The sequence below is a fragment of the Salvelinus namaycush genome, chromosome 8, assembly GCF_016432855.1.
Source record: "Salvelinus namaycush isolate Seneca chromosome 8, SaNama_1.0, whole genome shotgun sequence".
NCBI lineage: Eukaryota > Metazoa > Chordata > Actinopteri > Salmoniformes > Salmonidae > Salvelinus > Salvelinus namaycush.
The window spans coordinates 65,862,315-65,934,403 of NC_052314.1; the positions used below are offsets into that span (position 1 = coordinate 65,862,315).

General features: G+C 42.1%; 1 protein-coding gene across 2 annotated transcripts; it reads left to right on the forward strand.

The window, feature by feature from the left end:
• The first annotated feature begins 7,526 nt into the window (after positions 1-7,526).
• LOC120053073 (fibronectin-like) lies at positions 7,527-52,203 on the forward strand. 2 transcript variants are annotated; one of them, XM_039000324.1, is made up of 7 exons: positions 7,527-7,576; positions 19,186-19,228; positions 19,419-19,685; positions 19,789-20,055; positions 28,049-28,318; positions 39,219-39,488; positions 40,922-41,078. In XM_039000324.1, exons 1-7 carry the CDS (start codon positions 7,574-7,576, stop codon positions 41,062-41,064), a joined length of 1,263 nt encoding a protein of 420 aa, XP_038856252.1. In that variant the 5' UTR covers positions 7,527-7,573; the 3' UTR covers positions 41,065-41,078. The 2 variants fall into 2 exon arrangements, with proteins under 2 accessions (XP_038856252.1, XP_038856253.1); XM_039000325.1 differs by lacking the exons at positions 28,049-28,318; positions 39,219-39,488; positions 40,922-41,078 and adding an exon at positions 51,197-52,203.
• The last annotated feature ends 19,886 nt before the right edge of the window (positions 52,204-72,089 follow it).

A 72,089-nucleotide genomic window follows, 5' to 3' on the forward strand; every position in this document is an offset into this window, starting at 1 on the left:
ATGAACACGTTCCACATTCATACCCTCTGCACTCCTCCACTGGAAGATAATACAGATTATTGCAAATCCTCTGTTGATGACTGGGTTCTTTCTGGTATGAAGTTGCTGTTAAATTGCTCTGCTATTATTATTATTATTATTATTATTATTATTGTATGAGGCATGCTTGGTGGGGTTACCAAGAATTGTGGAAGGACTGTGATGTGGGTTTTATAGGGTGTGTATTCTCGTTTCTCTCCACTGGCTATCTGGTAAACAGGCTACACTCTAGGCAGTCTCTTCTGCTGATGTGTGTGGGTCTGGTAGTGGTACTCTCTCTGTTCTACTCTTTTCCTTTCGGCATGGTTAATACCTGCCTGGTGCCCGAACAAAATCTTTCTTTACCCCTCTCTAATAAATACCGCTACACACTTTACTCCAATATTACACCCAGTGTAGGCTACTGGTCCACAAGGACACTTTACTCCAATATTACACCCAGTGTAGGCTACTGGTCCACAAGGACACTTTACTCCAATATTACACCCAGTGTAGGCTACTGGTCCACAAGGACACTTTACTCCAATATTACACCCAGTGTAGGCTACTGGTCCACAAGGACACTTTACTCTAATATTACACCCAGTGTAGGCTACTGGTCCACAAGGACACTTTACTCCAATATTACACCCAGTGTAGGCTACTGGTCCACAAGGACACTTTACTCCAATATTACACCCAGTGTAGGCTACTGGTCCACAAGGACACTTTACTCCAATATTACACCCAGTGTAGGCTACTGGTCCACAAGGACACTTTACTCCAATATTACACCCAGTGTAGGCTACTGGTCCACAAGGACACTTTACTCTAATATTACACCCAGTGTAGGCTACTGGTCCACAAGGACACTTTACTCCAATATTACACCCAGTGTAGGCTACTGACCCACAAGGACACTTTACTCCAATATTACACCCAGTGTAGGCTACTGGTCCACAAGGACACTTTACTCCAGTATTACACCCAGTGTAGGCTACTGGTCCACAAGGACACTTTACTCCAATATTACACCCAGTGTAGGCTACTGGTCCACAAGGACACTTTACTCCAATATTACACCCAGTGTAGGCTACTGGTCCACAAGGACACTTTACTATAATATTACATTTTGTTACGTTCCTTTTGAAAACACACCAATATAAAATGTTTTATGCTTTTTTTTTCAACTCTAACAGACTGGTAAGATTTATTTTCTCCATTTCACCAGATATGATCATTTTGTGCATTGTTGACTATGTTATAATGTGTTAGTGGTTCTGGGGGACTGAGCAGGTGGAACCACAACTGGGCCAAAGTTCAGTACATAGCTATGTCAAATACTGAGTGTGCTTTATTGGGGGGGGATACGTACAGGACAATCGGTTTTAGAGATATTGAAGTGTTTTAAATATATTTTACTCAATAAGAGTATTGTGTTTCTAGTTGTGCAGAGTTTGCACTTTTGGGACTATCCCATTGGTTTCTTACTACCGGTCAAGCTCAATTATAAGCTCAATTTACATAAGAAATAAATATTAAAGTAAGAGATGATCTATGCAAATGCAGGTGGAGAGGAAGTGGAGAATCCAACAATGTAGACCGGGTATTGACGATGACACATACATGTATGCCAACAAACCCAGGAAAAGGAAGATGGAGTTCGTGTTAAATATTAAAGTATCAATCAATGCACACAGATAGAAACACACACACACTTTAACAGGTGAGAGTACTGCAGTAAATATATGTTTCTTAATGATCAATAGAGCAACTAAACCCTTACAACCAGAGAAAAGCCACAAATATCTGACATTATAATACTCTGTGATTCAGGACATTTTCTGTGGTGGAAGATGGTGTTAGCAATTTATGTTATTGTTCAATAACACAAACTCCAAAGCAACTCAGGGGGAGAAAAATAGGTTTATTCAGAGAGGACAAATCAAGATGTTATGCTGGGAGGTAGATGTTCAGAGGTTCAGTCTCCCCTGTCCTCAGCTTTTCTCCACCGAACAAAGGAACAGGATGCCATTTATAACCCCCCACCCTAGCCTGGGGTTGGCCAATCAGAAGTCCTTGCAGTACAACTTGGCCAATGGCCAAATAACCAGTATCCTGCTCCCGACTCAATGTACAGACCAATGAAAACGTGGCTCTGAATTCAGGAATGACATTCCACAGATTCTAAACAGATGTTGAACTGAAACCCAACTCCTATTTACAATTCGCTATTGACCTTTAGTCCTCTCATCCTCTCAAACTCTCAAACTCTGCATTGTGTATTTATCTTCAACATATTCTTATAATACCCTCTAGAGTTTCTACACTGGGATCATAGGCATGTTTGTCTACTGTAAGTTTACTATACATTAATAGTGAGTTACTGTTTGTTTTGACTGAAATATTTATCAGATTCAATGGAGTGACAGTTAGTGTTTGATGAACTTTTCCCTTTTACAGAATGTTGGGTTAAAAGATTATTAAGGTTAGGGTTTGCTAAAAGGGTTAAGGTTAGGGTCAGGGGAAGGGTTAGCTAAAAGGGTTAAGTTAAGGTCAGGTTAGGGTTAGCTAAAATGGTTAAGGTTAGGGTCAGGGTTAGCTAACAGGGTTAAGGTTAGGGTCAGGGTTAGCTAACAGGGTTAAGGCTAGGGTAAGGTGAAGGGTTAGCTAAAAGGGTTGTGTTCCAATAGATGTTGGATCATTGCTGCAGGGACTTGCTTCCATTCAGCCACAGGAGCATTTGTGAGGTCGGGCACTGATGTTGGGCGATTAGGCCTGGCTCGCAGTTGGCATTCCAATTGATCCCTAAGGTGTTCGATGAGGTTGAAGTCAGGGCTCTGTGCAGGACAGTCAATTTCTTCCACACCAATCTCGACAAAACATTTCTGAATGGACCTCACTTTGTGCACGGGGGCATTGTCATGCTCAAACAGCAAAGAAAATTGTTCCTCCTCCACCAAACTTTACAGTTGGCACTATGCATTGAGGCAGGTAGCGTTCTCCTGTTATCCCCCAAACCCAGATTTGTCCGTCAGACTGCCAGATGGTGAAGCGTGATTCATCACTACAGAGAACGCATTTCCACTGCTCCAGAGTCAAATGGCAACAAGCTTTACACCACTTCAGCCGATGCTTGGCATTGCGCATGGTGATCACATTCTTGTGTGCGGCGACTCTGCCATGGAAACCTATTTCATGAAGCTCCAAACGAACAGTTATTGCACTGTAATTGCTTCCAATTAAAGGTGACAGTCTGCACTTTAACCTTATAGTCATTGTTTGATTTCAAATACAACATTTTGGAGTATAGAGCCAAAATAATATAAAATGCTTCCCTGTCCCAATAATTACAGAGGACACTGTATCTCAAACCGTTTTCAAACACTTTGAGCTGACCTGGTTACTCATTTACATAATTGCTAGAACCGCGTGCTATAAAGGACTGTAATGTTCTGTATACATTCCTACAGTGATCATAGGACCACTCATTATATGCAGGAAGTATGAGCTGTAATTATTGCCTTAATTAAAAATGATTCTAATTTGAGAATTCATGATGGTGACTTCCCTAGTGAATATTATAAGGACAGTTTGTACATAGTATGGTTGGAGTCTGAGTAAGTCAGCATGATAGTGTGAAAAGGGTCAACTCTGTTTAATTTGGATAATGTCAACATGAATACATTGTCAACATGTGTTTAAATGTCCTTTGTGCCATTGGCGCCATTTTCTCTTTGTTACAAAGAGTAGAAAGAAAAAAAGTTCCTGAATTCTCTCCTCTTTGGATACTCAAAAGCCTGGCTGGTCGTTTACCCAGTAACACACTAGGGATGACAGCTAGTCTAGCGGTTAGGAACGTTGGGCCAGTAACACACTAGGGACGACAGCTAGTCTAGCGGTTAGGAACGTTGGGCCAGTAACACACTAGAGATGACAGCTAGTCTAGCGGTTAGGAACGTTGGGCCAGTAACACACTAGAGACGACAGCTAGTCTAGCGGTTAGAGCATTGGGCCAGTAACACACTAGGGACGACAGCTAGTCTAGTGGTTAGGAACGTTGGGCCAGTAACACACTAGGGACGACAGCTAGTCTAGCGGTTAAGAGCATTGGGCCAGTAACACACTAGGGACGACAGCTAGTCTAGCGGTTAGGAACGTTGGGCCAGTAACACACTAGGGACGACAGCTAGTCTAGCGGTTAGGAACGTTGGGCCAGTAACACACTAGAGATGACAGCTAGTCTAGCGGTTAGGAACGTTGGGCCAGTAACACACTAGAGATGACAGCTAGTCTAGCGGTTAGAGCATTGGGCCAGTAACACACTAGGGACGACAGCTAGTCTAGCGGTTAGGAACGTTGGGCCAGTAACACACTAGGGACGACAGCTAGTCTAGCGGTTAAGAGCATTGGGCCAGTAACACACTAGGGACGACAGCTAGTCTAGCGGTTAGGAACGTTGGGCCAGTAACACACTAGGGACGACAGCTAGTCTAGCGGTTAGGAACGTTGGGCCAGTAACACACTAGGGACGACAGCTAGTCTAGCGGTTAGGAACGTTGGGCCAGTAACACACTAGGGACGACAGCTAGTCTAGCGGTTAAGAGCATTGGGCCAGTAACACACTAGGGACGACAGCTAGTCTAGCGGTTAGGAACGTTGGGCCAGTAACACACTAGGGACGACAGCTAGTCTAGCGGTTAGGAACGTTGGGCCAGTAACACACTAGGGACGACAGCTAGTCTAGCGGTTAAGAGCATTGGGCCAGTAACCGAAAGGCAGTTAACCCCCCAACAACATCTGCTCCCCGGGTGCCGATGACATGGACGTTGATTAAGGCAGCCCCCCGCACCTCTCTGATTCAGAGGGGTTGGGTTAAAAGCGGAAGAATGCATTCAGTTGTTTACCTTAGTAGCTATCCCCTTTCCCCACATGCAGATCAGAAGACGGTCTGCTGATTTCTGTAGCGCCTAGAGGTCAGATGCCAAGCAGTTGCCATAACAAGCGGTGATGCAGCCAGTCAAGATGCTCTCAATGGTACATCTGCAGAAATTGTTGAGAATCTGAAGGCCAATGCCAAATATTTTCATCCTCCTCAGCAGGAAGAGGCATTGTCGTGCCCTCTTCGCGACTGTTGGTGTGTGTGGACCACGATAATCCCTTAGTGATGTGGACACCGAGGAACTTGAAGCTCTCAGCCTGTTCCCCTACAGCCCTGTTGATGTGGATGGGGGCGTGCTCTGCCCTCCGTTTCCTGTAGTCCAAGATCAGCTCCTTTGTCTTGCTGACGTTGAGGGAGAAGTTGTTGAATATTCCTTAATTCCATTATTTTACTTTTAGATTTGTATGTATTGTGTGTATTGTTGTGAATTGTTAGATATTACTGCACTGTTGGAGCTAGAAACACAAGCATTTCGCTACACCCGCAATAACATCTGCTAAATATGTGTACGTCACCACTAAATTTGATTTGATTTGGATTTGTTGTCCCAGCACCACACAGCCAGGTCTCTGACCTCCTCCCTGTTTCATCGTCTTCTGTGATCAGGCCCTACCACCATCATGTCGTCTGCAAACTGCAAATTTAATGATAGTGTTGGAGTCATGCACAGCCACACGGTCGTGGGTGAACAGGGAGTACAGGATGGGACTAAGCAAGCACCCCTGAGGGGCCCCCGTGTTGAGGGTCAGTGTGACGGATGTGCTGTTGCCTACCCTCACCACCCGTCAGGAAGTCCAGGATCCAGTTACAGAGGGAGGTGTTTAATCCCAGGGTCCTTAGTTTAGTGATGACCTTGGAGGACACTACGATGTTGAATGATGAGCTGTAGTCGATGAACAGCATTCTCATTTAGGTTTTCTTTTAGTTCATGTGGGAAAGAGCAGTGTTGAGTACAATGCAGATTGCAGATCTGTTGGGGCGGTATGCAAACTGGAGTGGATCCAGGGTTTCTGGGATGATGGTGTTAATGTGAGCCATGACTAGCCTTTCAAAGCATTTCATGCCTACAGGTGTGAGTGGTATGGGGCAATAGTACTTTAGACAGGTTAAATCAAATCAAATGTTATTTGTCACATGCGTCGAATACAACAGGTGTAGAACTTATTTACAAGCCCTTGACCAACAATGCAGTTTTAACAAAAACAAATGTTAAGAAAGTATTTACTAAAACAAACTGAAGTAAAAAATAAGAAAAATATTTAAAAAAAAAAAATTAAGGAGCAACAATAAAATAACAGTAGAGAGGCTATATACTGGGAGTTTTTTTTACAGATTCAATGTGTGGGGGCACCGGTTAGTCGAGGTAATTGAGGTAATATGTACATGTAGGTAGAGGTAAAGGGACTATGCATGGATAATAAACAGAGAGTAGCAGCAGTGTAAAAATGGGGGTGGGGGGAGGGGACAATGCAAATAGTCCAGGTAGCCATTTGATTAGATGTTCAGGAGTATTATGGCTTGAGGGTAGAAGCTGTTAAGAATGCTTTTGGACCTAGACTTGGTGCTCCAGTACCTCTTGCAGTGTGGTAGCAGAGAGAACAGTCTATGACTAGGGTGGCTGGAGTCTTCTGCAATTTTTGGGGCCTTTTTAATTTACCTTTATTTAACTAGGCAAGTCAGTTAAAAACACATTTTTATTTTCAATGACAGCCTAGGAACAGTGGATTAACTGCCTCGTTCAGGGGCATAACAACAGATTTTTACCTTGTCAGCTCAGGGATTCAATCTTGCAACCTTCTGGTTACTAATCCAACACTCTAACCACTAGGCTACCTGCCACCTTCCTCTGACACTGCCTTGTATAGAGGTCCTGGATGTCAGGAAGCTTGGCCCCAGTGATGTACTGGGCCATACGCACTACCCTCTGTAAAAATGCATGAAACATTCATCTGCTAAACATTCAACGAAGAAAGATGTACACAAGTTATCATTAAATAACAATTGTTTATAGGAAAATAAATGAACACATAAAAAATAAATACAACTCTTTGAATGAACATTATTTTTAATTGTGGTGATTGTTTCCAAATAAACTACAATAAGTATGAACAAATAGAGAGGGAATAGAAACTAGGATGAGGGAGAGAGAGATGAAAGAGAGAAGGAGAAAGGTGTAGAAAGAGCAGTTTGAGAGAAAATACATTCAGTAATTTAATCTCTGTGACCAATCTCTTTTTTATCATAAATGCAATGAACATAATGAATTGTGGGTCTCTGTACCTTCTGAAATTTTTTTAGGACCATCAGCTCCACGAAGTCCTCTGCCTCCACCTAGAGGAAAAAGGGGGGATTACAACTGTCACGGGGATGACAAAAAACTCATAAGAATGTTGTTTTCTGGTCTCTGTTTTTTTTTGTGTTAACAGCATTTAACCACGAGTTGAATACATTTCAACTTGATCAAATATTTTAATGGAGAATAAATATTTAAATACAGTTTGCGGCATATGCCAAAAGGGGGGGCGGGTCGAAGTTCTTTCCGGAAAGAAACTGAAAGTAAATTCGACAACTCTTTAATGTGGCTTCAGGTGAGTCTGCTCGACAGCAAGAGAAATGGTAGGTTCATATTTTCATTATTTAAGTCAGGTGTAAGATCATTTAGGAGTCAATTCTTATTTATCCCAACGAAACGTGAAGATAATAAGCCCGATTTTTAACTTCTTTCTAATAGACGGCAGGTAAAAACAAATACCCAGCTAGGCCGGCCCACTATGGCGAAGGGCGCACAAAGTCTACAAAAGGTGTTCTCTTTTACAAAGCGATCTGACGCTGAGATGTAATCTATTAAGCCGATATATTAATATATTTATCCTAAAATAATACATTCTTATGTTGAAAGAAACAATAGGCACTCGTGTGTATACAGTTGATGTCTTCCCAACTTTGATAGGCGGTAATGTCGTTGAGTGCGCTTTAGGCCTAATTGAGTTTCATGACATTTGTAAAGAGTGCTGTCCGTATACCCATACTTACCTAATATGCCTGCTAATTAAACGCATGTGAAATTAGGGAGTTGTGAAATTTGGAAAAGAATGTAACATTTCAAAAATAGAGTGCTTTAAATGCCATGATTTTATACTAATTTAGGCTTTGGTAGATTAAGCTCCACACTTGAGGAAGTGTACCCAAATGAACGGTGAGCCTGGTAGTAATAATGCTACTTACTGCATTCATTTTTACTAAACAGTACGTTCTAAATAGAATGTAGTACGATTAGTACACTGCGTAGTTTTAGTAATTAGTTGACAATACAGATTTCAGACATGGCCTATGACTTCCCGTAGCAGGTGCTCCCAGTCAACCCGGACAAAATGGATGTGAAAAATGGTAAACACTGCCATCTATATTTAAGTTGGGACCGTCGAGATAGATATGAAGATGAGTCCTCTATGCCATTTATCATCTCTGATATCATGGGCAGCGCCGATAAGGCCATCTCCATTTTTTAAAGAAGTACATTTTCTTCTTCAGCCAGTGAAGTTGGAAGTCCCACCCAGTTGACTACATTAATATGATGGCATCCCTCAATGGGATGGCAGGTAGCCTCGTGGTTAGAGTGTTGGGCCAGTAACTGAGAGGTTGGTGGATCAAACCCCCAAGCTGACAAGGTAAACATCTGTCTTTCTGCCCCAGAACAAGGCAGTTAACCCACTATTCTTAGGCTGTCATTGTAAATAAATTGTTCTTAACTGACTTTCCTTGTTAAATAAAGGTAAATGGCACTGCCATTCTAACAGATTTTTGGCCACTAGAGGCCTCTATCATGCTCTATGGTTGGGAAGTTTGGGCTAGAAGGAATACATCTTTGATGTCAATTATACATCAACTGTATCCCATCTAGCCATGACGGGCGGATTGGTGTCCAGCCTAGGCCTGGGTCATTTCTACAATGCGTTGCGTTTTCTGTCTCCAGGAAATATCACTTATTTTAGTTTAAAATGTGGATTCCAAAAGGCTTTAAATATATGGTCCGATGTTCTTAAAAACACAAATATGGATCTTGAAAGGGAATCGTAATTATTATGAACACCTTTCTTCAGTGGATGTAGTTGTTTTTGCCATATCCCGGGGTGATAGTCATCAACTTCCACAAGAAGTTACTTCATTATTTTATAGTCCTAGTTAATTTATTTGTATTATTGTATTAATTATTATTGTGTTTAAGATGTTCGCTGTGTCCCTGATATCACTTTCCACCCTGTTAGTTTGTTGTAAATCTCCATTTAAGAAAACAACCATTTCCTAAAATGACACCACATTCAGGAAGTGTCATCATTTCTTTGGTGTGAAAACAATGGTCTAAATCTACATAAATATTAACACTCAGTTTGATCTATTTGTCCATGTTTCATGTTGTTAGTCTGTACACTATGTCCCACTGTATGTCCCACTCATATCTCATATCTGCATGTCCCACTCATATCTGTATGTCCCACTGCATGTCCCACTCATATCTGTATGTCCCACTCATATCTGTATGTCATATCTGTATGTCCCACTGTATGTCCCACTCGTATCTGCATGTCCCACTCGTATCTGCATGTCCCACTCATATCTGCATGTCCCACTCATATCTGTATGTCTTATCTGTATGTCCCTCTGTATGTCCCACTGTATGACCCACTCATATCTGTATGTCCCACTCATATCTGTATGTCCCACTCATATCTGTATGTCATATCTGTATGTCCCTCTGTATGTCCCACTGTATGTCCCACTCATATCTGTATGTCCCACTCATATATGTATGTCCCACTGTATGTCCCACTCATATCTGCATGTCCCACTCATATCTGTATGTCATATCTGTATGTCCCACTGTATGTCCCACTCATATCTGTATGTCCCACTCATATATGTATGTCATATCTGTATGTCCCTCTGTATGTCCCACTGTATGACCCACTCATATCTGTATGTCCCACTGTATGTCCCGCTCATATCTGTATGTCCCACTCATATATGTATGTCCCACTCATATCTGTATGTCCCACTGTATGTCCCACTCATATCTGTATGTCATATCTGTATGTCCCACTCATATCTGCATGTCCCACTCATATCTGCATGTCCCACTCATATCTGTATGTCCCACTCATATCTGTATGTCCCACTCATATCTGTATGTCATATCTGTATGTCCCGCTCATATCTGCATGTCCCGCTCATATCTGTATGTCCCACTCATATCTGTATGTCCCACTCATATCTGCATGTCCCACTCATATCTGTATGTCATATCTGTATGTCCCACTGCATGTCCCACTCATATCTGTATGTCCCACTCATATCTGCATGTCCCACTCATATCTGTATGTCATATCTGTATGTCCCACTGTATGTCCCGCTCATATCTGTATGTCCCACTCATATCTGCATGTCCCACTCATATCTGCATGTCCCACTCATATCTGTATGTCATATCTGTATGTCCCACTCATATCTGTATGTCCCACTCATATCTGTATGTCATATCTGTATGTCCCTCTGTATGACCCACTCATATCTGTATGTCCCATTAATATCTGTATGTCCCACTGTATGACCCACTCATATATGTATGTCCCACTCATAACTGTATGTCCATCTGTATGTCCCGCTCATATCTGTATGTCATGTCTGTATGTCATATCTGTATGTCCCACTCATATCTGTATGTCCCGCTCATATCTGTATGTCCCACTCATATATGTATGTCATATCTGTATGTCCCACTCAAATCTGCATGTCCCGCTCATATCTGTATGTCATATCTGTATGTCATATCTGTATGTCCCACTCATATCTGTATGTCCCACTCATATCTGTATGTCATATCTGTATGTCATATCTGTATGTCCCACTCATATCTGTATGTCCCACTCATATCTGTATGTCCTGCTCATATCTGTATGTCCCACTCATATATGTATGTCATATCTGTATGTCCCACTCATATCTGCATGTCCCGCTCATATCTGTATGTCATATCTGTATGTCCCACTCATATCTGTATGTCCCACTCATATCTGTATGTCATATCTGTATGTCCCACTCATATCTGTATGTCCCACTCATATCTGTATGTCATATCTGTATGTCCCACTCATATCTGTATGTCCCACTCATATCTGCATGTCCCACTCATATCTGCATATCCCGCTCATATCTGTATGTCCCACTCATATCTGTATGTCCCACTCATATCTGTATGTCATATCTGTATGTCATATCTGTATGTCCCACTCATATCTGCATGTCCCACTCATATCTGCATGTCCCACTCATATCTGCATGTCCCGCTCATATCTGCATGTCCCGCTCATATCTGCATGTCCCACTCATATCTGCATGTCCCACTCATATCTGCATGTCCCACTCATATCTGCATGTCCCACTCATATCTGTATGTCATATCTGTATGTCCCACTCATATCTGCATGTCCCGCTCATATCTATGTCCCACTCATATCTGTATTTCCCACTCATATCTGTATGTCCCACTGTATGTCATATCTGTATGTCCCACTGTATGTCATATCTGTATGTCCCACTCTATGCTAAATTATAGAGAAAATGTAGCAAATTTCAATATGTTAAAATATGTTTGATAGAGAAGATAGCCTAGGCTACCCTTACAAGACAGGTAGCTACTGTTTTATCTAGTTTCATTACTCAGGGTTGTATAATAAAGTTCTGAGGACGATGAAAAGTTAGGTCAGGTACATTATCAACAGAACAATTGTTGCAATGTGTGACGGCACCGTCAATGTTATATTCGAACGTGTGTTTTTTTTTTTTTTGTATGCAATGAAAGGTGCAATTGTGCTTGTTTCCTGGCACACTGCATGTCTCCTTCACCGTGGCAAAACATTCAGGAGAACTTCAGTGCCCGTATAAGTGGGAACTCTGTGAAGGAATATACAGGTATCTGCCAACATAAAGTATCTTAACAAGGAGCCACCATGAGCCAGAACAGCTTCAATACACCTTGGCATACATTCTAGAATAGTCTGGAACTCTATCAGAGGGATACGACACCTTTCTTTCATGAGAAATTCCATCATTTGGTGTTTTGTTGATTGTGGTGTAAAACGCTGCCTCAGGCGCGGCTCCAGAGTCTCCTATAAGTGTTCAGTTGGTTTGAGATCTGGCGACAGACACATACCCTTTAATGCCTTCCAGAGAGACATAAGAGACTGTAACGTTCTTTGTTTCACGGAAACATGGCTCACTCGAGAGACGCTATCGGACCTGGTTTCTTCACGCATCGCACCGACAGAAACAAGCATCTCTCTGGTAAGAAGAAGGGCGGGGTGTATGCTTTATGATTAACGAGACGTGGTGTGATCATAACAACATACAGGAACTCAAGTCCTTTTGTTCACCTGACCTAGAATTCCTCACAGTCGTGTATATTCCCCCCCAAGCAGACACATTGACGGCCCTGAAAGAACTTCATTCGACTCTATGTAAACTGGAAACCACATATCCCGAGGCTGCATTTATTGTAGCTGGGGATTTTAACAAGGCTAATCTGAAAACAAGGCTCCCTAAATTCTATCAGCATATCGGTTGTGCGACCCGGGCTGGCAAAACCCTAGATCATTGTTATTCTAACTTCCACGACGCATATAAGTCCCTCCCCCGCCCTCCTTTCGGAAAAGCTGACCACGACTCCATTTTGTTGCTCCTTTGTCTCTATACTGACGCTTAGCTTGTTTGATTGCCTTGTGGAGGGAATAGCTACACTCTTTGTATTCGGTCATGTTTCCGGTCACCTTGCCATGATTAAAAGCAGTGGTTCGCGCTTTCAGTTTTGCGCGAATGCTGCCATCAATCCACGGTTTCTGGTTGGGTAATGTTTTAATAGACGCTGTGGGTACAACATCACCGATGCACTTGCTAATAAACTCACTCACCTAATCAGCGTATACATCAATGTTGTTATCCGACGCTATGCGGAACATATTCCAGTCCACGTGATCGAAGCAATCTTGAAGCGTGGAATCCGATTGGTCTGACCAGCGTTGAACAGACCTGAACGTGGGTGCGTCCTGTTTCAGTTTCTGTCTATAGGCTGGGAGCAACAATCCCATGGCTCAGACACGAGAGGTATGTGGCAGGGTCTACAGTCAATCACGGACTACAAAAGAAAAACCAGCCCCGTCGCGGACCATGATGTCTTGCTCCCAGACAGACTGAACAACTTCTTTGCTTGCTTTGAGGACAATACAGTGCCATTGACACAGCCCGCTACCAAAACCTGCGGGCTCTCCAGAGGGTAGTGAGGTCTGCACAATGCATCACCGGGGGCAAACTACATGCCCTCCAGGACACCTACACCACCCGATGTCACAGGATGGCCAAAAAGATCATCAAGGACAACAACCACCCGAGCCACTGCCTGTTCACCCCGCTATCATCCAGAAGGCGAGGTCAGTACAGGTGCATCAAAGCGGGGACCGAGAGACTGAAAAATAGCTTCTATCTCAAGGCCATCAGACTGTTAAACAGCCATCACTAACATTGAGTGGCTGCTGCCAACATACTGACCCAACTCCAGCCACTTTAATAATGGAAAAATTGATGTAATAAATGTATCGCTAGCCACTTTAAACAATGCCACTTTATATAATGTTTACATACCCTACATTACTCATCTCATATGTATATACTGTACTCTATACCATCTACTGCATCTTGCCTATGCCGTTCGACCATCACTCATTCATATATTTTTATGTATATATTCTTATTCATTCCTTTACACTTGTGTGTATAAGGTAGTTGTTGTGAAATTGTTAGGTTAGATTACTTGTTAGATATTTCTGCACGGTCGGAACTAGAAGCACAAGCATTTTGCTACACTCGAATTAACATCTGCTAACCATGTATATGTGACAAATTTGATTTGATTTGATGCTCCTTTGAGACTCATCTTTCAGAGTCACTGAGCTCTCTTCTAGCCATGGTGGCCAAAATAATGGGCAACTGGACATTTTTATACATGACTCTAAGCATGATTTGATGTTTTAGTGGCTTAATTAACTCAGGAACCACACTTGTGTGGAAGCACCTGCTTTCAATATACTTTGTATCCCTCATTTACTCCAGTGTTTCCTTTATTTTGGCAGTTACATCAACTGCTTTTGACAAACAGGTCAGTTAAAATATCTGTTCAAATCAAATTTTATTTGTCACATGTGCCAGATACAACTGGTGTAGACCTTAGAGTAAAATGCTTACGTACAAGCCCTTAACCAACAATGCAGTTTAAAAAGTATGAATAAGAATAAGAGATTAAAGTAACAAGTAATTAAAGAGCAGCAGTAAAATAACAATAGCGAGGCTATACACATGGGGTACCGGTGCGGGGGCACCGGTTAGTTGAAGTAATTGAGGTACATGTAGGTAGAGTTATTCATGTGACTATGCATTAGAGGTCGACCGATACCGATTTATTGGAGGACCAAAAAAAAGCCGATACCGATTAATCGGACGATTTTTATATATATTTGTGATAATGACAATTACAACAATATTGAATGAACAATGAACCCTTTTATTTTAACTTAATATAATACATAAATAAAATCTATTTAGTCTCAAATAAATAATGAAATGTTCAATTTGGTTTAAATAATGCAAAAACACAGTGTTGGAGAAGAAAGTAAAAGTGCAATATGTGCCATGTCAAAAAGCTAACGTTTAAGTTCTTTGCCCAGAACATGAGAACATATGAAAGCTGGTGGTTCAATATTCCCAGGTCTTCAATATTCCCAGCTAAGACGTTTTAGGTTATAGTTATTATGGGACTATTTCTTTCTATACCATTTGTATTTCATATACCTTTGACTATTGGATGTTCTTATAGGCACTTTAGTATTGCCAGCCTAATCTCGGGAGTTGATAGGCTTGAAGTCATAAACAGCGCTGTGCTTCAAGCATTGCTAAGAGCTGCTCACAAACGCAGTAAAGTGCTGTTTGAATGAATTCTTACGAGCCTGCTGCTGCCTACCACCACTCAGTCAGACTGCTCTATCAAATATCAAATCATAGACTTAATTATAACATAATAACACACAGAAATACGAGCCTTTGGTTATTAATATGGTCAAATCCGGAAACTATAATTTGGAAACTAAACGTTTCTTTAAGTGAAATACGGAATCATTCCGTATTTTGTGAAACGGGTGTCAACCCTAAGTCTAAATATTGCTGTTACATTGCACAACCTTCAATGTTATGTCATAATTATGTAAAATTCTGGCAAATTAATTACGGTCTTTGTTAGGAAGAAACACAGTTAGCAACGAGCCAGCCGGCCCAAAATGTTGCATATACCCTGACTCTGCTTGCACTGAACGCAAGAGAAAGTGACTCAATTTCTCTAGTTAATATTGCCTGTTAAAATGCATTTGTTTGAACTAAATATGCAGGTTTAAAAATATATACTTCTGTGTATTGATTTAAAGGCACTGATGTTTATGGTTAGGCAAATTTGTGCAACGAATGTGCTTTTTTCATCACCCGTTTGGGGAAGTTGAATTAAGCTGTGATTCGATGATAAATTAACAGGCACCGCATTGATTAAATGCAACGCAGGACAAGCTAGTTAACTATACATGGTTGATGATATTACTAGGTTAACTAGTGATTATGTGAACTAGTGTTTTTTTTAATATAAGATAAGCTTAATGCTAGCTTGCAACTTACCTTGGCTCATTGCAGCCACAAGGACCTTTTGACGCTGGCCTCGCGTAACAGGTGGTCAGCCTGACACGCAGTTTCCTCATGGATTGCAATGTAATCAGCCATGATCGGCGTCCAAACAGGCCGATTACCGATTGTTATGAAAACTTGAAATTGGCCCAAATTAAATCGGCCATGATTAATCGGTTGACCTCTACTATGCATAGATAATAACAGAGTAGCAGCAGCGGGGGGCAATGCAAATAGTCTGGGTAGCCAATTGATTAGATGTTCAGGAGTCTTATGGCTTGGGGGTAGAAGCTGTTTAGAAGCCTCTTGGACCTAGACTTGGCGCTCCGGTACCGCTTACCGTGTGGTAGCAGAGAGACCAGTCTAGGACTAGGATGGCTGGAGTCTTTGACCATTTTTGACACCGCCTGGTATAGAGGTCCTGGATGGCAGGAAGCTTGGCCCCAGTGATGTACTGGGCTGTACGCACTTCCCTCAGTAGTGCCTTGCGGTTGGAGGCCGAGCAGATGCCATACCAGGCGGTGATGCAACCAGTCAGGATGCTCTCGATGGTGCAGCTGTAGAACCTTTGCCAAATCGTTTCAGTCTTCTGAGGGGGAGTAGGTTTTGTTGTGCCCTCTTCACGACTGTCTTGGTGTGCTTGGACCATGTTAGTTTGTTGGTGATGTGGACACCAAGGAACTTGAAGCTTTCAACATGCTCCACTACAGCCCCGTTGATGAGAATGGGGGCGTGCTCGGTCCTCCTTTTTCTGTAGTCCACAATCGTCTCTTTGGCCTTGATCACGTTGAGGGATAGGTTGTTGTCCTGGCACCACACGGCCAGGTCTCTGACCTCCTCCCTATAGGCTGTCTTGTCGGTGATCAAGCCTACCACTGTTGTGTCATCGGCAAACGTAATGATGGTGTTGGAGTCTTGCCTGGCCGTACAGTCATGAGTGAACAGGGAGTACAGGAGGGGACTGAGCACGCACCCCTGAGGGGCTCCAGTGTTGAGGAGCAGCTTGGCGGATGTGTTGTTACCTACCCTTACCACCCGGGGGCGGCCCGTCAGGAAGTCAAGGATCCAGTTGCAAAGGAGGTGTCCCAGGGTCCTTAGCTTAGTGATAAGCTTTGATGGGACTATGGTGTTGAACGCTGAGCTGTAGTCAATGAATAGCATTCTCACATAGTTGTTCCTTTTTTCCAAGTGGGAAAGGGCAGTGTGGAGTGCAATAAAGATTGCATCATCTGTGTATATGTTAGGGCGGTATGCAAATTGGAGTGGGTGTATGGTTTCTGGGATAATGGTGTTGATGTGAGCCATGACCAGCCTTTCAAAGCATTTCATGGCTACAGACGTCAGTGCTACGGGTCGGTAGTCATTTAGGCAGGTTACATTAGTGTTCTTGGGCACAGGGACTATGGTGGTCTGCTTGAAACATGTTGGTATTACAGACTCGGACAGGGAGAGGTTGAAAATGTCAGTGAAGACACTTGCCAGTTGGTCAGCGCATGCTCGCAGTACACGTCCTGGTAATCCATCTGGCCCTGCGGCCTTGTGAATGTTGACCTGTTTAAAGGTCTTACTCACATCGGCTGCGGATAGCGTGATCACACAGTCGTCCTGAACAGCTGATGCTCTCATGCATGTTTCAGTGTTACTTGCCTCGAAACGAGCATAGAAGTAATTGTTACGGGATTTTTGTGTTTAATGACTAAAATATGTATACATTTGACTTAGATGTTACTGTATGAATGAAACTTATTATAATCATAATGCTGAGTGTAATATGTTCCTTATTAGAAAGAATGGAGTTATCTTCAGACAGGCTGGAATGCTGTGTTCCTTACAGGACATTCTGTCTCTACCCAGGGAGGGGAAAGACCTTGAGTTGGTTGTAGATAGTTGAACAGGTGGCAGACAGTAATGAGAACTCAAACTGTATTGCCATTGTATTCGAGAGGAGGTTGGACATTAAAACCTATGACATCATCTTTGTTATATAACCTGATGTAAAATGTATTATGATCAGTACTCTCGAGAATAAAAGCTATTGATTGATTGATTTTAAGACTGGTATCTGTCCATTTTATGCAAATAATTATCTTACAAATTCTTATTTATGGGCAGAGTGTTTTAATTGAATTGGTTAATAAACAGGAATCAAAATTCCTTTAACAGTAATTTAGTTCGTCTGGTAGGCTCGTGTCACTGGGCAGCTCTCGGCAGTGCTTCCCTTTGTAGTCTGTAATGGTTTGCAAGCCCTGCCACATCCGACGAGTGTCGGAGCCGGTGTGGTACGATTCGATCTTAGCCCTGTTTTGACCCGTTGCATGTTTGATGGTTCGTCGGAGGGCATAGCGGGATTTCTTATAAGCTTCTGGGTTAGAGTCCCGCTCCTTGTAAGCGGAAGCTCTACCCTTTAGCTCAGTGCGGATGTTGCCTGTAATCCATGGCTTCTGGTTGGGGTATGTACAAACAGTCACTGTGGGGGCGACGTCATCGATGCACTTATTGATTAAGTCAATGTGGTGTACTCCTCAATGCCATCGGAAGAATCCTGGAACATATTCCAGTCTGTGCTAGCAAAACAGTCCTGTGGCTTAGCATCTGCATCATCTGACCACTTTTTTTATTGACTGAGTCACTGGTTCTTCCTGCTTTAATTTTTGCTTGTAAGCAGGAATCAAGAGGATAGAATTATGGTCAGATTTGCCAAATGGTGGGCGAGGGAGAACTTTGTACGCATCTCTGTGTGTGGAGTAAAGGTGGTCTATAGTTTTGTCTCTCTCTGGTTGCACATTTAACATGCTGATATAAATTCAGTAAAACAGATTTAAGTCTCCCTGCATTAAAGTCCCCGGCCACTAGGTGCGCTGCCTCTGGATGAGCATGTTCCTGTTTGCTTGTCGCGGTATACAGCTCATTGAGTGCGGTCTTAGTGCCAGCATCAGTCTGTGGTGGTATGTAGAGATACTCTACCTCAGGCGAGCAAAACCTTGAGACTTCCTTCGATATCGTGCACCCACTTTTGTTTACAAATATACATAGACCGCCACCCCTTGTCTTACCAACACGCCGCTGTTCTATCCTGCTGATACAGTGTATAACCCACCAGCTGTATGTTAATTATGTCGTCATTCAGCCACGACTCGGTGAAGTATAAGATATTACAGTTTTTAATGTCCCGTTGGTAGTTTAATCTTGCTCGTAAGTCATTGATTTTATTTTCCAATGATTTCACGTTAGCCAATAGAACGGATGGCAGATCGCCTACGAATTCTTAGAAGGCAGCCTGACCTCCACCCCCTTTTTCTCTGTCTTCTCTTCACGCAAATGACAGGGATTTCCCGGGAAAGCAGTATGTCCTTCTCGTCGGACTGTTGAAATGTTTAAATATCTGTTTTACATTTTTCAACGTAACAATTTCTATCTTTTTAAAGAAATGACTGATTCTTATTTTGTTCCCACACTTTAAGAGTTGTTACGGCGACCAGCACACAATGCTGTCCTCAGATGATGGTAGGTATGGAAACACAGAATAAACTGACACAAACTAAAGTATTTAATTTAAATCTACATTTAAGAGGATACATTTGCTAAGATATCAAGTATTGTCCCTAAACTGCTGGGATGAATAATACACATTTGTTTATGTAATTTTATTTTCAATAAAGTCTGGTTTCACTCTCTCTCATTATTCCTTCACCAGTGCTGCCCCCTCCTGGTGACTTCCAGGTCCTGTTGCTGACATTAGATTCTGTATCTCTGAGCTGGAGTTCTCCTCAGGGGCTGACAGGACCACAGACATTCAGAGTGACCTGGGGGTGTGACGGTGAAACAAGCTCAACAAGAGTGAAAGGTGGGCTTTATCTTGAAATAAGCAGTCTCAAACCTGGTGAAAAGTACCAGTTCAACATGGCTACAGAGGGAGAAGATGGAAGACAAAGCAGATGGGTCTCAGCATCCCTATCCACAGGTACAGTAGGCTAACTTGTGTTTTTATTCAGACTACATATTTAATTCATTCCATGAGACATTTTTGGACTCTCTGTCTAAACAATTATTGGTTTTTGTTCCAGTGGTCCCACCCAGAGATTTAAAGATAGACCATTTGGAAGAGACGTCCTTCACTCTCCACTGGTCCAAGGCTGAAGGGATGGAGAAAGTCCCACAGCGCTTCCTCATATCACACTGCATCCTAGGAACAGACCCCCGTGCAGCCAATACTGACCACTGCAACAAGACTTTCTCAAACCTGCAACCTGGCACAGAGTACACTGTTAGTGTTGCAACTGTGCTGAGCAATGGGGAACAGAGTGAACCTGTCTCTACAACAGTCTGCACTAGTAAGAGATCTTCCCCCAATTACAGCTCATTGTCTCTTTACCAGTAACTACAACGATTGTGTTACATTACAAATACAAGTTTTGTTCCTTTTGTTCTGTTTCTAGCTTATTTCTTCCCACATCAAAAGCCCTATCTTTAATCTACTTTTCCACCCGTAAGGCTATAAACATTTGATTAAATGTTTAACTTCTCTGCGCTACGGATCCCTTTTACGGGATCACTTTCCTAAACAACCGCCAGATTTGCAGGGCGCCAAATGCAAAAATATTACTAAAAATATTTATAATCATGCAATCACAAGTGAAATATACCAAAACACAGCTTAGCTTGTTGTTAATCCACCTATCGTGTCAGATTTTGAAAATATATTTTACAGCGAAAGAAATCCAAGCGTTTTCAATGCTACAACAGCTAGCCCCAAATTAGCATGGTTATGAAAGTCAGAAAAGCAATAAATGAATCGCTTACCTTAGATAATCTTCGGATGTTTGCACTCACGAGACTCCCAGTTACACAATAAATGTTCTTTTTGTTCGATAAATATTACTTTTATAACAAAAAAAACGCCATTTGGGTTGCGCGTTATGTTGAGAAAACTACAGCCTCGTTCCGGTCCTGAAAGGAAGATGAAAATTTCCAAACGTATCAGATTAAAAAATATTACAAAAAATATTTATATTCATGCAATCACAAGTGAAATATACCAAAACACAGTTTAGCTTGTTGTTAATCCACCTATCGTGTCAGATTTTGAAAATATACTTTACAGCGAAAGAAATCCAAGCTTTTGTGAGTGTAGCTTTCAATGCTACAACAGCTAGCCTTATATTAGCCTGGTTAGCTTGGTCACAAGTCAGAAAAGCAATAAAATTAATCGCTTACCTTTGATAATCTTCGGATGTTTCCACTCACAAGACTCCCAGTTACACAACAAATGTTATTTTTGTTCGATAAATATTACTTTTATCACAAAAAAACTCCATTTGGGTTGAGCATTATGTTGAGAAAACCAAAAGCCGTGTTCCGTTAGACAAATTCCAAAAAGTATCCGTAATGGTCGTAGAAACATGTCAAATGTTTTTTTATAATCAATCCTCAGGTTGTTTTTAACAAACATAATCGATAATTTTTCAACCGGACCATAACCTATTCTTTAAGAGCGAAAAGGAAAATGGGGAGCCCCTCTCTCGCGCGCAGGAAACATTCAGAAGACACCTGACTACTTATGAAACATCTCGCTACTTTTTCAAAATAAAAGCCAGAAATTATGTCTAAAGCCTGTTCACAGCCTGAGGAAGCCATTGGAAAAGGAATCTGGTTGATACTTCTTTAAATGGAGGAAAGACGGGCCAGGAAACACAGATTTAAAAAAATAAAAAATAAATATCACTTCCGGGTTACATTTTCTCAGGTTTTCGCCAGCAGAATAAGTATTGTTATACTCACAGACAATATTTTGACAGTTTTGGAAACTTTGGAGTGTTTTCTATCCTAATCTGTAAATTATATGCATATTCTACTATCTGGGCAAGAGAAAATGTCAGTTTACGTTGGGCACGTTATTTAAAATAAAAAAAAACCTAGCGTTAAGGGAATCCATTTTCTTTAAAAAAAGAGATGGGATCAAATTTAAGGTAGAACTATGGCTGTTGATGTGACCGTATTACCGCCACACCGGCTGTCATAGGTCATGACCTCAGTAAAATTCCACATGACTACTGAGTTAAGGTAATCTCCTTTTATTCACTCTGGACATGCTATGGTAGTACCCAACTTGCAAACTACCTTCAGGTCCTAATGGCTTGGTACTCAGGGCTCTATTGTCCCTGTAACCTCTCTGACGTCAATGCAACTGAAAATCACATCAAACACTTAAACAGTATCGTGGTTTTAAAACTCACCTCACTGTGATGATCAAGTTGAAGAAAGAAGTTCAATAACAGGTTGAAACTGAGTGGAAAACATAGTAGTTGTGGATGTTGTTTCAAAGCCAAACACAACGAAATGAACAGCCCTTTCTAAGGTGGTGATGAATTCAAAACACCCATGAGCATAAGAGCTTATGTATAGGCCTATATGAGCCCAAGCCCCCCAAAATAAAACTGAATTAAAATAATGATTGTGCCGCCATACAATACATAGCCTGCACGGCAGAAAAACGTTTAAAAAAAGATCTAGATGTCTAGATCCCTTTTCACGCTCGACTCTTGGCGGCAGTAAGAAACCATCTCCATCTGCACCCATTCAGCATAGCCTAGATTTACGTTTTTATTACTTCTAAACAAAATAACTTTTTGGGGTTCTCATACACTCACGATTATGATTACAAAGACTGCGTCGTCATCGTCGTCCCCCTCTCCTCCTCAGTGGCTGACGTGAGTAAGACATTTAAACGTGTTAACCCTCGCAAGGCTGCCGGCCCAGACGGCATCCCTAGCCGCGTCCTCAGAGCATGCGCAGACCAGCTGGCTGGGGTGTTTACAGACATATTCAATCGCTCCCTATCCCAGTCTGCTGTCCCCACATGCTTCATTGTTCCTGTACCCAAGAAGGCAAAGATAACTGAACTAAATGACTATAGCCCCGTAGCACTCACTTCTGTCATCATGAAGTGATTTGAGAGGCTAGTCAAGAATCATATCACCGCCACCCTAGACCCACTTCAGTTTGCATACCGCCCACAGATGACGCAATCGCCATCACGCTGCACACTGCCCTATCCCATCTGGACAAAAATAATACCTATGTAAGAATGCTGTTCATTGACTATAGCTCAGTCTTCAACACCATAGTACCCTTCAAACTCATCATTAAGCTTGAGACCCTGGGTCTCGACCCCGCCCTGTGCAACTGGGTCCTGGACTTCCTGATGGGCCGCCCCCAGGTGGTAAAGGTAGGAAACATCTCCACTTCGCTGACCCTCAACACTGGGGCCCCACAAGTGTGCGTGCTCAGCCCTCTCCTGTACTCCCAGTTCACCCACGACTGAGTGGCCATGCACGCCTCCAACTCAATCATCAAGTTTGCAGACGACACATCAGTAGTGTGCTTGATCACCAACAATGACGAGACAGCCTACAGGGAGGAGGCGAGGGCCCTCAGAGTGTGGTGTCAGGAAAATAACCTCTCACTCAAGGAAAACAGGAAAACAAAGGAGATGATCTTGGACTTCAAGAAACAACAGAGGGAGCACCCCCCTATCTACATCGTAGGGACAGTAGTGGAGAAGGTGGAAAGTTTTAAGTTCCAGGGCGTACACATCATAGACAAACTAAAATGGTCCACCCACACAGACAGTGTGGTGAAGAAGGCGCAACAGCTGAAGTTCTTGAAATTCAGGAGGCTGAAGAATTTCATTCAAAACCCTGACAAACTTTTACAGGTACACAATTGAGAGCATCCTGTCAGGCTGTATCACAGCCTGGTACAGCAACCGCACCACCCTCAACCGCAGGGCTCTCTAGAGGGTAGCGAGGTTTGCACAACGCATCATTGGGGGCAAACTACCTGCCCTCCATGACACCTACAGCACCCGATGTCACAGGAAGGCCAAAAAGATCATCAAGGACAACAACCACCCGAGCCACTGTCTCTTCACCCCGTTATCATACAGAAGGCGAGGTCCGTACAGGTGCATCAAAGCTGGGACCGAGAGGTTGAGAATCAGCTTTTATCTCAAGGCCATCAGACTGTTAAATAGTCATCACTAACTCAGAGAGGCTGCTGCCTACATTGAGACCCAATCACTGGACACTTTTATAAATGGATCACGAGTCACTTTAAACAATGCCACTTTAAACAATGCCACTTTAAATAATGCCACTTTAATAATGTTTACATATCTTACATTACTCATCTCACATGTAAATACTGTATTTTATACCATCTACTGCACCTTGCATATGCCACTCAGCCATCGCACATTCATATACTTGTATGTAAATATTCTCATTCATCCCTTTAGATTTGTGTATATTAGGTAGTTGTTGGGGCCCTCCAGTCATGAGCTGCCCTCCAGTCATGAGCTGCCACTCAGTCCGGAGCTGCCTGTTTACACGCTGCTTGGTCCGAGTTTGGTGGGTGATTCTGTCACGGTTTTCTTCCTGGGATGAAGGAGAGGACCAAAATGCAGCGCGGCTAGTGTTCAACATTTTTAATCAGACGAATAAACGGTAACACTAATACAAATAACAAAATAACAAATGTGAAAACCGAGACAGCCCTATCTGGTGCAGACAAAACACAGAGACAGGAAACAATCACCCACAAAATCCCAACACAAAACAAGCCTCCTATATATGATTCTCAATCAGGGACAACGATTGACAGCTGCCTCTGATTGAGAACCATATTAGGCTGGACACAGAAACAGACAAACTAGACACACAACATAGAATTCCCACCCAGCTCACGTCCTGACCAACACTAAACAAGCAAAACACATAAGAACTCTGGTCAGGACGTTACAACATTGAGTCCACCATTCAGCAATGCTGCATTCAACCACACCGGTGATCCTTGCAGTGCAAAAAAAATGAAAAACATGTTTTAAGTATACAATTTTTACAATATCCTACAGCTACGTTGTTGTTATTTGGAGTTATTAAATACATTTTGATTCGGGTCGCAGCATTATGCACATCTGCAAGCATAGCAGCAAAGGCTGGACAAATATTATTCATCTCTGTTGTTGTAATATGCTAAAATGCTACATACAGCATCCTATGTACATAAGTGGACAATATAAAGGAACTGGTATTTTGTCCTAATAAAACAATGGACAGGTTGTGTTTGCATAGGCCTATAACTGCTACCCAAACATAATAGGTTATGTCTGGCCAGCAACTTCGTTGTGCAATATGGCCCGTGCGCTGATTGACTTTGACACCCATGGCCTATGTCAACGAGCGTTAGCATTCTAACTAACTGCTGCAGCATACAAAATAGTTGTTTTAGTCACAACCAAAGATAATCTTAGCAGCTGATGAATTGTTAGATTACTAATAATCTAGAAGCACAAGCATTTCGCTACACTCGCATTAACATCTGCTAACCATGTGTACCAATAAAATTTTGCTTGAACAGTCGCTAATCACACTGCATGTATTTATTCCTCTGTTCCCCCTCATGTCTTTGTGTGATATTGTTTGTGTTACGTGTCATTTGTGACGCGCCAGACTCATGTTTGTATTATTCCGTGTTGTTTCACGAGGTATGTTTATTTGTTTGAACATACTTATTGTGACTGTTTGCGCGTTTTGCACTTTTGCCAATTGGCTGGAGGTTTTGACGCAGTTGCGTCCATCTGTTGGTTTCTCCCGCCTCAAAGTGTGCGCCTGTTCACAACCCTCTGCTCTCCTGCACCTGACTTCGCTACCAGTACGCACACCCTTGACACTAGGACTTTGGCATGCGTCTGTACACTTTCCCTCCGCTCCACGCTGTAAATGGGACACTCGAAAGCAGCACAATCGAAGTTGAATTCACAGATGGGAGCGCATCAGGCTGTAATTTCATGAAGTAGATGACTCAACTGTTGACTCATTTATTCTCGCTTGTGTGACTTATTGACCTTTAGTCATAGTTTATACCCACGTGTGAATCCTTTGTCTTCTGACAACCAAGATGACATTTTCTGTAGGCTACAGCAATGACCCCTTGGAACCAGTAGCGGTGCGTGGGTAAAATCACTGGGGAAGCCAGAAAAAAAAAAGATAAAATAATTGTAATGGCTGTGTTGTGATAATTGCATTGTTTGCTCTATAACCTGTTAGTTCATATGCCTTGACACCGTGATCTAAAGGCCGAGACAATAAGAAGACACAGTGGCAGAATAAATTCAACCACACCTTTGTTTCATCACAAAACCGGACAGCAACCTATGTCTGGTGAAGTCCACAAAGCACATTGCATGTATCAAACAGTTACATGACCTACAGCATCAAGCCAGTAATGTTTCCGACATTTTCGGACTACTAAACAACTATTGATTTATAACCACAAGTTAACACAAGTCAAAAATAAAATGGGAGTGGCCTCCAATATTCCAGCACCATTTCAACATCATCTAATCACCTCTGTTTAGTCTAATACAGTCACACAAAAAAAGTACCAAAAAACAATTTAGTCCAATCAACATAAGCTGAATATGATGTGGCTGTCCATGGTTCTGATTTCTGTGCGCGTTCGTGCAAGTAGAAAAACATGTTGACTCACCTTACCTGTAGAGAAACACCAAGGCCATCCTCCTCTCTTTCATGTTGACGAAATGGTCACTCTGTCATACAGGAGAGGATTTGTAATTACAACTGTCGTGTCTTTGCTATCATTAAATTGAAGACTTAGTTTTTATCAAAGATTCTCTGTAATTAGTTATTACGCGATCAACTAAATAATAACGTAACTAATTAACTAGGAAGTTGGGGCACCAGGGAAAGTGTTCAGATTACAAAGTTATAATTTCCCAATAAAACCTTTCAGATATTTTCATATCTGATCAATAGTCTTCTGATTTAATGATTTATTTATTTTACCTCATGTTAGTCTCATTCCAAACGTCGTAAATTGTTGGTTATCTGCACGAACCCAGTCTTCACTATGAGTCATCCATACATCAATTGTCTTAAATCATTTATTTATTACTAACTAAGTAATTCACAGAAATGCATAAACAAAAAAACAAACTTAAAATGGTTACATGAAATGATAGGAGAAATATTCCCTAGTGGGCTGAACCGGCATGGCGGCTTGTTAGACAAAGGGAAAATTGGGGTTCGACTAAGAAGTCACTACAGAGTTCATAATTATAACATTGACATGCTAATCCTTTACACATGAACGCTCACTCATTCGGGAACAATTGCAATCAATATATATATATTTACGCTCAGTGTGTCGTCTTGATCGCTGGAGAAAAGTTAGTTTCTGTTGGAGAGTTTCGTCCGTCTCTGTCTTGGTTATTGTGGATAGTTCAGAGTGACATTCGTTATAGAATGGATGTTTCGGCGGTTGTCGTACTTCGCGTTCAATGATACCGAATTCCTAGCTGCAGACTAGTAGTCAATATCAAAGACTTGTTCTTATTCGTCTAAGAGTTTAACCACGTGGTATGGTTAACAGATTCAGCAATGGTACTCAACCTTCGTTCTCCTCCTAATGGAGAAAAAACATGGTCTGGTGATAATTTCTCAAGTTGGGTTTTTATTAAGAATTGCAGAAAGGGGCTGTCCCAGGATGTCTGGCCCTAACTGGGCTCAGGGGCAGTCCTTTGATTTAGTTCAAATCAAAAGGGAATTGTATTTTTCTTCATTAAACAGTCCGAAATCATATTACACAATTATACGAACAGTATCATACTCACTCATTCATCTTATACAACAATTAGATGTAAACCTCATATCTGAGGCTATTATATAAACAGCGGTATGGTAATGTAGCCACACAGTCTCCCATGAGTTTCCCAAGTTGTGACAAACGGACCAGTTAATAGCTGGAATCTTCACCAATCTTTTATACTTTTTCCGGAACAAGAAATCTGTTCATACCTCAAGTTCTGTGAGGTGGAAGAAATCCCTTTGTCCTGAAAGTTTACCCTCTCTCTAATACTGTGAATTTACGACGCCTCTCTGTGACCACAGCAGCCTAGTTGTAGGGGGCAGGGAGAGGCAGGGAGAGGGGGATGGGGCTTGCTATACCCAAGCAGGCAACGTCATGACACAACATTCTTTTCATTTATATTTATTTATCTTTGGTGTGGCGGCAACAATCTGGCAGCAGGACAACACCGTTACTAAATGAATATAGCAGAAACCCTTCATTTGTGTTACTTTACAAATCCAACTTCTGTTGTGACTTCTGTTTTTAGCTTATTTCTTCCCAGATCTAAAGGAATTGCAGGCAGCTTTTTCTACTTTGTCTACTATTCTACTTTTCTTCCTGCAGTTTATTTCTAGAGTTAAACTGTAGCCCTGGCAATAATGTATTTTCCCCTAGTACTTCCTGCTCCAGACCAGCTGACTGTTGACTCAGTGGACACCACATCAGCTGCTGTTAGCTGGAGCCAGCCACCAGGATTGGACCAAACCCAACATCATTACCAGATCTCCTACCACTGTCCAGGGACAGAACCACACATCACCTCCACATCTTCACCCAGCATCACTCTCTCTGACCTGCAAGGTGGTACTAAGTACTCTGTCACTGTCTGCACTGTGCTGGAAAATGGAAAGCAAAGTCAACTGGTGTCAACAAACCTCACCACAAGTAAGGAATTCCCCTAAAGTATTATGTTTGGTGTCAGTTTATTACATTTGAACTAGTTATCAAATGACTGAAGTAATCATTATGGATGTGTCAGCATGGGATGTAAATGTACATTATCTTTGACTAATATTCTACTTTTCCTCCTTTTAGAGGATAGAAATCCTCATCATTTCATGATTTAATTATTTCTATATAGTCTAAACTTTCTCACTCTGAACTTCTAACGCCAGTGGGATGGGTGTGACTTATTGACAATGATCACAATGTCTCCCAAAGTACAGCGCTTCTGGAGCAATTAGGATGAAGTGCCTTGTTCAAGGGCAAAGCTAAATATTTTTCACCTTGTCCGCTCCGGTGTTCAAACCTGCAACCTTTCGGTTTCTGGCCCAAATACTGTAACCTCGAGGCTGCCTATCTCTATATTGAGACTACCTGCCTCTACCTTACCCCTACCTACAGTGTCCTCTGTTAATATTGAGGCTACCTGCCTCTACCTTACCCCTAACTACAGTACCCTCTGTTAATATTGAGACTACCTGCCTCTACCTTACCCCTCCCTACAGTGTCCTCTGTTAATATTGAGACTACCTGTCGCAACCTTACCCCTACCTACAGTACCCTCTGTTAATATTGAGGCTACCTGTCTCTACCTTACCCCTCCCTACGGTGTCCTCTGTTAATATTGAGACTACCTGCCTCTACCTTACCCCTCCCTACGGTGTCCTCTGTTAATATTGAGACTACCTGCCTCTACCTTACCCCTACCTACAGTGTCCTCTGTTAATATTGAGGCTACCTGCCTCTACCTTACCCCTAACTACAGTACCCTCTGTTAATATTGAGACTACCTGCCTCTACCTTACCCCTCCCTACAGTGTCCTCTGTTAATATTGAGACTACCTGTCGCAACCTTACCCCTACCTACAGTACCCTCTGTTAATATTGAGGCTACCTGTCTCTACCTTACCCCTCCCTACGGTGTCCTCTGTTAATATTGAGACTACCTGCCTCTACCTTACCCCTCCCTACGGTGTCCTCTGTTAATATTGAGACTACCTGCCTCTACCTTACCCCTACCTACAGTGTCCTCTGTTAATATTGAGGCTACCTGCCTCTACCTTACCCCTAACTACAGTACCCTCTGTTAATATTGAGGCTACCTGTCTCTACCTTACCCCTCCCTACGGTGTCCTCTGTTAATATTGAGACTACCTGCCTCTACCTTACCCCTCCCTACGGTGTCCTCTGTTAATATTGAGACTACCTGCCTCTACCTTACCCCTACCTACAGTGTCCTCTGTTAATATTGAGGCTACCTGCCTCTACCTTACCCCTAACTACAGTACCCTCTGTTAATATTGAGACTACCTGCCTCTACCTTACCCCTCCCTACAGTGTCCTCTGTTAATATTTAGACTACCTGTCGCAACCTTACCCCTACCTACAGTACCCTCTGTTAATATTGAGGCTACCTGTCTCTACCTTACCCCTCCCTACGGTGTCCTCTGTTAATATTGAGACTACCTGCCTCTACCTTACCCCTCCCTACGGTGTCCTCTGTTAATATTGAGACTACCTGCCTCTACCTTACCCCTACCTACAGTGTCCTCTGTTAATATTCTATCAGTCTGACCCCATTCCTCACTATTATCTGATACTAGCTGTGTGCTTCTCTATCTGTTCTCTTCATCCCCTCGTGGCCTATTGATGAATACTGGATAAGAATCCTCATCTGAGCTCTCAGACTCAACGTTCTCCCCATTTTGCTGTTTTTGCTGGGGTGGTTCCATTCTCCACAGACCTGTACTGGGTGTTTCAACTAGAGGTTGACCGATTAATCGGAATGGCCGATTTAATTAGGGCCGATTTCAAGTTTTCATAACAATCGGAAATCGGTATTTTTGGACACCGATTTGACTTATTATAATATTTTTTTTTAAATTTACACCTTTATTTAACTACGCAAGTCAGTTAAGAATACATTCTTATTTTCAATGACGGCCTAGGAACGGTGGGTTAACTGCCTTGTTCAGGTGCAGAACGACAGATTTTTACCTTGTCAGCTCGGGGATTCAATCTTGCAACCTTACAGTTAACTAGTCCAACGCTCTAACCACCTGCCTCTCATTGCACTCCACGAGGAGCCTGCCTGTTACGCGAATGCAGTAAGAAGCGAAGGTAAGTTGCGAGCTAGCATTAAACTTATCTTATAAAAAACAATCAATCAATCAATCAATCACTAGTTAAACTAGTAATGTCATCAACCATGTGTAGTTATCTAGTGTGTCTTGCGTTGCATATAATTGATGCGGTGCGGAAAAAGGACTGTCGTTGCTCCAACGTGTACCTAACCATAAACATCAATGCCTTTCTTAAAATCAATACACAGAAGTATATACACTGCTCAAAAAAATAAAGGGAACACTTAAACAACACAATGTAACTCCAAGTCAATCACACTTCTGTGAAATCAAACTGTCCACTTAGGAAGCAACACTGATTGACAATAAATTTCACATGCTGTTGTGCAAATGGAATAGACAAAAGGTGGAAATTATAGGCAATTAGCAAGACACCCCCAATAAAGGAGTGGTTCTGCAGGTGGTGACCACAGACCAATTCTCAGTTCCTATGCTTCCTGGCTGATGTTTTGGTCACTTTTGAATGCTGGCGGTGCTTTCACTCTAGTGGTAGCATGAGACGGAGTCTACAACCCACACAAGTGGCTCAGGTAGTGCAGCTCATCCAGGATGGCACATCAATGCGAGCTGTGGCAAGAAGGTTTGCTGTGTCTGTCAGCGTAGTGTCCAGAGCATGGAGGCGCTACCAGGAGACAGGCCAGTACATCAGGAGACGTGGAGGAGGCCGTAGGAGGGCAACAACCCAGCAGCAGGACCGCTACCTCCGCCTTTGTGCAAGGAAGAGCACTGCCAGAGCCCTGCAAAATGACCTCCAGCAGGCCACAAATGTGCATGTGTCTGCTCAAACGGTCAGAAACAGACTCCATGAGGGTGGTATGAGGGCCCAACGTCCACAGGTGGGGGTTGTGCTTACAGCCCAACACCGTGCAGGACGTTTGGCAATTGCCAGAGAACACCAAGGTTGGCAAATTCGCCACTGGCGCCCTGTGCTCTTCACAGATGAAAGCAGGTTCACACGCTCATGTGACAGACGTGACAGAGTCTGGAGATGCCGTGGAGAACGAACAGAGGTAGCCTGACTGCCATTAGGTACCGAGATGAGATCCTCAGACCCCTTGTGAGACCATATGCTGGTGCGGTTGGCCCTGGGTTCCTCCTAATGCAAGACAATGCTAGACCTCATGTGGCTGGAGTGTGTCAGCAGTTCCTGCAAGAGGAAGGCATTGATGCTATGGACTGGCCCGCCCGTTCCCCAGACCGGAATCCAATTGAGCACATCTGGGACATCATGTCGCGCTCCATCCACCAACACCACGTTGCACCACAGACTGTCCAGGAGTTGGCGGATGCTTTAGTCCAGGTCTGGGAGGAGATCCCTCAGGAGACCATCTGCCACCTCATCAGGAGCATGCCCAGGCGTTGTAGGGAGGTCATACAGGCACGTGGAGGCCACACACACTACTGCGCCTCATTTTGACTTGTTCTAAGGACATTACATCAAAGTTGGATCAGCCTGTAGTGTGGTTTTCCACTTTAATTTTGAGTGTGACTCCAAATCCAGACCTCCATGGGTTGATAAATTTGATTTCCATTGATAATTTTTGTATGATTTTGTTGTCAGCACATTCAACTATGTAAAGAAAAAAGTATTTAATAAGAATATTTCATTCATTCAGATCTAGGATGTGTTATTTTAGTGTTCCCTTTATTTGTTTGAGCAGTGTATTTTTAACTTCTACTTCATCACCATCCCGGATCCGGGAGCACCCTCATCAGTAAAAAAGCTGACTAGCATAGCCTAGCATAGCGCCACAAGTAAATACTAGCATCTAAATATCATGAAATCACAAGTCCAAGACACCAGATGAAAGATACACATCTTGTGAATCCAGCCATCATTTCTGATTTTTAAAATGTTTTACAGGGAAGACACAATATGTATTTCTATTAGCTAACCACGATAGCAAAAGACCCAACCGCATATTTCCACCATCTTTTTTACTGCATAGGTAGCTATCACAAATTAGACCAAATAAAGATATAAATAGTCACTAACCAAGAAACAACTTCATCAGATGACAGTCTGATAACATATTTATTGTATAGCATATGTTTTGTTCGAAAAATGTGCATATTTCAGGTATAAATCATAGTTTTACATTGCAGCCACCATCACAAAATCTCACCAAAGCAGCTAGAATAACTACAGAGACCAACGTAAATTACCTAAATACTCATCATAAAACATTTTTGAAAAATACACAGTGTACAGCAAATGAAAGACAAACATCTTGTGAATCCAGCCAATATTTCAGATTTTTTAAGTGTTTTACAGCGAAAACACAATATAGCATTATATTAGCTTACCACAATAGCCAAACACACAACCCATTTATCAGCAGCAAAAGTTAGCGATCACAGAAAACCAGCAAAAGATATATAATTTTTCACTAACCTGGACAAACTTCATCAGATGACAGTCCTATAACATCATATTACACAATACATATATGGTTTGTTCGAAAATGTGCATATTTAGCGGCACAAATCGTGGTTATACAATGTGAATAGTAGCCAAACTGCAAACAAAATGTCGGGAGAAATCTTGGAGAGAGGCACCTAATCTAATTAATAACTAATCATAAACTTGACAAAAAAATACAGGTTGGACAGCAAATTAAAGATACACTATTTCTTAATGCAACCGTTAGATTTTTAAAATTAACGTTACTACGACATACAGCTTACGTTATAGCGACACCGCGCCGAAATTAATGGCGGAATATTAGTCCACACATTTTCGACAGATATACGAATTAACATCATAAATTGTTCCTACTATTTGATGAGCTTCCATCAGATTCTTGTACAAGTTGTCCTTTGTCCAGAATAAACGTTGTTCGGTTGTAGAATGCCGTCTTCATCTGTGCAATTCGCTAACGAAGTTAGCCACGAGGAACATAGGTGGCCAACCCTCCATAACGCCGAACAAAGAAAATACCGAAAATCGCATTAAACTGATATAACTTGGTTTAAAATAACTACATTATGATGTTTTTAACACATATATCAAATTAAATCAGAGCCGGAGATATCTAACTTATAAAACGAAAGCTTTTCAGTGCGCGATGCGCAAGGTCCTTCCTGCGTCAGGTCAAACCATGAAAAGACCGGTCCTTCCGTTCCAACATTTATTGTTCCGCCTCAGATTTAGCTAGACACCACATTCCAATTCTCAACGCCTACTGACATCTAGGGGAAGGCGTATGCAGTGCATGTCGACCCATAGAATACATGCAGATTAATAAACTGATCCTGGAACAGACTCTCCGATTTCAGATTTTTCAGTTCCTGACAGGAAGTTTGCTGCAAAATGAGTTCTGTTTTACTCACAGATATAATTCAAACGGTTTTAGAAACTAGAGAGTGTTTTCTATCCAATAGTAATAATAATATGCATATTGTACGAGCAAGAATTGAGTACGAGGCAGTTTAATTTGGGAACAAATTTTTACAAAGTGGAAATGGCGCCCCCCTATTGAGAAAAGGTTTTAAACCTGCATATTTAGCTAAAAGAAATCCAGGTCACTTCTCTTGCGTTCATTGCACGCAGAGTCAGGGTATATGCAACAGTTTGGGTAGCCTGGCTCGTTGCGAACTAATTTGCCAGAATTAGAATTATGACATAACATTGAAGGTTGTACAATGTAACAGCAATATTTAGACTTAGGGATGCCACCCGTTAGATAAAATACGGAACGGTTCCGTATTTCACTGAAATAAACGTTTTCTTTTCGAAATGATAGTTTCCGGATTCGACCATATTAATGACCAAAGGCTCGTATTTCTGTGTGTTATTATGTTATAATTAAGTCTATGATTTGATAGAGCAGTCTGACTGAGCGATGGTAGGCAGCAGCAGGCTCGTAAGCATTCATTCAAACATCACTTTACTGCGTTTTGCCAGCAGCTCTTCACTGCTCTGTTTATGTCTTCAAGCCATCAACTCCCGAGATTAGGCTGGTGTAACCGATGTAAAATGGCTAGCTAGTTAGCGGGGTGCGCGCTAATAGCGTTTCAAACGTCACTTGCTCTGAGACTTGGAGTAGTTGTTCCCCTTGCTCTGCATGGGCCGCAGCTTTTGTGGAGCGATGGGTAACGCTGCTTCGAGGGTGGCTGTTGTCGATGTGTTCCTGGTTCGAGCCCAGGTAGGGGCGAGGAGAGGGACGGAAGCTATACTGTTACACTGGCAATACTAAAGTGCCTGTAAGAACATCCAATAGTCAAAGGTATATGAAATACAAATGGTATAGAGAGAAATAGTCCTATAATTCCTATACTAACTACAACCTAAAACTTCTTACCTGGGAATGTTGAAGACTCATGTTAAAAGGAACCACCAGCTTTCATATGTTCTCATGTTCTGAGCAAGGAACTTAAACGTTAGCTTTTTTATATGGCACATATTGCACTTTTACTTTCTTCTCCAACACTTTGTTGTTGCATTATTTAAACCAAATTGAACATGTTTCATTATTTATTTGAGGCTAAATTGATTTTTATTGATGTATTATATTAAGTTAAAATAAGCATTGTTGTAATTGTCATTATTACAAATAAAAATAAAAAACGGCCGATTAATCGGTATCGGCTTTTTTGGTCCTCCAATAATCGGTATCGGTGTCGGCGCTGAAAAATCATAATCGGTCGACCTCTAGTTTCAACAGGTTCCTCAAATGGTAGGGAATTACATGACATGAGCATATTGCGATGCAGAACCCAGGCCCTGCCTGTACCCCTCTTGGGTTTGACCTCATAGACAGGGCTGTCATCACCTTTCCTGGTCACCACCACATGTATTTGGTCCTTCCAGTGTGATCTTAGCTTTCCCGGCGCCCCACGTTCTGACATGTTCCTCACCAGTACACGATCCCCTGAGACCAGAACTGAACTCATTTTCCTACAATCACAGTGGGCTTTTCCCTTTGCTGTTGATTTCTCCATGTTTCTAATGGCGATGTTATAGACTTCCGCCATCTGTTGCTGCCACTTCTTAGCATAATCCTGGTATGATTTCTCCTGTTCCTTTATCTGTAACCCAAAGACAAGGTCAACAGGTAGCAGTGGAGACCTTACAAATAGCAGGAAATACGGTGAGATCCAGTAGCATCACTGGTGGTACAATTATATGCATGAATGACCTTGTTCAGATAATCACCTCAGTTGGCCTTTTTCTCTTCATCTAGTGTGCGCATCATTGACTACAGTGAGCGGTTAAATCTCTCCACCGGAATCCCCTGTGGATGATATGGAGAGGTTCTGGAATTGGCTATTCCCGTACAGTTCTGCAAGGCTCTGAATAACTGCTTTTCAAACTCTCTTCCCTGATCATGATGGATTTTTGACACAAAGCCAAACTTTGGGAAATAATAATCAAAAGCTTTATTGCTGCAGTTTTCCCTGACTCATTTCTGGTGCGGTAGGCTTGTGCACATTTTGTAAAGTTATCTAAAATAACTCAAATGTACTCGTAGCCCCCTCTGCCTTTCTACAAATGCACATAGTCAATTGAAATCATCTGGAAAGGAGCTGTAGCTCGTACATGTTGCATTGGGGCCCTAGTTATTACACTGGGTTTCTTTTGTTTGATACACTTACACACTTTAGTGATAAAGTGTTCAATGTCATGTTGCATACGCGGCCAATAAAAGCGTTCTCGTGCTAAGTTCAACACTCTTTCTGTTCCGAGATGGGCCATTTCAGTGTGGAAGTACTTGTAAATCAGTGTTCTATACTGACTTGGTACCACAACTTGTCCTTTTTGCTGTTTTCCTTTGTAATAATCCATCTGGTGAGACATGGAGCCTGTTCCACTCTTGCAGTAACTGTTTGACTTTGTATGACTCTTGTTGACATTCTGTTGGTTTAGGCTTAGTCCTTTGACTTTTCAGTTCCAAGATTCTCCATACAGCTGCATCCTTTAACTGAGCCTTCATGATATCGTGTGGATCACTGTTCAGTAACTGTTCCCCCCCACCATGACAGCTCATCTTGCACTGATGGCCTTAGTGTGACCGTGGATATCCACGTTACACAGTCATTCTGTTGTGTCTGAACATTATTGAGTGTTGCTTTTACCATCTCAAGTGAGTGTTTCTCTGTGCATTCTTCCATGTAATGTTCAGCATGCAAAGGAGAGCGTAACAGAAAGTCTGCGTCAGTGTTTACCTTTCCAGGACGATACTTCAGTGTGAGATTAAAGTCAGACAGCTCTGCCACCCAGCGATGACTGGTGGCATTCAGTCTTGCTGTAGTTAGTACATATGTCAAGGGGTTATTATCACTGTACACTGTCACAGAGGGAGCAAACAATAGGTCATCTCGGAACCGCTCAGTCACTGCCCATTTGAGGGGCAAGAATTCCAGTTTCCCTGAGTGAAGGTGATAGTTTCTCTGCTTGAGTCAGGGTGCGGGAGCCATATCCAATGACTCTCAATTTGCCACTTTGTCGTTGGTATAACACACCTCCCAATCCCTCTTCGGAGGCATCAACATGCAGGATAAAAGGCTCCTTGAAATCTGGGTCAGCAAGGACAGGTGGATTAGTCAACACACTCACCAAGTGTTCTAATGCTCTCTAATGAGCATCCTCCCATAGAACTGTCTGGTGGGGCAGAGCCTGTCCCGACTGCATAGATACCTTGGTCCTTCGCTTCCCGGATGCTGGGGTCTCCGACTTATCTGCTAGTAAGTCATAGACATTTAGCATGTTGTGAACAGTTCTGTACATAACCCCTATAATACCCTAGAAACCCCAGTAGTTTCCTCAGCTCTCTCACGTTTGTTGGTGGCCTGTTTACCAGTTCTTGCACTGCTACAATTTCTTTAACATCCATTCTGTAACCCTCAGCAGAAATAATTGTTCCTAAATAACAGACCTCATTCTTGAATAGGTCACACTTATCAGCCCTGAGTTTAATACCCCATTTATTTTGCTGTTAAATGACTGACTAAAAATAAGAACATCATCCAAATATGGTACACAGATTCTCTCTCTTAAACCCTCTAAACTTTCCTCAATGCTTCGTTGGAAGGCAGAAAGCCAAAGGGAATTCTATTCCATTCATATAAGGCCCAAGGGGTGCTGAAGGCAGTGTATTTTATGGACTCTTCTCCCACAAAGCCTTGGTGGTATGCCTTTCCTTGATCTAAAACTGTAAACCATGAGTTTCCTTCCAAACCATCAAGTATTTCCTGTATACGGGGTATGGGATGCCTGTCCAGAACAGTCTTCTTGTTCAATCCCCTGTAATCAACACAGTCTTAAACTCCCATCCCTTTTCCATACACAGACCAGAGGTGATGCGTATGATGAATTTTTTGCTCAGGTGCCCCTGAAGGTGGCGCTTCACCTCAGCATACAAGGGGCGTCGCACACCGTTGTATCTCTTTGCTACTGGTATGTTTTCAGTCAATGTTATCTCCACCATGGATGCCCACTAAGATTTACCTCTGAAAAGAAAAACCTACATCAACTCAGGATCTGGAGTAAAAAGGATATGTAGTTAAATAAACAGGAGTTTCTGGCTAAATGCTGTGGCCACCCTAACATGCGGTTTAGGTCTCCATACATCTCCATCTGATTCACTGAACCAGCAGCTCTAAAATACCATCAGGGCCAGCGGCTCTTAAATACCAGCAGGGCCAGCGGCTCTTAAATACCAGCAGGGCCAGCAGCCCTTAAATACCAGCAGGGCCAGCAGCTCTTAAATACCAGCAGGGCCAGCAGCTCTTAAATACCAGCAGGGCCAGCAGCTCTTAAATACCAGCAGGGCCAGCAGCTCTTAAATACCAGCAGGGCCAGCAGCTCTTAAATACCAGCAGGGCCAGCAGCTCTTAAATACAAACAGGGCCAGCAGCTCTTAAATACCAGCAGGGCCAGCAGCTCTTAAATACCAACAGGGCCAGCAGCTCTTAAATACCAGCAGGGCCAGCAGCTCTTAAATACCAACAGGGCCAGCAGCTCTTAAATACCAGCAGGGCCAGCAGCTCTTAAATACCAACAGGGCCAGCAGCTCTTAAATACCAGCAGGACCAGCAGCTCTTAAATACCAGCTGGACCATCACAGCTGTAACAAAAACTGACTAACAAGGTGACTCCAGTCAGAGCGCCCAACCTAGTCAACCTCTAAATGGATAGAGAAACTGAAACTCGTAACAGAACCGAAACCCGTAACAGTCAGCATGGGATGTAAAGGTCCAGTATCTTCCCTGATGAGAAATATATGATGGTGAATTCCCCAGATCTCATCATGTAGGTTGGTGCTGAAATAATTAAACGTTGTTTATAATACAGTGTCTGAATTCAGGCTTTCTTCCATTCCTGTGAGTCATTATGTCAAGGAGTTGATCTGCCTCTGATTGCTTTAACTTTATCAGTTGTACAGTGTTAAACACTTTATTGTGGAGGGATCTAGAATTACAACATTCTTTTCATTTATAAAAAAAAATGTTGGTGTGGCGGCAACAATCTGGCAGCAGGACAACACCGTTACTAAATGAATATAGCAGAAACCCTTCATTTGTGTTACTTTACAAATCCAACTTCTGTTGTGTGACTTCTGTTTTTAGCTTATTTCTTCCCAGATCTAAAGGAATTGCAGGCAGCCATTTCTACTTTGTCTACTATTCTACTTTTCTTCCTGCAGTTTATTTCTAGAGTTAAACTGTAACACTGACAATAATGTATTTTCCCTTAGTACTTCCTGCTCCAGACCAGCTGACTGTTGACTCAGTGGACACCACATCAGCTGCTGTTAGCTGGAACCAGCCACCAGGATTGGACCAAACCCAACATCATTACCAGATCTCCTACCACTGTCCAGGGACAGAACCACATATCACTACCACATCTTCACACAGCATCACTCTCTCTGACCTGAAACCTGCTACTCAGTACTCTGTCACTGTCTGCACTGTGCTGGAAAATGGAAAGCAAAGTCAACTGGTGTCAACAAACCTCACCACAAGTAAGGATGACTGAAGTAATCATAATGGATGTGTCAGCATGGGATGTAAATGTACATTATCTTTGACTAATATTCTACTTTTCCTCCTGTTAGAGGATAGAAATCCTCGTCATTTCATGATTTAATTATTTCTATATAGTCTAAACTTTCTCACTCTGAACTTCTAACGCCAGTGGGATGGGTGTGACTTCTTGACAATGATCACAATGTCTCCAAACCTGCCTCTACCTTACCCCTACCTATAGTGTCCTCTGTTAATATTGAGACTACCTGCCTCTACCTTACCCCTACCTACAGTACCCTCTGTTAATATTGAGTCTACCTGCCTCTACCTTACCCCTACCTACAGTACCCTCTGTTAATATTGAGTCTACCTGCCTCTACCTTACCCCTACCTACAGTGTCCTCTGTTAATATTGAGACTACCTGCCTCTACCTTACCCCTACCTACAGTGTCCTCTGTTAATATTGAGGCTACCTGCCTCTACCTTACCCCTACCTACAGTGTCCTCTGTTAATATTGAGACTACCTGCCTCTACCTTACCCCTACCTACAGTGTCCTCTGTTAATATTGAGGCTACCTGCCTCTACCTTACCCCTACCTACAGTACCCTCTGTTAATATTGAGACTACCTGCCTCTACCTTACCCCTAACTACAGTGCCCTCTGTTAATATTGAGGCTACCTGCCTCTACCTTACCCCTACCTACTGTACCCTCTGTTAATATTGAGGTTACCTGCCTCTACCTTACCTCTACCTACAGTACCCTCTGTTAATATTGAGGCTACCTGCCTCTACCTTACCCCTACCTACAGTGTCCTCTGTTAATATTGAGGCTACCTGCCTCTACCTTACCCCTAACTACAGTACCCTCTGTTAATATTGAGGCTACCTGCCTCTATCTTACCTCTACCTACAGTACCCTCTGTTAATATTGAGGCTACCTGCCTCTACCTTACCCCTACCTACAGTACCCTCTGTTAATATTGAGGCTACCTGCCTCTACCTTACCCCTACCTACAGTACCCTCTGTTAATATTGAGACTACCTGCCTCTACCTTACTCCTACCTACAGTGTCCTCTGTTAATATTGAGGCTACCTGCCTCTACCTTACTCCAACCTACAGTGTCCTCTGTTAATATTGAGTCTACCTGCCTCTACCTTACCCCTACCTACAGTGTCCTCTGTTAATATTGAGGAAACTCAAATTAACTTTGAGCGCTTTAATTCAAATGATTACATTGCAAACAGTAACAATTATTTTTCATGCCATGAGAAGTAGCAGATCTGACCAAATAGGTTCTGGAACACATCAGTCCAAAACTGAGATGTGCTGTTCCCGCAGAATCCAGCTCAAATTAAACACTGATGATACAGTAAAACACATTAACACATTACCTAAGATCTGACTTTAATAACTTGTGATTCAGTACATTTTCAGTGGTGGAGGAGACCCTCCAGAGTTGCTGCAGTGTGTGTTCTACTGGCTGTCATCATAGGCCTGTTGGATTCCTGTAAGTTTAAAAATAAAAAATACATTTGTAGTCAATGTTTTGACTGTTACACATTTTGATTGACTTTTCCCTTTACAGGTGCAGAGAGAGACCAGCTACAGAATAGTCTAAAAACCATGACCACTGAGAGAGACCAGTTACAGACCAGGCTTAGGTTCTATGGTGAGTGCAGTCTTTCATTTTCTTAATTTAGAAGTATCATGTTATTTCATACTTAGAAGATATTTAATATACAGTGATCCCTCGCCACTTCGCGGTTCACTTATCGCGGATTCGCTATTTCGCGGATTTTCATAATGCATTTTTTTTTTTTTTTTGGTGCATTGTGCTCTGCATTCTGATTCGCTAAAAACTCACTCCCGCTTCTTGTATCAAAACATGCTACGAATTGTGCTATCATTTTGTCGTCTCGTGCAGTTATGTGTACGTACATAAAACAGCTTGGCAAATTTACATTAAGTTGGCCAAATTATCTTGTAATTTCGAACATCTCCTAAACCCATAATGTCGACGAAACGGCCTACACGTGAGTCACTGTATTTGTATACATGTAATAGTTGCTAATTGTAAAAAAAAAAAAAGTTTTCTATTTCGCGGATTTCACTTATCGCGGGTCATTTTCGGAACGTAACCCCCGCGATAAACGAGGGATTACTGTATTTGTAGACTTTTAAATGCCTGCTGTTCTGTTGTGTTTATCTCAGAGAAACCCTGTCTGGATGGATGGTGGAAGTTTGGCACCAGCTGTTACTATGTCTCCTCCACGATGGACACACAGACGGGGGCGGTCAGAAGGAGTGCAGAACAATGGGTGGAGATTATGTTATTATAAACAGCAGAGAAGAACAGGTAATATATAATACATTAGTAATACTATAATACTACTGTTTCATCATTATTATTCTTATTATCTACTTCTCTGACTAATATTCAACATGTGTAACCAATTGTATCACCAATGTTCATGTCACTGTCAATTTATAAAATATAAAATATACTTCCTGTCAGCAAAGCCAGTGTGCTTGATATGATATCTCTAATTATACTACAGTATAGTAGCTGAGGCTGCAACTTGATCTCTTAGTTTCACCTCGAAATTTGACCTAATCTGGATGAAAGTCTAGTTTTGACGCATTCATTCTGCATGGCTACAAGGTTAATTCTGTGTGGTTACAGGGTTAATTCTGTGTGGTTACAGGGTTAATTCTGTGTGGTTACAGGGTTAATTCTGTGTGGTTACAGGGTTAATTCTGTGTGGTTACAGGGTTAATTCTGTGTGGTTACAGGGTTAATTCTGCGTGGCTACAGGGTTAATTCTGCGTGGCTACAGGGTTAATTCTGTGTGGTTACAGGGTTAATTCTGTGTGGTTACAGGGTTAATTCTGTGTGGTTACAGGGTTAATTCTGCGTGGCTACAGGGTTAATTCTGTGTGGTTACAGGGTTAATTCTGTGTGGTTACAGGGTTAATTCTGCGTGGTTACAGGGTTAATTCTGCGTGGTTACAGGGTTAATTCTGCGTGGCTACAGGGTTAATTCTGCGTGGCTACAGGGTTAATTCTGCGTGGCTACAGGGTTAATTCTGCGTGGTTACAGGGTTAATTCTGTGTGGTTACAGGGTTAATTCTGCGTGGTTACAGGGTTAATTCTGCGTGGCTACAGGGTTAATTCTGCGTGGCTACAGGGTTAATTCTGCGTGGCTACAGGGTTAATTCTGCGTGGTTACAGGGTTAATTCTGCGTGGCTACAGGGTTAATTCTGCGTGGCTACAGGGTTAATTCTGCGTGGCTACAGGGTTAATTCTGCGTGGCTACAGGGTTAATTCTGCGTGGTTACAGGGTTAATTCTGCGTGGCTACAGGGTTAATTCTGCGTGGCTGCAGGGTTAATTCTGCGTGGCTACAGGGTTAATTCTGCGTGGTTACAGGGTTAATTCTGCGTGGCTACAGGGTTAATTCTGCGTGGCTACAGGGTTAATTCTGCGTGGCTACAGGGTTAATTCTGCGTGGCTACAGGGTTAATTCTGCGTGGTTACAAGGTTAATTCTGTGTTGCTACAGGGTTAATTCTGCGTAGTTACAGGGTTAATTCTGCGTGGCTACAGGGTTAATTCTGTGTAGTTACAGTGTTAATTCTGTGTGGTTACAGGGTTGAAACAGAAACAACTCAAATGGTTAGGGGTTAAGGTTAGGGCTATGGTGCCCTGACCTTAGAAATCCTTTTTATGTCTCTATTTTGGTTAGTCAGGGCGTGAGTTTGGGTGGGCATTCTATGTCTGGTCTGGTCTACTTCTCCTTCTCCCGACGACGTTTGTTACAGAACTACCCACCACCAAAGGACCAAGCAGCGTGGAAGGATGGACTCCTGGACATGGGAGGAAATATTGGACGGCAAGGGACCCTGGGCACAGCCGGGAGAGTATCGCCGTCCGAAAGAGGAGCTGGGGGCAGCTAGAGCGGAGCGGCGACACTACGAGGAATTGGCTCGATGTAACGTGCACGAGAGGCAGCCCCAGAATTTTTGGGGGGAGGGGGAGATTGGGGGAGTCAGGTAGGAGACCTGAGCCAACTCCCCGTGCTTACCATGGCGAGAGAGTGACCGGGCAGGCACCGTGTTATGCGGTGAAGCGCACGGTGTCCCCAGTGCACACGCATAGCCCAGTGCGCTACATCGCCGCTCCTCGAATCGGCCCGGCTAGAGTGGGCATCAAGCCAGGAGGGATGATGCCTGGTCAGCGCTTCAGGCCTCCAGTGCGTCTCCTCGGCCCGGGTTATACGGCACCAGCCCTACGCACGGGGTCCCCGGTTCGTCAGCACAGCCCAGTGCGGCCTGTTCCAACTCTCCGCACTTGCCGGGCTACGGGGGGTATCCAGCCAGGACGGGTTGTGCAGGCTCGTTGCTCGAGACCTCCAGTGCGCCTCCACGGCCCAGTGCATCCGGTGCCCCGGCTAAGGACAAGGCCTCCTGCATGTTTCCCCAGCCTGGTGAGTTCTGTGCCTTCTCCCAGAGCCAGGCCTCCTGTGTGTCTCTCCACTCCAGTGATGATCCAGGGCACTAAGCCTCCAGTGATGATCCAGGGCACTAAGCCTCCAGTGATGATCCAGGGCACGAAGCCTCCAGTGATGATCCAGGGCACGAAGCCTCCAGTGATGATCCATGGCACGAAGCCTCCAGTGATGATCCATGGCACGAAGCCTCCAGTGATGATCCATGGCACGAAGCCTGCAGTGATGATCCATGGCACGAAGCCTCCAGTGATGATCCATGGCACGAAGCCTCCAGTGATGATCCATGGCACGAAGCCTCCAGTGAGGAGTTATGGCACAAGGCCTCCAGCAACGCCCTCTAGTCCGGAGCCTCCAGCGACGCCCTCCGGTCCGGGGCAGCCAGCGACGCCCTCCTGTCCGGGGCAGCCAGAGTCGCCCTCCTGTCCGGGGCAGCCAGAGTCGCCCTCCTGTCCGGGGCAGCCAGAGTCGCCCTCCTGTCCGGGGCAGCCAGAGTCGCCCTCCTGTCCGGGGCAGCCAGAGTCGCCCTCCTGTCCGGGGCAGCCAGAGTCGCCCTCCTGTCCGGGGCAGCCAGAGTCGCCCTCCTGTCCGGGGCAGGTATGGGTCCACGTCCCGCACCTGAGCCGCCACCGCGGTGAAATGCCCACCCATGCCCCCCTATAGGTTCAGGTTTTGCGGCCGGAGTCCGCACCTTTCGGGGGGGGGGGGGTGTACTGTCACGCCCTGACCTTAGAGATCCTTTTTATATCTCTATTTTGGTTGGTCAGGGCGAGTTTGGGTGGGCATTCTATGTCTCGTGTTCTATGTTTTGTATTTCTATGTGTTTGGCCTGGTATGGTTCCCAATCAGAGGCATCTGTCTATCGTTGTCTCTGATTGAGAACCATACTTAGGTAGCCTGTTCCCACCTGTGTTTGTGGGTAGTTGTTTTGTTTGTATACCTTGCAGAACTGTTTGTTTTGTCGTTTTGTTGGTTTTTGTTCACGTGTTTTCGTATTTATTAAAAGTAATATGGACACTTACCACGCTGCACCTTGGTCCTCTTCTCCTTCTCCCAACGACGTTCGTTACATATGGGCTGTTTGCATCAAGTACTCCCCCAGCTTGCTAGAGCTCTGTGTGGTCTGAGCACGTTTCCCCTCGAGCATCATGAATTTGCACCAGTGCTCGGCAAATTTGTTTTTAGAAAACTGTGAGCGCCGAGGAAAGAATATATGGAAGTACTTAGTACCTTTTCAAACATCCTAAATCCCCTTGTATTTCTAGTGACCAGGCTGAGTATATTATACTACTACTACTTGTAACGTCCTGACCAGAGTTCTTATGTGTTTTGCTTGTTTAGTGTTGGTCAGGACGTGAGCTGGGTGGGAATTCTATGTTGTGTGTCTAGTTCGTCTGTTTCTATGTCCAGCCTAATATGGTTCTCAATCAGAGACAGCTGTCAATCGTTGTCCCTGATTGAGAATCATATATAGGTGGCTTGTTTTGTGTTGGGGATTGTGGGTGGTTGTCTTCTGTCTCTGTGTTTTGTCTGCACCAGATAGGTCTGTCTCGGTTTTTTCACATTTGTTATTTTGTATGTTGTTTGTAGTGTTTCACTTGTTCTTTAATTAAACATGTTGAACACTAGCCGCGCTGCACTTTGGTCCTCTCCTTCACCCCTGGAAGAAAGCCGTTACAGAACCACCCACCTAACCCGGACCAAGCAGCGTGGCAATGGGCAGCAGCGACAGCAGCAGTGGTACAAGGAGGAATGGACATGGGAGGAGATTCTGGACGGAGAAGGACCCTGGGCAGAGCCAGAGGAGTGTCGCCGCCCCAAAGCGGAGCGGGAGGCATCTAAAGCGGAGAGGCTGCATTATGAGGCGCTAGCAAGGCAGAGCGGCTGGAAGCGTGGCGAAGTCAGGTAGGAGACCTGCGCCAACTTCCCGGGCTTACCGTGGAGAGCGAGAGTACGGGCAGACACCGTGTGGTGCGGAAGAGCGCACGGAGTCTCCTGTACGTGTGCTTAGCCCGGTGCGGGTTATTCCACCTCCCCGCACTAGCCGGGCTAGAGTGAGCATTGAGCCAAGTGCCATGAAGCCGGCTCAACATATCTGGCCTCCAGTATGTCTCCTCGGGCCGGTGTACATGGCACCAGCCTTACGCATGGTGTCCCCGGTTCGCCTACACAGCCCAGGGTTATTCCACCTCCCCGCATTGGTCGGGCTACGGGGAGCATGCAACCAGGTAAGGTTGGTCAGGCTCAGTGCTCAAGGGAGCCAGTACGCCTGCACGGTCCGGTATATCCGGCGACACCTTCCCGCCCCAGCCCAGTACCTCCAGTTCCAGCACCCCGCACTCGCCTTATGGTGCGTGGCCCCAGCCCAGTACCACCAGTGCCTACACCACGCACCAGGCTTCCAGTGCGTCTCCAGAGCCCTGTTCCTCCTCCACGCACTAGCCCTATGGTGTGTGTCTCCAGCCCGGTACCACCAGTTCCGGCACCACGCACCAAGCCTCCTGTGTGTCTCCAGAGCCCTGTACGCACTGTTCCTTCTCCCCGCACTCGCCCTGAGGTGCGTGCCCTCAGCCCGGTACCACCAGTGCCGGTATCACGCACCAGGCCTATAGTGCGCCTCGAGAGTCCAGTGTGCCCTGTTCCTGCTCCCCGCACTAGCCTTGAGGTGCGTGTCTCCAGTCCGGTACCACCAGTTCCGGCACAACGCACCAGGCCTACTGTGCGCCTCAGCAGGTCAGAGTCGGTCGTCTGTTCAGCGCCATCTGAGCCATCCGTCTGCCCAGCGCCATCTGAGCCATCCGTCTGCCCAGCGCCATCTGAGCCATCCGTCTGCCCAGCGCCATCTGAGCCATCCGTCTGCCCAGCGCCATCTGAGCCATCCGTCTGCCCAGCGCCATCTGAGCCATCCGTCTGCCCAGCGCCATCTGATCTCGTTTTTTTCACATTTGTTATTTTGTATGTTGTTTGTAGTGTTTCACTTGTTCTTTAATTAAACATGTTGAACACTAGCCGTGCTGCACTTTGGTCCTCTCCTTCACCCCTGGAAGAAAGCCGTTACACTACTACTATTAGACTACTACTACTATTATTTATAACATGTAAAAGTGTTTCTCTGCTGTGGAGATTAAATGATGGCCATTGTTTTTCTTCTAAAATTTTATTATAGATATTTATCCATGGATTTAAGAAGAATGTTCGGCTTGGTAATTATAAAGAAGATGGAATCTGGGAGTGGGTTGGCAAAACACCATTTAAACCTACGTGAGTGAAGTGGTTCTGGAGGACTTTTACACTATTCTGTTGTAATAAATTACTTTTTACAGTCTGATAATCTCGTCCTCAACCAGCTCTCTCTCTCCCTCCTATGTAGAATGGTAACAACTGAGCCTGGGGACTAGGTTAACTGTCTGATTCTCTCTGTAGAATGGTAACAACTGAGCCTGTGGACTAGGTTAACTGTCTGATTCTCTATGTAGAATGGTAACAACTGAGTCTGGGGACTAGGTTAACCTGTCTAGCCCCTGGGAACCCCCCCCACATTCCCCTGAAAAGGCAGCGCGCGAAATTCAAAAAGTATTTTTTAGAAATATTTAACTTTCACACATTAACAAGTCCAATACAGCAAATGAAAGATACACATGTTGTGAATCCAGCCAACATGTCCGATTTTTTTAAATGTTTTACAGCGAAAACACCACGTATATTTATGTTAGCTCACCACCAAATACAAAAAAGCACAGACATTTCTTTCACAGCACAGGTAGCTTGCACAAAACTCCCAAATAGAGATAGAATTAGTCACTAACCAAGAAACAACTTCATCAGATGACAGTCTTCTAACATGTTATACAATAAATCTATGTTTTGTTCGAAAAATGTGCATATTTCAGGTATAAATCATAGTTTTACATTGCAGCTACAATCACAAATAGCACCAAAGCAGCTAGAACAATTACAGAGACCAATGTGAATTACCTAAATACTCATCATAAAACATTTATGAAAAATACATGGTGTACAGCAAATGAAAGATAAACATCTTGTGAATCCAGCCAATATTTCAGATTTTTTAAGTGTTTTACAGCGAAAACACAATATAGCATTATATTAGCTTACCACAATAGCCAAAAACACAACCCATTTATCAGCAGCAAAAGTTAGCGATCGCAAAAAAACAGCAAAAGATATATAATTTTTCACTAACCTTGACAAACTTCATCAGATGACAGTCCTATAACATCAGGTTATACAATACACTTATGTTTTGTTCTAAAATGTGCATAGTTAGAGCTGAAATCCGTGGTTATACATTGTGAAAACGTAGCAACTTTTTCCCAGAATCTCCAGATATATTTCTGACACTCACCTAATCTGACCAAATAACTCATCATAAACTTTACTAAAATATACGTGTTGGATAGCAAATGAAAGATACACTAGTTCTTGATGCAATCACCGTGTTAGAATTCTAAAAATAACTTTAGTACGACATACAGCTTACGTTATAGCGAGACAGCGCCTGCAATGAGGGCGGAAAATAGTACTAAACATTTTCCACAGAAATACGAAATAACATCATAAATGGTTCCTACTTTTGCTGAGCTTCCATCAGAATCTTGTACAAGGGGTCCTTTGTCCAGAACAATCGTTGTTTGGTTTTAGAATGTCCTTTTCTCCTGTCGAATTAGCAACCAAAGCTAGCCAAGTGGCGCGAAGCTGTCCATCACCAAACGCAGAGAACGGAAAAAGGCCAAACTCCCGATAAACTTTCAATAATCTGCTAAAACTATATTGAAAAAACATACTTTACGATGATATTATCACATTTATCAAATAAAATCAAAGCCGGAGATATTAGCCGTCTATAATGAAAGCTTTTCAGAAGGCAATCCAGGTTTCCTTCCCGCGCCTTGCTGAACAAAGGAAATTTGGGGTCATGTCATTCCAAGATCTCTCGTTTGACCTCAGATCAAGCTATACACCCCATTTCACCTCTCACTGCCTGTTGACATCTAGTGGAAGGCGTATGAAGTGCATGTATATCCATAGATTTCAAGCAAATGAATAGGAAGGCCCTGGAACAGAGCCTCGATTTCAGATTTTTCACTTCCTGACAGGAAGTTTGCTGCAAAATGAGTTCTGTTTTACTCACAGATATAATTCAAACGGTTTTAGAAACTTGAGAGTGTTTTCTATCCAATAGTAATAATAATATGCATATTGTACGATCTAGAATAGAGTACGAGGCCGTTTAAATTGGGCACGATTTTATCCCAAAGTGAAAATAGCGCCCCCTATCCCAAAGAAGTTAACTGTCTGATTCTCTATGTAGAATGGTAACAACTGAGTCTGGGGACTAGGTTAACTGTCTGATTCTCTATGTAGAATGGTAACAACTGAGCCTGGGGACTAGGTTAACTGTCTGATTCTCTATGTACAGTGGGGAGAACAAGTATTTGATACACTGCCGATTTTGCAGGTTTTCCTACTTACAAAGCATGTAGAGGTCTGTAATTTTTATCATAGGTACACTTCAACTGTGAGAGACGGAATCTAAAACAAAAATCCAGAAAATCACATTGTATGATTTTTAAATAATTAATTTGCATTTTATTGCATGACATAAGTATTTGATCACCTACCAACCAGTAAGAATTCCGGCTCTCACAGACCTGTTAGTTTTTCTTTAAGAAGCCCTCCTGTTCTCCACTCATTACCTGTATTAACTGCACCTGTTTGAACTCGTTACCTGTATAAAAGACACCTGTCCACACACAATCAAACAGATTCCAACCTCTCCACAATGGCCAAGACCAGAGAGCTGTGTAAGGACATCAGGGATAAAATTGTAGACCTGCACAAGGCTGGGATGGGCTACAGGACAATAGGCAAGCAGCTTGGTGAGAAGGAAACAACTGTTGGCGCAATTATTAGAAAATAGAAGAAGTTCAAGATGACGGTCAATCACCCTCGGTCTGGGGCTCCATGCAAGATTTCACCTCGTGGGGCATCAATGATCATGAGGAAGGTGAGGGATCAGCCCAGAACTACACGGCAGGACCTGGTCAATGACCTGAAGAGAGCTGGGACCACAGTCTCAAAGAAAACCATTAGTAACACACTACGCCGTCATGGATTAAAATCCTGCAGCGCACGCAAGGTCCCCCTGCTTAAGCCAGTGCATGTCCAGGCCTGTCTGAAGTTTGCCAATGACCATCTGGATGATCCAGAGGAGGAATGGGAGAAGGTCATGTGGTCTGATGAGACAAAAATAGAGCTTTTTGGTCTAACTCCACTCGCCGTGTTTGGAGGAAGAAGAAGTATGAGTACAACCCCAAGAACACCATCCCAACCGTGAAGCATGGAGGTGGAAACATCATTCTTTGGGGATGCTTTTCTGCAAAGGGGACAGGACGACTGCACCGTATTGAGGGGAGGATGGATGGGGCCATGTATCGCGAGATCTCGGCCAACAACCTCCTTCCCTCAGTAAGAGCATTGAAGATGGGTCGTGGCTGGGTCTTCCAGCATGACAACGACACGAAGCACACAGCCATGGCAACTAAGGAGTGGCTCCGTAAGAAGCATCTCAAGGTCCTGGAGTGGCCTAGCCAGTCTCCAGACCTGAACCCAATAGAAAATCTTTGGAGGGAGCTGAAAGTCCGTATTGCCCAGCGACAGCCCCGAAACCTGAAGGATCTGGAGAAGATCTGTAGGGAGGAGTGGGCCAAAATCCCTGCTGCAGTGTGTGCAAACCTAGTCAAGAACTACAGGAAACGTATGATCTCTGTAATTGCAAACAAAGGTTTCTGTACCAAATATTAAGTTCTGCTTTTCTGATGTATCAAATACTTATGTCATGCAATAAAATGCAAATGAATTACTTAAAAATCATACAATGTGATTTTCTGGATTTTTGTTTTAGATTCCGTCTCTCATAGTTGAAGTGTACCTATGATAATAATTACAGACCTCTACATGCTTTGTAAGTAGGAAAACCTGCAAAATCGGCAGTGTATCAAATACTTGTTCTCCCCACTGTAGAATGGTAACAACTGACCCTGGGGACTAGGTTAACTGTCTGATTCTCTATGTAGAATGGTAATAATTGAGCCTGGGGGCTAGGTTAACTGTCTGATTCTCTATTTTGTATTAGATGATTTTTAACTCTGAATCTCTGTGGTTTATAGGTATTGGATGGAAGGGGAACCTAATAACTTGATTGACAAGATGAATTGTGTTGAGATCTCACAGACGGCATCAGACCCATTGAAGAGCTGGAAGGCTGCACCATGTGCTACTCCAAAACACTGGGTGTGTGAAAAACCATTCACACTGTAGTCTCATTATAATAGCTAATGTAATTCGCTATCTTATGGGGTTGAACTGGTTTTCACTGTGTTAGGCTGAACCTGTTTTTGTTTCTATGTGTAACTACATTGAAGGAGCGTGCAACAGAACATTGTACTGTCCCACACTCAGTTTGTTGTTTATATTAAGTACTTTTCATTAAATCGATTTTATTCAAAACTAAAGTTTTGTTGCTAAGGATTCCACGACGCGGTTAGCCTTTACGGCTGGGACTGCAAGTTTGTGTTCCATTTTTTGCGTGGATTCCGCGAGTGCTAGCTGGCTGTACTACAGACACCTGTCGTCGTCGTGGGAAAGACTCATTGTTATCTTTTCATAAAACAACTGGTTGCAGTATAGAGCCAATCTGGATACCAAGCAGATCCTGAGGGAAATCGACGAGTACCAACAGCGTTACGCTATGGAGGAACATCATACTCCTTCTCAGAAAGATCCTACCACCTCACAAAATAACTTTAACCCGACAATAAAAAGAAAAACAGATTAATCTACAGACACGGACGCTTTACTTAGCATTGAGGTAGAGGCTAGTGCTCTGGCTGGAATCCATGCAACAGTGGAAAAGTTGTGTGAGGAGGCAGCAGGGCTGAGAGGGAGTTTGGAGTTCAGCCAGAGGGAAATTCTCAAGCTCCAAAGAGAAAACAAGACACTCAAAGCCAAGGTAAAAATACACGATTCCAACATGGATTGTCTACTCAGGGAAAACAGGGTGACGAAGGAGTCGCTACTAAACACAAAGTCGTAGCATGTGTGAAAATATATTTTTTTCTGGTATTCCTGAGGACGCATCCAATAATCCAGAGGGCGCGATCAGAGAATTCATGCAATCCGCCTTGAAACTTCCTATAGAGACTGTAAACAAGGTGGCTTTCCACCGAGTACACAGACTTGGAGCTCGGAGTGGCAAGACCAAGGGTCCCCGACAGATCATCGCAAAATTTGAACACTACCAACAAAAGGAGCTGATCAAAAGCAGAGGAAGGGAGCTTAAAGGGACCAAATTCGGTCTCAATGAACAATTTGCAAAGGAGATAAAGGAACGTCTTAACCTTTCACGAGCCTCTACCCCGGGTCCGGGAGCACCCCCCACCCCCCCCACACACTAATTAGCATAGCTAGCATAGCTTCAAAAGTAGATAGTAGCATCTAAATATCATTAAATCACAAGTCCAAGACACCAGATGAAAGATACAGATCTTGTGAATAAAGCCACCATTTCAGATTTTTAAAATGTTTTACAGGGAAGACAAAATATGTAAATCTATTAGCTAAACACGTTAGCAAAATACACCACTATTCTAACTCCATCAGTTTCTTACTCCTTCAGGTGCTATCACCAATTCGGCTCAACTAAGATATTGATATCCACTAACCAAGAAAAAACCTCTTCAGATGACAGTCTGATAACATATTCATGGTATAGGATAGTTTTTGTTAGAAAAAAGTGCATATTTCAGGTAGAAATCACAGTTTACAATTGCACCCACCATCACAAATCGACTAGAATTACTAGATAGAGCAACGTGTATGACCAATTTACTCATCATAAAACATTTCATAAAAATAGACAAAGCAAAGCAATGGAAAGACCCAGTTCTTGTGATTTCAGACCATATTTCAGATTTTCTAAGCGTTTTTCAGCGAAAACACAATAAATCGATAAGTTAGCATACCACATGTGCAAATGTTACCAGAGCATCGATTCCAGCCAAAGAGCGCTATAACGTAATCACCGCCAAAATATATTAATTTTTTCACTAACCTTCTCAGAATTCTTCCGATGACACTCCTGTAACATCATTTTACAATATACATATACAGTTTGTTCGAAAAGGTGCATATTTAGCCATACAAAACCGTGGTTACACAATAAAAATACTAGGAAATCAAGCCTCAATATGTCTGACGTCATCTATCAGAGTGATCTAGTTTAATTGAAAGCTAATCATATACTTGACTAAAAAATACAGGGTTGACAGCAATCGAAAGACAAATTAGTTCTTAATGCAACCGCTGATTTACATTTTTAAAATTATCCTTACTTTTCAATACAGGGTTGGCCAAGTGAAGCTATACCAAACAAAATGGCGAAATATGCGTTTAAAATATTTCGACAGAAACACGATTTATCATATTAAATATTGCTTACTTTGAGCTGTTCTTCCATCAGATTCTTGGGCAATGTATCCTTTCTATGTTATAAACGTCTTTTGGTCGATAGATGTCCTCTGTCCTTCGAAATGTCCACCACCAACGACCGACACCCTAAAACGTGTCCAAACTTTCAGAGCGCACAACAAAGAAATTCCTCAAAATCGCACTAAACGGATATAAATTGATATAAAACGGCTCAAATTAACTACATTATGATGTTTTTAACAACTATAACGACTGAAAACATGACCGGAGAAATATTGCTGGTTAGAAAACGATTTGGAACGAGGCAGGTCCGATGGCCTTGACGCTTCAGGCGCACGTTGAGAAAGGGAGGTCTCTGTACATTTTGGTCTTTTGTAATGGCTGTGAACGTCCCATCGATTTCATTGAAAACGTGATGACGTACAGACACCCAGAGGAAGACGTAGGCAGTGTCGGTTTCTTCATAGCATTCACTGTCGCCTTATAAACAGACCCCAGATCAGAGGTAAAAATTTCTGAAATCTGAACCCTGTCATGAAAAGTGCTGTAGAAATTGTTCTGTACCACTCAGAGACAAAATTCCAACTTCTATAGAAACTAGAAGGTGTTTTCTATCCAATAATAACAATAATATGCATATTGTACGATCAAGAATTTAGCACGAGGCAGTTTAATTTGGAGACACAAATATGCTAATGCGGAACAGCACCCCCTATAGTTGCAAGAAGTTAAGAGACTGTATCCGGTACAAAGACAACAAAGGAAGGATGGTAGGCGTGCCTTTGTCAATGTGGACAAACTCTTTATAGATGGACAGCTATTCCGAGACAGCTCCATGGCTGTACTAAATTCTACAGGGACTTCAGGTAACATAAAAGAAGGTATGGGAACTGTTTAAAATATCTGAACATTATGAAGTGGATATGAACACACACGTACTCAACTACATGCTTGCTTACACGTACGGACTTATACACACACACACACACGTGATTTCGCTCTCTTCTCTCACTCTCTCTTTCTTTTCTCTTCTCTCCCTTTCTCTCTATTGTCGAACTTTTTTAGAATTGAATGTGTTTATTGTTTGTCTATTTGTCTACAAGTTTATATATGTTTACAACAAGCAAGGGAAATATATCAGAATAGGGGCATTGGGGAATAATAATATATTGTACGGAATACATTTGTACTGTAGTGAATATGTCTCTATAGTAATGCAAGGTCTCTTTCATGATCATGTGAAACGTCAATTGCTATGGAAATGCTGGGATGTGTTTTTCAATGATATTAAAGGTAATTATGATGCAACTATGATGGTGATACGATATGGATTACAATTATGAATATTAAGGCTATACGCACTACATGTTACACACATAGACACTCAAACATGCAAATTGGCAGAGTTATTATTTATTTGGACATCACACATTATAGTCTTACTCTTATACAGACATCGTACACACTCTCATTAAATCACATCCAATATCATGCACATCAACCTACTCAGATTTGTTACACACATTATTTGTCTCAATTTTCTAACATCTGTGGCATTGGCTCACAGGAAACAGGCAAGGGAATAAAACAAATATTGCTAGAACCTATTTCTTGAATTCTAAATATCAGACATTTGAAATCTCTAGTTTTGAACTTCATAATACCTCTGATGGCAGTAACTTTACAAGCACTAATTATGGTCAATTTAGCCTGAGAATAGTATCTAGTTATGGTAAGGGGTGAAATAAGTATAGCTAGTTATAATTGTAACAGTTTGGCAGATCATAGAAAAAGATCAGTCTTTACATGGCTAAAAGAAAAGGAATATAACATATACTGTTTACAGGAAACTCACTCTACATCCTTAGATGAAGTTGCGTGGAAAAAGGAATGGGGTGGTGAAATAATTGTATTTATTATTTTATTTATTTTACCCACTTTTTTCTCCCCAATTTTGTGGTATCCAATTGGTAGTAGTTACAGTCTTGTCTCATCGCTGCAACTCCCGTACGGACTCGGGAGAGGCGAAGGTCGAGAGCCATGCGTCCTCCGAAACACAACCCAACCAAGCCGCACTGCTTCTTGACACAATGCACATCCAACCCGGAAGCCAGCTGCACCAATGTGTCGGAGGAAACACCGTACACCTGGCGACCTGGTTAGCGTGCACTGCGCCCGGCCCGCCACAGGAGTCGCTAGTGCGAGATGAGACAAGGATATCCCTGCCGGCCAAACCCTCCCTAACCCGGACGACGCTGCGCCAATTGTGCGCCGCCCCATGGTCCTCCAGGTCGCAGCCGGCTGCAACAGATCCTGGGCTCCAACCCAGAATCTCTGGTTGCACAGCTAGCACTGTGATGCAGTGCCTTAGACCACGTGAAATCATTTTCTGTCATGGACAAAGGAACTCAAAGGGTGTGATGATATTAATTAACAAAAATGTTAGTCTGAATGTGCAAATAATCAGGAATGATTCGCAAGGAAGGTGGATCCTTTTGAATATGAAAGTGGACGGAAAAGAGATTTGGCTCATTAATCTATATGGTCTAAATCAGGATGATCCATACTTCTTCGAAAACATTTATACCAATTTATTGAACTTACAGGCAACAAATGATCTAATCATTATGGTAGGAGACTATAACACAGTGTTACAGTGAGGGAAAAAAGTATTTGATCCCCTGCTGATTTTGTACGTTTGCCCACTGACAAAGAAATGATCAGTCTATAATTTTAATGGTAGGTTTATTTGAACAGTGAGAGACAGAATATCAACAAAAAAATCCAGAAAAACGCATGTCAAAAATGTTATGAATTGATTTGCATTTTAATGAGGGAAATAAGTATTTGACCCCTCTGCAAAACATGACTTAGTACTTGGTGGCAAAACCACCAAGTACAAAAGCCACTCCTTTGTTGCCTTGGCCGTGTGTTTTGGGTCATTGTCATGCTGGAATACCCATCCACGACCCATTTTCAATACCCTGGCTGAGGGAAGGAGGTTTTCACCCAAGATTTTACGGTACATGGCCCCGTCCATCGTCCCTTTGATGCGGTGAAGTTGTCCTGTCCCTTTAGCAGAAAAACACCCCCAAAGCATAATGTTTCCACCTCCATGTTTGACGGTGGGGATGGTTTCTTGGGGTCATAGGCAGCATTCCTCCTCCTCCAAACACGGCAAGTTGGGTTGATGCCAAAGAACTCCATTTTGGTCTCATCTGACCACAACACGTTCACCCAGTTGTCCTCTGAATCATTCAGATGTTCATTGGCAAACTTCAGACGGGCATGTATATGTGCTTTCTTGAGCAGGGGGACCTTGCGGGCGCTGCAGGATTTCAGTCCTTCACGGCATAGTGTGTTACCAATTGTTTTCTTGATGACTATGGTCCCAGCTGCCTTGAGATCATTGACAAGATCCTCCTGTGTAGTTCTGGGTTGATTCCTCACCGTTCTCATGATCATTGCAACTCCACGAGGTGAGATCTTGCATGGAGCCCCAGGCTGAGGGAGATTGACAGTTCTTTTGTGTTTCTTCCATTTGCGAATAATCACAAACTGTTGTCACCTTCTCACCAAGCTGCTTGGCGATGGTCTTGTAGCCCATTCCAGCCTTGTGTAGGTCTACAATCTTGTCCCTGACATCCTTGGAGAGCTCTTTGGTCTTGGCCATGGTGGAGAGTTTGGAATCTGATTGATTGATTGCTTCTGTGGACAGGTATCTTTTATACAGGTAAGAAACTGAGATTAGGAGCACTCCCTTTAAGAGTGTGCTCCTAATCTCCGTTCGTTACCTGTATGAAAGACACCTGGGAGCCAGAAATCTTTTTGATTGAGAAGGGGTCAAATACTTATTTCCCTCATTAAAATGCAAATCAATTTATAACATTTTTGACATGCATTTTTCTGGATATTTTTGTTGTTATTCTGTCTCTCACTGTTCAAATAAACCTACCATTAAAATTATAGACTGATAATTTCTTTGTCAGTGGGCAAACGTACAAAATCAGCAGGGGATCAAATACTTTTTTCCCTCACTGTAAGTACCTTAATGGACCGTAAAGGAAATCACTCTACAAACTATCATCCCCGTGCCCTTAAGGAAATCACAAATATGATTGACACATTAGAAATAGTGAATATTTGGAGACTAAACAACCCCGACCTAGTGAGATATACATGGAGGAGACTTAATCAAGCTAGTCGTCTTGACTACTTTCTTGTCTCTTTCTCTCTTGCATCAAAGGTTAAAAAAGTTTTAATAGGAGACAGAATGCGATCGGATCATCATCTAATTGGCATTCACATAACTCTTATAGGTTTTCCACGTGGACGGGGATATTGGAAATTTAATTAAAGTTTATTGGAGGACAACTTATTTTTAACTAAGACAAAATAATTTATAACTGAATTTTTCCAGTATAATATAGGTTCAGCAAATCCCCTTATTTTTTGGGAAACCTTTAAATGTACCTTCAGGGGTCATTCAATTCAATAATCATCAATAATAAAAAAGTATTTTCTGGCTAAAGAAACAACACTAACAAGGGAAATCCATTAACTAATAGTACAGGTAGATGGCAATAAAAACGATACTACAGAGATACCAAAAGAGTTAGAGGAAAAACAAATATAACTTATTCAAGAACGATCTAATGTAATCTATTACAAAAATTTAAAATGCACAAAATTCTTCCTGAATCTTCAATACAGGAACGCTAACAAAAAGAATTTGCAGAAACTTGTTATTGAAGACGGAGTCATTTATGATTCCCCGAATTATATTTTAAAAGAGGAAGCTAATTATTTTAGGCAGATGTTCTCTTTTCCGTCTCATCCTCTCCCACTGAATGAAGATTTAAGGTAAGGAATTCTTTCCAAAAACTATAAAAAATTGAAAATTAACAAATATACAGAAAGATCAGTGCGAAGGCCAAATTACAGAGGAATAACTTTTTGAGGCTATTAAATCCTTTCAGTCTGGAAAAACCCCAGGGCTTGATGGCATACTGGTAGAGGTATATCAAGTATTTTTTGATATACTAAAAGCTCCATTGTTAGATTGTTTTAACTTCTCCTATAGAAATGGTAGTCTGTCAGGTACTCAGCAGGAAGGTCTGATATATCTATTATTAAAATAAGATCCAGATGGCAAATATAAAGACCCGGTGTTCCTAAAAAACTGGAGGCCCCTTACACTTCAATGTTGTGATGCAAAAATACTAGTGAAATGTAATGCACTCAGAATTAATAGGGTTTTACCAGGTATTGTTCATCCTGATCAGACAGGTTTTTTACATGGACGATACATTGGAGATAATACACAACAACGACTAGAAAATCATGAAACATATAAGCAGCCAGAAATGGTATTTATAGTGGATTTTGAAAAGGCATTTGATAATGTAAGATTGGATTTTATTTATAAATGCCTGAATTTTTTCAATTTCGGTAATTCTCTTATAAAATGGGTAAAAATAATGTATAGCAAACCCAGGTGTAAAATAGTAAATAACGGCTACTTCTCAGAGAGTTTTGAATTGTCAAGAGGAGTTAACCTTTTCTCAATATAGGGGGTGCTGTTTCCACTTTGGAAAATATCGTCTCCAAATTAAACCGCCTCATACTCAATTCTTGCTCGTACAATATGCATATTATTATTACTATTGGATAGAAAACAATCTCTAGTTTCTAAAACTACTTAAGTAGTTTTTTTGGGGTATCTGTACTTTACTTTACTATTTATATTTTTGATAACTTTTACTTCCCTACATTCCTAAAGAAAATTATGTAATGTTTACTCCATACATGACACCCAAAAGTACTCGTTACATTTTGAATGCTCAGCGGTACAGGAAAATTGTCCAATTCGCGCACGTATCAAGAGAACACGTGGTCATCCCTACTGCCTCTGATTTGGCCGACACACTAAACACAAATGCATAATTTGTCAATTATGTCTGGGTGTTGGAGTGTGCCCCTGGCTATCCGTAAAATGTAAAAACAAGTGTATTTTTTATATATTTTTTTACGTGGCCAGTGATGTTAACATTGTTGCACTGATGTATCAAATGGTTGCACAGGACAGACCAGTGATGAGCACAGTGAAAAATAAGCTCAAAAATAACAATCCTTAGAAAAATGGAAATCACTTACAAACTACTTGAGCAACGAGGCAGGCCACATGATGTAAAGATGCACAGGCCAAACGGCGTTTGTTGTTGAATTTATACATTTAATTTAAATACGAGTTTCTGTATTATATTTTTCATTCGGCTACATGTAGCCTACATTGAAGTATTGTTTACAGTTGTCACTATGACAACGAACATATCCTAAAGCACTGAACCGTCTGTCTTACCACCTCGTTAATAGGTCTACAGCGGTGCAATAGGACACGTTGATCAGTTGATTGACAGGTGTAGGCTACTGTAGAACAATAAACTTTCCTCTAGTGTGGATGCTCGCCAACGTTTTATAGTTATGTAAAATGCATCATTATAGTTGTCGTCCTTGATGTGGACAGCCCTTAACGTTTAAATTGGTAAATGCTTCCCTCTAGTGGTCAACATGAATATGGTATGAATACAGCAGTGGTTCTAAACCATGGGTTAATTTGACAGAAATCACGACTAACACTGATAGCCTACTAAAAAGATCGATTTAATATTCCCTGCTATTTTGTTTTAATTATCATTTTGGAGGGGGAGGGTTACATGTGTTTTTTTTGTTTTTTTATCGCTTTGGGAGGGCCAGGTAAAATATATATTTTCCTCAGGGGGAGGGACATCTATTTTAATTTCAAAGACGTCCAAATACCTCCATTTATCCCTCAATTTGTGGGCAGAACTGAAAAAGTGTGTGCGAGCAAGGAGGCCTACAAACCTGACTCAGTTACACCAGCTCTGTCAGGAGGAATGGGCCAAAATTCACCCAACTTATTTTGGGAAGCTTGTGGAAGGCTGCCTAAAACATTTTACCTGTCACGCCCTGACCTTAGAGAGCTTTTTATGTCTCTATTTTGGTTTGGTCAGGGTGTGATTTGGGTGGGCATTCTATGTTCATTTTTCTATGTTTTGTATTTCTTTGTTTTGGCCAGGTATGGTTCTCAATCAGAGACAACCTTGTCTCTGATTGGGAACCACATTTAGGCAGCCCTTTTCCCACCTGTCTTGGTGGGTCGTTGTCTTTGTTTGTTGGCACTATAGCCTTGAGCTTTACGGTCGTTTCTTTTTGTTTATTGTTTTGTTGGCGACATCTACTAATAAAAGTATGTACGCTCACAACGCTGCGCCTTGGACCTGTTCCTTTGACGGCCGTGACATTACCCAAGTTAAACAATTTAAAGGCAATGCTATCAAATACTAATTGAGTGTATGTAAACTTCTGACCCCCTGGGAATGTGATGAAAGAAATAAAAACTGAAATAAATCATTCTCTCTACTATTATTCTGACATTTCACATTCTTAAAATAAGTGGAGATCCTAACTGACCTAAGACAGGGCTGTTTTACTATGATTAAATGTCAGGAATTGTGAAAAACTGAGTTTAAATTTATTTGGCTAAGGTGTATGTAAACTTCCGACTTCAATTGTACATAGTAATTGCTATTAGCTAATTCATATTCTAGTTTGTCAGCCGAGAGTTAGAAAATATGACCGCTTGTGTTGCTCAATCTTTCCTCAGTTAGCGCTAGGACAAATGTAGCCTACATTTTTCCGGTTAGGATGATTGTGTTATGCTATAGATATTTCTGTGAATAAACATTGCATCCAAAAATATACTGCTCACATTCTGGACATAACTTTGTAAGGACTGTGTTTGTGTAAATAGTTTCTGAAAAAAGCGTGGCCAGCTCAAACGCTGATTGTTGCGTCATTCGAAACTGGCCGTTCTAAATAAGAGTTCTAAATGAGTGTTCTAATCACACGGGTGTGATGGTACACTATTTAATGATATACTACACCTGCTACTACTATATAATTAGATATGAGTACTACTACTACTACTACTACTACTATATAATTAAATACTGCTACTACTACTACTACTATACAATTAGATACTAATACTACTAGTACTAAGACTATAACATTATATACTACTACCAGTACAACTAAAACTATATAAGTAGATACTACTACTACTACTACTACTACTACTACTACTAATACCAGTAATACTACTGTATAATTAAATACTACTACTACTAGTGATACTACTACTACTACTAATATATAATTATATACTACTACTACTAGAGAATTAGATACTACTACTACTACTACTACTATATAATTATATACTACTACTACTAATACAAATAATATATCATTAGATACTACTACTATACAATTAGATACTACAACTACTACTACTACTGTATAATTAGATACTGCTACTGCTACTGCTACTACTACTACTGCTACTACTACTATATAAATATGATACTACTACTGCTACTGTTACTTCTACTACTTTTACTACTACTGCTACTACTACTACTACTACTACTACTGCAACTTCTACGCTGCTACTATTACTTATAATGCTACTACTGCTGCTACTACTACTACTACTACTACTTCTGCCTCTACTGCTACTACTGCTACTACTGCAACTTCTACAACTACTACTGCTGCTACTACTGCTACTGCTACTACTGCTGGTGCTACTACTACTATTACTGCTACTGCTGCTAATACTACTACTACTACTGCTACTACGATACTACTACTACTACTATATAATTAGATACTACTACTACTATATAATTAGATGCTACTACTACTCAGTGGTGGGCCGTCAGGGCCTGCAAGGCCTTCTCTGCTGGCCTAAACATCATCAGAATATAATTTTTTTTTAAATATATTTTCCCACAAATATGTATTAAATTATTCCCCAGAGTAAGAGTTATACTCTTCATTTCATAGCTTTCCTCTTGGTTGCACTGCTTCCAGCCCCAGGTTGAGATTTGGAGGGCTGGTCTTTACGTTAGATCTTTTATCCAATCATATTCAGCCATCATGTGTTGCCAGGGGTCTAAAATCTGCCCTCAGGCCTTCAGAATCAACAGTGCGGGCGCTTGTAGCTTAAAGTGAATGGAAATAAAAATTTTGTGTCAACCAATCAGCTTTAGAGTTGGCTATTGTATGCCTGCTGGCTGGCTCCAGTGTTACACAGGAGCCAGCTAGCAGGCGTAGGGCGTCCACGTCTTTTGATTGGATTACCAATATTGAGAGGCAGGTCCTATGGGCAGGTCTATGCAGATCTAGGAAACTAAATTTGATAAACGAATTAATTAGCGTTCTATTGTTTTTTGAACCCACAATGCCTGCTCTCTGTGTCACACTCAAGATGGCCGACCCCGAGGTGGTGACCTTCAGTCTGGAGGTGCTTGGCCAGCTGATGGCCAGTGACCCACAGGTAGGGAAGGCTCCCAACACCCTGCCAAACTAAAGATGGCTGCCTGCCATGCAGATGTCATAGTTTGTTGTTAGCCATAAACACTGTTTAATGTGCAGTCTTGCATTGTTTATCTGCTGTCTAATGTATGGAGAAAGGGGCTGTAAATGTCATATCTGGCAGAAACAAACTAGCACAGGCAGCTAGACGATGACGTTGATGAAGCAGTACTTCTTCTCAGCTTGCAGAGGAGTTTGTGAGGCATAGTGGGCTCCCCGTGCTGGAAGCCATCCAGTATAGCAACCAGGAGACTATCCGCCTCAGAGCAACACACCTGCTGGAACATCACCTGCCCCCACACTGCACGGTGAGGACTCTACCCTAACACAGGCCGGGTGTGTGTACCTGTGTATACATATACACTGAGTGTAGAAAACATTAAGGACAGCTTCCTAAAATTGAAATTGCATCCCCCCCTTGCCCTCAGAACAACCTCAATTCGTCAGGGCATAGACTCTACAAGGTGTTGCTGGCACATGTTGACTACAATGGTTCCCACAGTTGTGTCAGGTTGGCTGAATGTCCTTTGGGTGGTGGACCATTCTTGACACACATGGGAAACTGTTGATCATGAAAAACCCAGTTCTTGCAGTTCTTGACACAAACCGGTGTGCCTGGTACCTACTACCATACCCCGTCCAAAGGCACTTAAGTCTTTTGTCTTACCCATTCACCCTCTGAAAGGCACACATACACAATCCATGTCTCAATTGTCTCAAGGCTTAAAATATGTTTTAACTTCTTTGGGCTGCAGGGGCAGTATTGAGTAGCTTGGATGAAAAGTGCCCATTTCAAACGGCCTCGTACTCAATTCTTGCTTGTACAATATGCATATTATTATTACTATTGGATAGAAAACACTCTCTATTTTCTAAAACCGTTTGAATTATATCTGTGAGTAAAACAGAACTCATTATGTGAGTGGGGTGACATCTGCACCATAGCATGTATTGACCTTACAGCAGAACACCTTATTAAAGTGGAGTAAATTGGGACTAAAATAATGTGGGGTGAAGGTGAACTTTTTGTTGACAACATTCTCATCGAATTGCACTTTGGTTCTGCAGAAGGCGTTCTGTTACGATGTTTTGATTTTGTGCCAGTATGGCATCGGTTAGATAGAAGTGCACAGAGTGCCACTGGAATGTTGTGCCATAATTAGCAGTACTTCCTCTAACTCTACTGTCAAAGTCCTGGTAGATGGCAGTGTGGTCGTCTGCTGCAGTAGCCCATCTGTGACAAGGACGACGAGTTGTGGGTACCGAGATGCCGTTCTGCATTCTGTTGCCGGTGTAAAGTACTTAAGTAAAAATACTTTTAACTACTAATTAAAGTCGTTTTTTGGTGTATCTGTACTTTACTATTTATGATTTGAACAACTTTTACTTTTACTCCACTACATTGCTGAAGATAATGTACTTTTTAATGTACTTTTAAATAATGTACTTTTTACCTTTTTGAATGCTTAGCAGGACAGGAAAATTGCCTAATTCACACACTTATCAAGAGAACATTCTGGGTCATCCCTACTCCCTATGAATCTGTCAGACTCACTAAACACATGCTTCATTTGTAATGATGTCTGAGTGATGGAGCGTGCCCCTGGCTTTCGTTAATACAAAAACAAGTGACAATGATGCTGTCTGCTTTGCTTTATTTAAGGAATTTGAAATGATTCATACTTTTACTTTTAGTTTTGATACTTAAGTATATTTTAGCAATTACATTGACTTTTGATACTTAAGTATAAAAACCAAATGATGGTATAAAAACCAAATGATCAGACCTCAGGATAAGACCCAGATGCAGACAATTCGAAGTAAAAAAAGTTTATTACAAAAACGGGGCAGGCAAACGACAGGTCAAGGGTCAGTAATCCAGGCCAGTGTCACAAGGTACAGAATGGCAGGCTCAGGGTCAGGGCAGGCAGAATGGTCAAAACCAGGAAAACTAGAAAACAAGGACTAGAGAGAAAGCAGGAGTATGGGAAAACCACTGGTAGGCTTGACAAGACAAACTGACAACAGACCAACAGAGAACACAGGTATAAATACACAGGGGATAATGGGGCAGATGGGCAACACCTGGAGAGGGGTGGAGACAAGCACAAAAACAGGTGAAACAGATCAGAGTGTGACACAAATACTTTTAGACTTTTACTCAAGTAGTATTTTACAGGGTAACTTTCACTTTTCCTTGAGTCATTTTCTACTAAGGTATCTTTACTCAAGTATGACAATTGGGTACTTTTTTTTTTCCACCAATGACTGTTGCACTCTTTATTATTTGCATTTCTGTGACCCGCCTTTTAGCTTGAATGATTCTTGCCTTTCGACCTCTCATCAATGAGCTGTTTTTGCCCACAGAACTGCCGCTGACCGGATGTTTTTTGTTAGTCGCACCATTCTCTGTAAACCCGAGACACTGTCGTGTGTGAAAAGCCCAGGAGGCCGTCCGTTTCTGAGATACTGGAACAGGCCCGCCTGGCACCGGCGATCATACCGCACTCGCTTAGGTCACTCGTTTTGTCCATTCTAACATTCAATCAAACAGTAAATAAATGCCTCTTTGCTTTATATAGCAAGTCACGGCCATGTGACTGTCTGTAGGAGCAAACCATCATCGTGAACAGGGTGGTGTAACTAATAAACTGACCACTGAGTGTATAGCCATGAACTGTTCTTTTAGAAAAGCACATCCACTGGACTTTTTCCATTCACCCTCTACTATCTTTACATTTCAGTCATTTAGCAGACATGCTTATCCAGAGTGACTTACAGGAACAACCAGTGTTAAGTGCTTTGCTCAAGGGCACATGGACAGATTGTTCACCTAGCTGGCTCATGGATTTGAACCAGCAACCATTCGGTTATCAGCCCAACACTCTTAACCACTAGGCTACCTAGCTCTTTCCAATTGTCCTCTGCTATCTATCATATTGTTCATTCACTCACTCATATAGCCTCTGAAATAGAATGCAGATGCAATGCTCATTTCCAGTCCTTTATAGTTTGTCTTGGTAACGGCACGTGATGTGAAAAAACACTTTTGAGCAAAAGAAATAACATCAGACTACGGTCTTACTTGGAGGATAGAATTGTCTATTCATAAGCCCCCCCCCCCCCCCCCCCCGGTTACAACCTCAGACAACATTTTCCCAGGAAACCTAATAAACCTTTCAACCACTATAGAAAACCCCTCACAATGATCTCAAACTGTGTTTCTAAAACACAATGAAGTTTTAAAGACAGACTACCCCTTGTTAATCAGGAAACGTTCTGGTATGTTGTGGTGAACTGCCATTACAGCTGCTTCACAGGAACCTTAAAGTGAAGGTTGTAGTCTGGCAAGACACTAAATGCACTGTCAGCATGCAGTCAACGCTATAACCACTTTGGAGTTAACTAGTGCTCTCAAATTCTATCCTGATGTTGTCAGCTGATGAGTTATATTAATAATATAGATAACTTAGCTACTTTCTCTTTCAGTTTGATTCATCTTCAACTTCATTAAAAGTTTATTTTTTATTTTTATTATCCATAGATCTATAACAGAGTTGGTATATAAAAAGGACATGAGATGTGATAAGACCAATATCGTAATATACAATAAACATATTTATCATACAAAAGAGCCCAGACTCAGAGTGACGTTTCAAATGTTTACTCAGTGAAGATGCACATCGGAATACAGTACATTCAATACAGTGTAGTGTCCACTTATACACTTAGACCTCACCCCCTCCCTTCCACAAAGATGTACTTCACTACTTTAACATCAGCCAGGATTTCTCCATGCTCCTCCGTGCACACCACAGGATTTCTCCATGCTCCTCCGTGCACACCACAGGACTTATCAGTCAGGAGAGTTATTGGGAGTACACATTCCTACAGTCCACTGCAGTCCACTAAATCATTATACTCTTCTCATACACAAAGAGCTTAACCTAACACTACTTTCATTTAATTTACAATCTATCACATATAATCATGTTTTATTTATTGACCAAAGCAAAAGCTGCATGCACATGCTGAACAATGTCAACAATATCATAAAAGAAGAATCCTAATATGTGCAAACCATGCCTTAATTGAGCAAGCAATGCAAATCACGCCATGTTGACAGTAGCATAACAGATGAGATTTGGGAATGATTGATCATTCTCTATTTATGATGAAGGGAACTTGAGGAAGGGTGTACTGTAACCTGCTGATCATGTTTTACCGACTGTAGGAGAGCAGATGTGCTGGTTTTATTTCACCCTATTTGGAGTGACTTGACCATTTTGCAATTCAGGTCACTCAGTGTTTTGTTACCCTGTAGTTTGTACACAACATCACACCAAAGATCCTTCACTTCTTCTTTCTTGATCACGGCTGTAATGTTGAACACTTCATAGGGTGGAATCAACACCTCCTTTTCATAATCTCCCATCACTGGGTAGGATTTGAGGAAAGCGCCAAAACATGTATTTATCTCAAAGCAGGACTTCTCTCCAAAATGTGTCAAGTTCTTTAGGAAAGAGCTGGAGGCAAATGAGCCAAAACGGATTTCCTTGTTCACTTCACCTGTAAAGTTCAATTTAGTTCTTCTGTATGTGGTGCAACAGCTCCGTTGGTCTGGGTTTTGTTTCAGGAGGAGAATAGCTTCAGTCAGCAGGAAATGCAGGGAATGGAACTTGAATGCAGAGGTGTAGATGCTCTTGTTGGTAAAACATGCTTGGTTAAAATCTTTGTATATTGTTGGTTGTCCTGCACTGTAAGCACAGATAGCCTGGACATGCTTCAGTTTAAGATTGTCACTAATGGTCTTGTTTCTTGCACACTTTTCTGCCTTTGTCCAGGAAGCATTGAAGTTTGTAGTTGTTTTTTTCTCCTCCTCAAGATATTTGTTCTCTACCAGCCCGGACATTTCCTTTCCACAGCCGTTGTACATGTCGTCAACAGAGTCAGGGGCCATGTTCAGGGGAATCGGAGGAGAGACAGAGCGACCACCAACCGATTTCTGTAGAGAGAGAACATAACTACCTGAATCACACTGACTGTAGAGAGAACATAACTACCTGAATCACACTGACTGTAGAGAGAACATAACTACCTGAATCACACTGACTGTAGAGAGAGAACATAACTACCTGAATCACACTGACTGTATAGAGAACATAACTACCTGAATCACACTGACTGTAGAGAGAACATAACTACCTGAATCACACTGACTGTAGAGAGAACATAACTACCTGAATCACACTGACTGTAGAGAGAGAACATAACTACCTGAATCACACTGACTGTAGAGAGAGAACATAACTACCTGAATCACACTGACTGTAGAGAGAACATAACTACCTGAATCACACTGACTGTAGAGAGAACATAACTACCTGAATCACACTGACTGTAGAGAGAGAACATAACTACCTGAATCACACTGACTGTAGAGAGAACATAACTACCTGAATCACACTGACTGTAGAGAGAGAACATAACTACCTGAATCACACTGACTGTAGAGAGAAAGAGAACATAACTACCTGAATCACACTGACTGTAGAGAGAAAGAGAACATAACTACCTGAATCACACTGACTTTATAGAGAGAGAACATAACTACCTGAATCACACTGACTGTAGAGAGAGAACATAACTACCTGAATCACACTGACTGTAGAGAGAACATAACTACCTGATTCACACTGACTGTATATAGAAAGAGAACATAACTACCTGAATCACACTGACTGTATATAGAGAGAGAACATAACTACCTGAATCACACTGACTGTATATAGAGAGAGAACATAACTACCTGAATCACACTGACTGTAGAGAGAGAACATAACTACCTGAATCACACTGACTGTATAGAGAACATAACTACCTGAATCACACTGACTGTATAGAGAACATAACTACCTGAATCACACTGACTGTATATAGAGAGAGAACATAACTACCTGAATCACACTGACTGTATATAGAGAACATAACTACCTGAATCACACTGACTGTAGAGAGAGAACATAACTACCTGAATCACACTGACTGTATATATAGAGAGAACATAACTACCTGAATCACACTGACTGTATAGAGAGAACATAACTACCTGAATCACACTGACTGTAGAGAGAGAACATAACTACCTGAATCACACTGACTGTAGAGAGAGAACATAACTACCTGAATCACACTGACTGTATATAGAGAGAGAACATAACTACCTGAATCACACTGACTGTATATAGAGAGAGAACATAACTACCTGAATCACACTGACTGTATATAGAGAGAGAACATAACTACCTGAATCACACTGACTGTATATAGAGAGAGAACATAACTACCTGAATCACACTGACTGTATAGAGAACATAACTACCTGAATCACACTGACTGTAGAGAGAACATAACTACCTGATTCACACTGACTGTAGAGAGAGAACATAACTACCTGAATCACACTGACTGTATATAGAGAGAGAACATAACTACCTGAATCACACTGACTGTATAGAGAGAACATAACTACCTGAATCACACTGACTGTAGAGAGAACATAACTACCTGATTCACACTGACTGTAGAGAGAACATAACTACCTGATTCACACTGACTGTAGAGAGAGAACATAACTACCTGAATCACACTGACTGTATAGAGAAAATAACTACCTGAATCACACTGACTGTAGAGAGAACATAACTACCTGATTCACACTGACTGTATAGAGGGAACATAACTACCTGAATCACACTGACTGTAGAGAAAACATAACTACCTGAATCACACTGACTGTAGAGAGAACATAACTACCTGATTCACACTGACTGTATAGAGAGAACATAACTACCTGAATCACACTGACTGTAGAGAGAGAACATAACTACCTGAATCACACTGACTGTAGAGAGAGAACATAACTACCTGAATCACACTGACTGTAGAGAGAACATAACTACCTGAATCACACTGACTGTATAGAGAGAACATAACTACCTGATTCACACTGACTGTATATAGAGAGAACATAACTACCTGAATCACACTGACTGTATATAGAGAGAACATAACTACCTGAATCACACTGACTGTATAGAGAGAACATAACTACCTGAATCACACTGACTGTAGAGAGAACATAACTACCTGAATCACACTGACTGTATAGAGAACAAAACTACCTGATTCACACTGACTGTATAGAGAGAGAACAAAACTACCTGAATCACACTGACTGTATGTAGAGAGAGAACATAACTACCTGATTCACACTGACTGTAGAGAGAGAACATAACTACCTGATTCACACTGACTGTAGAGAGAACATAACTACCTGAATCACACTGACTGTATAGAGAACATAACTACCTGATTCACACTGACTGTAGAGAGAGAACATAACTACCTGAATCACACTGACTGTAGAGAGAGAACATAACTTCCTGATTCACACTGACTGTAGAGAGAACATAACTACCTGAATCACACTGACTGTAGAGAGAACATAACTACCTGAATCACACTGACTGTATATAGAGAGAACATAACTACCTGATTCACACTGACTGTATAGAGAGAACATAACTACCTGAATCACACTGACTGTAGAGAGAGAACATAACTACCTGATTCACACTGACTGTAGAGAGAGAACATAACTACCTGAATCACACTGACTGTATAGAGAACATAACTACCTGAATCACACTGACTGTATATAGAGAGAACATAACTACCTGAATCACACTGACTGTAGAGAGAGAACATAACTACCTGAATCACACTGACTGTAGAGAGAGAACATAACTACCTGAATCACACTGACTGTAGAGAGAGAGAACATAACTACCTGAATCACACTGACTGTAGAGAGAGAACATAACTACCTGATTCACACTGACTGTAGAGAGAACATAACTACCTGAATCACACTGACTGTATAGAGAACATAACTACCTGATTCACACTGACTGTAGAGAGAGAACATAACTACCTGAATCACACTGACTTTAGAGAGAGAACATAACTTCCTGATTCACACTGACTGTAGAGAGAACATAACTACCTGAATCACACTGACTGTAGAGAGAACATTACTACCTGAATCACACTGACTGTATATAGAGAGAACATAACTACCTGATTCACACTGACTGTATAGAGAGAACATAACTACCTGAATCACACTGACTGTAGAGAGAGAACATAACTACCTGATTCACACTGACTGTGGAGAGAACATAACTACCTGATTCACACTGACTGTATAGAGAACATAACTACCTGAATCACACTGACTGTACATAGAGAGAACATAACTACCTGAATCACACTGACTGTAGAGAGAGAACATAACTACCTGAATCACACTGACTGTAGAGAGAGAACATAACTACCTGAATCACACTGTCTGTAGAGAGAGAGAACATAACTACCTGAATCACACTGTCTGAAGAGAGAGAACATAACTACCTGAATCACACTGACTGTATAGAGAACATAACTACCTGAATCACACTGTCTGTAGAGAGAACATAACTACCTGAATCACACTGACTGTGGAGAGAACATAACTACCTGATTCACACTGACTGTAGAGAGAACATAACTACCTGAATCACACTGACTGTATAGAGAGAACATAACTACCTGAATCACACTGACTGTATAGAGAACAAAACTACCTGATTCACACTGACTGTATAGAGAGAACATAACTACCTGAATCACACTGACTGTAGAGAGAACATAACTACCTGATTCACACTGACTGTAGAGAGAACATAACTACTTGAATCACACTGACTGTATAGAGAGAACATAACTACCTGATTCACACTGACTGTAGAGAGAGAACATAACTACCTGAATCACACTGACTGTAGAGAGAGAACATAACTACTTGAATCACACTGACTGTATAGAGAGAACATAACTACCTGAATCACACTGACTGTATAGAGAACATAACTACCTGAATCACACTGACTATAGAGAGAACATAACTACCTGAATCACACTGACTGTATATAGAGAGAGAACATAACTACCTGATTCACACTGACTGTAGAGAGAGAACATAACTACCTGAATCACACTGACTGT

What these genes read in the sequence shown, in the direction of transcription:
- LOC120053073 (XM_039000324.1), top strand. An exon ending in AATGCTGTCCTCAGATGATG is followed by an intron (nt 19,229 to 19,418) that starts GTAGGTATGGAA and finishes TTCCTTCACCAG; the next exon opens with TGCTGCCCCCTCCTGGTGAC. An exon ending in CTCTACAACAGTCTGCACTA is followed by an intron (nt 20,056 to 28,048) that starts GTAAGAGATCTT and finishes ATTTTCCCCTAG; the next exon opens with TACTTCCTGCTCCAGACCAG.